The sequence below is a fragment of the Rutidosis leptorrhynchoides genome, chromosome 7 (assembly GCF_046630445.1).
Source record: "Rutidosis leptorrhynchoides isolate AG116_Rl617_1_P2 chromosome 7, CSIRO_AGI_Rlap_v1, whole genome shotgun sequence".
NCBI lineage: Eukaryota > Viridiplantae > Streptophyta > Magnoliopsida > Asterales > Asteraceae > Rutidosis > Rutidosis leptorrhynchoides.
In genome coordinates, this window is record NC_092339.1 from 304,432,760 (window position 1) to 304,504,848 (window position 72,089).

The following is a 72,089-nucleotide window of genomic DNA, read 5'->3' on the forward strand; positions in this document are numbered from 1 at the left end:
CATCTAGTTTCTCGGCCCATTTATTCCCATGATGGCCGACGGTGTGTTCTAGAATTCTCTTGAGTGCTCTGTTAGTGACCTCTGCTTGTCCGTTCATCTGTAGATGATAGGCAGTGGACATTTTGTGGGTAACTCCGTATTGGTGCATCACTTTCATAAACTGAGTATTACAAAAGTGTGTGCCTCTATCTCTTATTATAGCGCGGGGAGCTCCGAATCGGCAGAAGAGTCTCTTCAGGAAGTTGGTGACGACTTTGGCATCATTAGTTAGAAATGATTGGGCTTCGACCCATCTGAAGATGTAATCTACTGCTACGAGGATATATTCTTTCCCATTAGACTTAGGGAATGGCCCCATAAAGTCTAATCCCCATATATCGAAGATTTTGCAATCTTGGATATTAGTTCGAGGCATCTCATTCTTCATAGAGATAATACCTTGCCTTTAGCATGCGTCGCAACGCTTTACAAGCTCTTGCGCATCTCGGAATATAGACGGCCAATAAAAATCCTGATTCATAGACTTTTCTTGCGGTTAAGTTTGCTCCACGATGACCTCCTGTTGGTCTATGGTGGCATTGGTGAAGAATCCCTGCTGCTTGTTTCTCATCTACACACCTCCTGATTATTTAATCAGGGCAAATTCTAAACAGATAAGGGTCTTCCCAATAGTAGTACTTGGGATCCATGAAAAACTTCCTTCTTCGGGATGTGCTCATCCCTTTTTGTACTACTCCATCAACTAGGTAGTTGGCTATGTCAGCATACCAAGGGGTATCAGTAAATTGCGATCCTATGTTAGCTTCTCCTAAGCTCATAAGCTGTTCTTCCGGAAATTTGTCTCTGATATCTTGTTCAGTAAGCTGTTCCATCGCTGGGTTCTCTAAATGACTGAGATGGTCTGCTGCGACGTTCTCTGCTCCTTTCTTATCTCTGATCTCAATATCGAATTCTTGTAGGAGTAAGATCCATCGTAGTAGTCTTGGTTTAGCGTCTTGCTTAGTGAATAGATATTTAAGGGTTGAGTGATCTGTGTAAACCGTAGTTTTTGGACAGGATGAGATAGGAACGGAATTTGTCGAAGGCGAAAACTACAGCTAGCAGCTCCTTTTCCGTGGTGGTATAATTCCCTTGAGCTCCGGTCAAGGTTTTGCTGGCGTAATAGACTGGATGAAAGTGTTTGTATTTCCGTTGTCCTAGTACAGATCTAACTGCGAAGTCACTCACATCACACATGATTTCGAATGGTAAACTCCAATCGGGAGCAATCATGATGGGCGCATGTGTGAGCTGTTCCTTCAGATAGTTGAATGTTTTTTTGCATTCTTCATCGAAGACAAACAGAACTTCCTTTCCGAGGAGATGAGTGAGAGGTCGAGTGACCTTTGAAAAATCTTTAATGAAACGTCGGTAAAAACCGGTGTGTCCAAGGATACTCCTTACCGCTTTTACAGTTGTAGGTTCTGGAAGTTTAGTAATGGTCTCAATCTTAGCCTTATCAACTTCTATTCCTGCTTTTGAAATCTTATGTCCTAAAACTATACCTTCTTTAACCATGAAGTGACATTTTTCCCAATTTAGAACTAAATTCGAATCTTCACACCGGGTGAGCATCTTGTCATGGTTAGAAAGGCACGAATCAAAGGTACTACCAAAAACTAAGAAGTCATCCATGAAGACTTCCGTACAACGTTCAATCATGTCATGGAATATTGCTACCATGCATCGCTGGAATGTAGCTGGTGCATTGCATAACCCAAAGGGCATGCTTCGATAGGAGAATGTTCCATAAGGACATGTGAAGGTTGCCTTTTCTTGGTCCTTTGGATCGAGAGGAATTTGAAAGTAGCCGGAAAAACTGTCAAGGAAACAATAGAATTCATTTCCTGATCAACGTTCCAACATTTGATCGATGAAAGGTAATGGGAAATGATCCTTTCGGGTTGCATCATTAAGTTTACGATAATCTATGCAAACCCTCTAACCGGTGACCTCTCGTGTTGGAATAAGTTCATTATTCTCATTTTGGATTACAGTCATTCCTCCTTTCTTAGGTACGACTTGAACATGACTGACCCACGGTGAATCGGAAATGGGATAGATCAGACCGGTGTCTAGAATTTTGATTACTTCTTTCTTAACGACTTCTTAAATAATAGGATTGACCCTTCTTTGCCTCTGAACTGATGGTCTGAAATCATCTTCCATGAAGATCTTGTGGGTGCAATAGTTGGGACTGATTCCTTTTATGTCGGAAATCTTCCAAGCAATTGCCTTCTTATGTGATTTTAGAACTTGAATCAATTTCTCCTTCTCATGTGGCGTGAGGTCTTTCAAGATGATTACAGGGATTTGCGATTCTCCTTCTAAGAATGCATACTCCAGATGTTCGGGTAACTTTTTCAGTTCTAATTCCGGAGGTTCCTCAAAAGATGACTTCATTCTAGCTATTTCTGCTCTGTCTAACGAGTCATACCTCTCTTGGAATTCTGATTCTTCTTCCTTAATAGCGGTCACTGATGCTATCTGTTCTTTGGTTCTGGAAATTGTCCTTCTTAAAGCTTCTTCTTCCAAAACGTCTTTTTTAGTTTCGAAGATAGGATTTTCCACACAGTCTTCTTCTGACTGCGGTTCCTGAAATACCGGAATGAAATCTGTTTGTTCATTCGGTCTTCTCCTTAACAGAGGTAGGGGAATGCCTTGACCTAGTGGTGCTATTTGGATAGTTTTGCCGAGAAAGTTACTTTTAGAGAGGGGAGATTTATTTCGACCAGGATCTATGGCTAAATGGGTGTCGAGATTTTCTTCAGGAGGTGTAAAGAACAGATCCTTAGAAATTTGATCTCGACTGCATACAGCCATGGTTTCTTCCAGGTATTCGTTGACGAGTTCTTGAAAAGAATCAGAGAGATTGATATCTTCCTCGCGGGGGTGGCTCATGAGTCGGTCGACATTAAATGTGACTTTTTCACTTCCAACTCTTAACTTCAAAGATTTGTCGTTAACATCGATTACGGCCTTGGCAGTATTTAGGAATGGTCTGCCAAGTATGAGGGGGACCTTCGTGTCTTCCTCAATATCCATAATGACAAAATCGACGGGAATGCGAACTTATCCACTCTGACCAGGACATCCTCAGCTATCCCTCGAGGGATCTTAACTGATCTATCCGTGAGTTGGATAGTCATTCTGGTTGGTCGTAAGTCTTTTAGTCCTATCTTTTTGAATAACGAATAGGGCATTAGGTTTACACTGGCTCCTAAGTCTGCTAAAGCATTGCTAATCTGAACATCTTGCAGGTGGCAAGGTACCGTAAATCTTCCTGTATCTCCTAACTTAGGGGGAACACCATGTTGTAACACTAATGAGCATTCTTCACTTAAGGGTAAGCTAACTATCTCTCTTAATCTCTCTTTGTTCGAAAGTAATTCTTTGTAAAATTTAGCGTAGTTTGGCATTTCTACTAAAGCATCTACTAGTCGCACATTCAAATGTAAATTCTTAATAATATCCTAATACTTAGCGAATTGCGCTTTTTGTTTTTCATTCCTAAGCCTACCTGGGAAAGGTATGCGGGTGCGCGGAATGATTTCCGGGGCCTTAGGAGAGATAGGTTTCGGTGGATTGACAACTGGGTCAATTGACACGGGTTCCTTATCGAAAAAATCTTGTATGAGTATATTAACAATTGTTTCCTTCCCACCTCTAGTTACTACTAGGGCATCAAACTCACTACTCTCTAATTCAACTTTAGCGGTTAAACGTTTAAGTGTAAGCTGAAAATTGATTATTAATTCTTCAAAAGTCTTTATCAAGGTATCAAATTTGTTCTGGCGTTCCATGACCTGAAGATTTATCGTGTATTTCTTTTTCATAAATTCAACCAAAGTTTCTTTAGAGAGGGTAGCAGGTTGGTGTTGAAGCGGCCCGTCCTAATCCATAAGGACGAATACAATAACATATGATTACATCGCGAGGCATTTGACCTCTATATGATACATTTTACAAACATTGCATTCGTTTTTCGAAAGACAAACTTTCTTTACATCGAAAGTTGACGACATGCATGCCATTTCATAATACATCCAACTATAATTGTCTTAATAATAATCTTGATGAACTCAACGACTCGAATGCAATGTCTTTTGAAATATGTCATGAATGACTCCAAGTAATATCTCTAAAATGAGTAAATGCATATCGGAAGATTTCTTTCATACCTGAGAATAAACATGCTTTCAAGTGTCAACCAAAAGGTTGGTGAGTTCATTAGTTTATCGTAAACATTCATTTCCATCATTTTAATAGACCACAAGATTTCATATATTGTTACGCGTAACTAGCGAATTAAAATTCATTCATATGGTGAACACCTGGTAACCGACCTTAACAGGATGCATATAGAATATCCCCATCATTCCGGGACTCACATCGGACATGATAAATCGAAGTACTAAAGCAGTTCAAATTCTCTGACCGGGGCTTGTTAGTGCCCATAGATCTATCTTTAGGATTCGCGTCAATTATGGTGTCTGTTCCCTAATTCTTAGATTACCAGACTAAAAAGGGTGATATTCGATTCGATAATCCAACCATAGAATGTAGTTTCGATTACTTGTGTCTATTTCGTAAAACATTTATAAAAGCAGCGCATATATTCTCAGTCCCAAAAATATATATTGCAAAAGCATTTAAAAAGGGAGCAAATGAAACTCACCATATTGTATTTTGTAGTAAAAATACGTATGACGTCATTGAACAAGTGTAGGGTTGGTCTCGGATTCACGAACCTATATTAATTGTATATTTATTAAAACATCTAATCTTAATCGAACAATTTCATATATTATAACTTTATATACTAGTTATTTGATTTGTATATATATTTAAAATGATTATTATTTATATAGTTTTAAAAATACCTAATTTGTTGTATATGGGCATTTATATAAAGATTGTTAATATAATTAATTCATACTTATATGTAATGTTGCTTTTAAGTATATTTTTACATACATGATAATATATAATATTAATAATAGTGAATAAAAGTTGTATTTGATTATAATTATAATAATTTTTAATGTTAATAATACTAATAATAATAATCCTATTAATAATACTTATGTTATTGGTAATAACTCCAATATTTATATAATGATAATAAAACTAATATTTATGAAAATAAATCGTATTATTTTTCATAATAATAATAATAATAATATTAATCATACTCATAATAATGATATTAATACTAAAATGGTAAAATTTATATTTCTAGTAATACTTATAATACTAATGATAATATTAATACTAGTCTTAATAATAATGATAATAATAATTTTAATTATTTTAGTGATAATAATATTCATAAAATTAAGTTAGTAATAACAATAATTAATATATCCATCATCTTAATCATAATAATTAATAATAACAATAATGATACAATAATAATAATACCAATAATAATAATAATAGTGTTAATACTAATAATATTAATAAATGATAATAATTAGTAACACACTGATACTATTAAGTAAATAATAATAACGTAGCAATAATGATAATAATAATAATAACAATAATAATAATAATAATAATAATAATAATAATAATAATAATAATAATAATAATAATAATAATAATAATAATAATAATAAAAGAAAACTACCTCATATAAGTAGACTTTAAAAAAAAAGAATGCCACCAGCAAGGATCGAACCTAAGACCTCTCGAATAACCCGAAACAACCAACACCACTCAACCAAATTCGTTTTTTTTTTCTGAAATAAAACGTATCCCGATTATACTTAACTTATTTTTTTCTGTGTTTATCATCTTCTTCAACTCAAATCAACTGGAACCCAAATCAATTCATAACATCCATTATTTTTTATGTATTATTGAAATAAAAAACAATTTAAAATTGTGCGTTTAGATTACCAGACCCAATCAAAAAGAAAAAAATAAATATAAGAATAAGAAAAATGCTGCTGTACCGCTAAAAAAATAAAAAAAATATAACGATTTTCGAATTAGATGATGTTTTAATCTATGACCATAACATGAAATAGTTTAGAAAATATTCATATAAACTTTCCAAATCCTCAATATGACTTAAAACATAACAGAATTTTCGAATTCATTTGAAGAACACTTGTTGACTTTTTTTTTTGTTCAAAAACTTTGACTCAGAAATTCGAAGTCAATATGAGAAATTAACGATTGAAAACTTGCAGATAGATTTAATGGAAGGTTTCTAACACTTCTGCACTTTTAGATTTTGAAGTTAAATTCAAAATTGAGATTTGAATAAAAATGTGAAGGACATAGGTCTCGGCTTCATATATATATATATATATATATATATATATATATATATATATATATATATATATATATATATATATATATATATATATATATATATATATATATATATATATACCTTTGTTTGATTCTTGAAAAATCTCAGAGATGGGTGATGTCTAATTAATAATGGTAGTGGAAGGTTAAAGGGATTACTTATCATCCTAACTTGTACGATTTATATAAATTGAAAGGGTTATCAAAATAATTGAAGCAGACAAAACAAAAAAAAATAAAAAATAAAAATATGAAAACGATTGGTAACAAATTCGGACTGTATTGATATTAAAGATTCGTCATCTAACAAATTTAGAGACATGAACAGCAAGCTTAAAAAGCTCGATGGGGATGTATAACAAACTGGGTCCATCTGCTTTATATTTATATATATAATTAATATTAATAATTAATAATTAATAAATATAAATATATTAAATATTAATAATACAGTAAAAATACTAATAATATTAATAGAAATAATAATAATAATATTAATAATCAAGATAATACTAATAATAAGAATGATATCAATATTAATGATATTTAATAATAATAAAATGATAATAATAATAATAATAATAATAATAATAAATGATAATTTTAATTTAAATCATAATTAGATTATAATTTTAATCATTCTTATAATAATACTTATATTTTTAACTTTTGTTTTGATAATCATATCTTTCATTTATTAGAATTTTAATTATAACAATAATAATAATAATAAGATTACTAATACTAATATTAATAAAATATAGGAAGTAACTATAACAATTAAATTTAATTATATTTTTAACCAGTAATCGAACTTAATATTACATATTATTAATTATATCATATATATAATAACATATATATATATATATATATATATATATATATATATATATATATATATATATATATATATATATATATATATATATATATATATATATATATAACAATTAATATTTATATATTACAATATACATATAATATTAAATATGTATAGAAATCATATATATTTATATATATTTATTTAATAACATCTTATTTATTTTGTACATTACACTATCTAGTTAATTCAAATGATTAATTGGTATTATATTAATTCAAATTATTATATATACTTTTGTTTATATATATACATATACATATTTATATACATTTAGTTATTTACAAATAATTGTTCGTGAATCGTCGGGAATAGTAAAAGGGTAATTGTATATGTGAAAACAGTTCAAAAATTTTTAGATTTAATTAAATAGAATTTGCTTATCATGTCGAAACCATAAATCATTTAAAGATTAAGTTTAAATTTGGTCGGAAATTTCCGGGTCGTCACAGTACCTACCCGTTAAAGAAATTTCGTCCCGAAATTTGAGTGTGGTCGTCATGGCTAACAATAAAAAATGTTTTCATGACGAATATGAGTTGATATATATAGTTTTATCATTATTGAGTAATGTAGGTAAAACGATTTGGTTACTTGGAGCGTATGGATGGAGCTACTACAAATAAGGAAATAGAGTTCGTCATAACTTTTGACGTAGTCATGGTTGAATTCCAGAATTCAAGGGATTCAAAAGAAAATCTTGAAAATCTATAAGATTTGATTCTTTGAGATTTAAGGAAATTAGGATCTCTTTAATTAAATGCGATGATCTGTCCCGATTACCACGTCTGATATTTCCATTATAAATTTACCTTTTCCGTTCCATTAGTTTTCACCACTTCTATACTCAATTCCCAAATTCAAAAGATTGTGAAAATGCTTAATCCAATTCTGATCTTTGTCCTCATCCTGACTATCGCAACAATCATTCCCCTTTTCCAACTTCTACCAAAGAAATCTGTTTACTTCTACTTCGCCCTTGGGGTTATAGTATTTTTAATTCTCCCGTGTCTTTATGTTGCGATAAACATTGATATTCACGGTTTGTAATTTATGTGTTGTTATCGGGCTTTATATTCTCCCTTATATTTCGGAGTCCCTACTTCTGTCTTCTATAATCATTATCATTCACAGTTAACTCTCTCTCTTATTTGCTGAGATTTATACCCCCTTTCTATTTCAGAGCTTCATGCTTTTGTTTTCTTTTCGCAAGTAATGGTCCAGAATTCGTAGGTATGGAGTTTTGAATTATCATAATATACAAGTTAGAAAGAAAAGGTAGTAGCACGATTTGATTTGTCAACTTACCAGAATCACTGAGAATAGAACTATGAAGAAAATATGTTCTAGATATGTTTATAGATTAGATAAAATGTAAGAGTCGTGTAACATGGCACATAATGACGTTAGGGTCTGTGAATCGTCACGTTCCATTAGAAACTCAACATGACTTACTGTAATATAATCACGTTGATCAAGTGTCATTATATTATACTAACTCATGTTTCAGTTCCCAACACTACTACAATATCATTCATATTTTAAGTTCGAATTTTTTAGAATTTTAGAAACTAAAACAGTTTCTTTTATGATATAACAAAGATAGAGCGGAGAGATATTTAAAATGATTATTTTTTATATAGTTTTAAAAATACCTAATTTGTTGTATATGGGCATTTATATAAAGATTGTTAATATAATTAATTCATACTTATATGTAATGTTGCTTTTAAATATATTTTTACATACATGATAATATATAATATTAATAATAGTGAATAAAAGTTGTATTTGATTATAATTATAATAATTTTTAATGTTAATAATACTAATAATAATAATCCTATTAATAATACTTATGTTAATGGTAATAACTCCAATACTTATAAAATGATAATAATACAAATATTTATGAAAATAAATAGTATTATTTTTCATAATAATAATAATATTAATCATACTCTTAATAATGATATTAATACTAAAATGGTAAAATTTATATTTCTAGTAATACTTATAATACTAATGATAATATTAATACTAGTCTTAATAATAATGATAATAATAATTTTACTTATTTTAGTGATAATAATATTCATAAAATTAAGTTAGTAATAACAATAATTAATATATCCATCATCTTAATCATAATAATTAATAATAACAATAATGATACAATAATAATAATACCAATAATAATAATAGTGTTAATACTAATAATATTAATAAATGATAATAATTAGTAACACACTAATACTAGTAACTAAATAATAATAACATAGCAATAATGATAATAATAATGATGATGATGATGATGATGATGATGATGAAGATGATGATTATGATGATGATGATGAAAGAAAACTACCTCATATAAGTAGGCTTTAAAAGAAAAAGAATGCCACCAGCAGGGATCGAACCTAAGACCTCTCGAATAACCCGAAACAACCAACACCACTCAACCAAATTCGTTTTTTTCTGAAATAAAACATTAAAACTAATCCCGATTGTACTTAACTTATTTTTTCTGTGTTTATCATCTTCTTCAACTCAAATCAACTGGAACCCAAATCAATTCATAACATCCATTATTTTTTTTATGTATTATTGAAATAAAAAAAATGATTTAAAATTGTGCGTTTAGATTACCAGACCCAATCAAAGAGAAAAAAAATAAATATAAGAATAAGAAAAATGTTGCTGCATCGCTAAAAAAAATATATAATGATTTTCGAATTAGAGGACGTTTTAATCTATGATCATAACATGAAATAGTTTAGAAAATATTCATATAAACTTTCCAAATCCTCAATTTGACTTAAAACATAATAGAACTTTCGAAATCGTTTGAAGAACACTTGTTGACTTTTTTTTTTGTTCAAAAACTTTGACTCAGAAATTCGAAGTCAATATGAAAAATTAACGATTGAAAACTTGCAGATAGATTTAATGGAAGGTTTCTAACACTTCTGCACTTTTAGATTTTGAAGTTAAATTCGAAATTGAGATTTGAATAAAAATGTGAAGGACAGAGATCTCGGCTTCATATATATATATATATATATATATATATATATATATATATATATATATATATATATATATATATATATATATATACCTTTGTTTGATTCTTGAAAAATCTCAGAGATGGGTGATGTCTAATTGATAATGGTAGTGGAAGGTTAAAGGGATTACTTATCATCCTAACTTGTACGATTTATATAAATTGAAAGGGTTATCAAAATAATTGAAGCAGACAAAACAAAAAAAATAATAAAAAAAAACAAAAATATGAAATCGATTGGTAACAAATTCAGACTGTATTGATATTTAAGATTCGCCATCTAACAAATTTAGAGACAGGAACAGCAAGCTTAAAAAGCTCGATGGGGAGGTATAACAAACTGGGTCCATCTGCTTTATATTTATATATATAATTAATATTAATATATAATTAATATTAATAATTAATAATTATAAATATATTAAATAATAATAATACAGTAAAAAAATACTAATAATAATAAGAGAAATAATAATAATAATATTAATAATCAAGATAATACTAATAATAAGAATGATATCAATATTAATGATATTTAATAATAATAAAATGATAATAATAATAATAATAAATGATAATTTTAATTTAAATCATAATTAGATTATAATTTTAATCATTCTTATAATAATACTTATATTTTTCACTTTTGTTTTGATAATCATATCTTTCAATTATTAGAATTTTAATTATAACAATAATAATAATAATAAGATTACTAATACTAATATTAATAAAATATAGGAAGTAACTATAACAATTAAATTTAATTATATTTTTAACCAGTAATCGAACTTAATATTACATATTATTAATTATGTCATATATATAATAACATATATATATATATATATATATATAACATTTAATATTTATATATTACAATATACATATAATATTAACTATGTATAGAAATCATATATATTTATATATATTTATTTAATAACATCTTATTTATTTTGTACATTACACTATCTATTTAATTCAAATGATTAATTGGTATTATATTAATTCAAATTATTATACATAATTTTGTTTATATATATACATATACATATTTATATATATTTAGTTATTTACAAACAATTATTCGTGAATTGTCGGGAATAGTAAAAGGGTAATTGTATATGTGAAAACAGTTCAAAAATTTTAAGATTTAATTAAATAGACTTTGCTTATCATGTCGAAACCATAAATCATTTAAAGATTAAGTTTAAATTTGGTCGGAAATTTTCGGGTCATCACGGGTGTAGTGGGAGGAGTATATTAAAGTTCGAGCTATTCTGCTATTTGTACGCCCATCTAGGGTAAGGATACCTTAGATTGGTTCTAGTAGCATTGGTACTTTTAGGAATTGATAAACTTTGAAGAGTGAGGGTGAGATTTTTTAACCTGGTTTCCAGCATTTGTACCATATGAGCGAAGATGTCATCCTTCTCAGCAGCTTCATTGTTCTAATCCTCCTGCTGTGCAGCTATTGTGTCAAAAAGATCCCATGCTTCGTCTGTTGTTCGGGACATGAAATTGCCTTGCGAGGCCATGTCTAGGAGAGACTTATCATCCTTGGTCAAACCATTTTAAAGCGTGCAGATTATGTCTGCCCGACTTAATGAATGATTCGGACATCTTTTAAGTATCACTTTTACTCTATTCCATGCTAGACACAATGACTCGTTTTCTTTTTGAGAAAAGTTGGTGATGTCATTTCTTAAACAGGTTTGCAGGAAAGGTGGATAAAATTTGTTCAAAAACTTAGTGGCTAATTCTTCCTATAAATGTATTAAATTCCGGTTAAGACCATCAAACCATGTTAAAGCGTGTGAAGACAGAGAATATTGAAAAAGATGAAGTTTTAAAAGGTTTTTCTCATTTTCTTCTTTCTTAAAAGAGTCAACCAGACTGATAAATTTGTTTAAGTGAAAGTTCGGATCGTCAGTCGGTAATCCTTGAAATTTACAGATCATGCTGACTAGCTTGATCATGTGTGAACTGATTTCAGGAGTTCCTTCGGTTCCTAAGGTGAATGGTCCTCCTCTTTCTTCTAAGCATGATTTTTGCATAGAAGCAAGGGTGTTTTGTTATTCCATTTTTATGATTTTCTGTTTAAAAAGGCTTAAAAGTAACTTTTAGAAAATATTAATTGACTAAAAGGATCGATAATTTAATAAAAATAATTATTCTTGAAATTCGGTCGCTAACCTTATCGATATTCCAATTGATAGGATTTCTTACAGATTACTGAGTATCTAGGTGTCCAGGCCGACTACGGAGAGGCAGGATCCTTTTGGTTCCAATATAATTGGAGACTGTTTGGAAAATCCAACAACCAAGTCTGTGTATAAATGTCTTTCTTAGACACCACCAAACAATACTGTTGTCTGCTTAAAATCTTTCTTAATCAAAATATTCGATCCCCGGCAGCGGCGCCAAAAGACTCACTTCCTTATGATATATCCAAAACGGACGGTTTTGTTCGTGCGGTGTCATTAGGTCGCAGCGCGTCAAATTTGGTATAGTACACAGAAGTTGTCGTTTAATTTATATTGTGCGGGGCCTAAATTTACTTTTAACTTTCTAATGTAGAAGGTGTAAGTTAACCTAGGTTCGTGCTTTTGAATGGTTTAACGAATTGAAGATCAAGTGGATAATTGTCTTTTATTTAAATTACCCGGATAAAATATAGTAGTTGGTTTAAGCTAAAGTCCTAATTGCGGAAAAGTAAATAAAGTGGGAGGATGTCCGGAGTATGCATATCAAGGAAATATTGACCAAGATATTAGTTTGGGTTAGGGAAAGGTAATTATTTTGATATTAAAGCTTATGATTGAAATGGTGTAGATCTGGTTGGATGAACCAATTACACAGACCTACTTATCTCTAGACTCTCAGAGTTCTCGTTGAGTAGTGAAAAGTATGTCACGTGGTTGTATAACTGAAATGTAACTATACTTCGGAGGTTATCCTTAGTAAAGCACTAGGTTTATTAGTGAGTTGAGTTCTAATCCTAACCCTCATTATCAGTTTGGTTAACTGAATAACAACGTGCCGTGTTGATTGAACACTGATCACAAACGGAAGGAGTCCGTCGGGTTAAGTTGACAAAACCTTAAATGAAAACTAACAACCATTTCATCATACTAATGAGATCAAACCAAGACAAACATTATACATCATTAAAGTTGATATACTGAAAGTAAAGCAGATAGAAACCTAGCAGGTACCTAGACGGTGAATATGACTTAATCCTAGGGCAACAATCAAACAAGAACATGCAATAGGTTTAGATCATACAGTCAGGGCACTAGCTAGATCTTAACAGCTCCTAAGAGGTCTCTTTGGAACAGTCAATAGGCATACTAGGTCATTCATGTCTCAATTCCTAGGTTCCGTGTCCTAAAAGAGCATTAAATGCCTCTCGGGAACTCCGGCCATACCGTGTTCATAGAATCTTCAGATACAATATAACCAGGGGTCTTAATCCTATGAAGTAGCTAAGTTCATATAGGTGGACAAATCCTGATCACAACCTAGGTTGGTCAATCCTTAAGATGCTAGCATACAAATCTATCAGACTTCCTAGTTCAGCATAATAACGATAACCATACTAATTTAACATAATCACGCTAACCCAAACTTCTATCATGGCAATATACAGATTAATTAAGCTATCATGGTAATATCGGAACGCATTATTAAACATAAAAGGTAAGAATACATGTTTAATACAAAGATAAGCGTTTCGGATAAAAACCTGAAAAGGCCGAAGAAATCTGCCCGAGATCGCAGGGACTCGCCGGGATATCCTCCGAAAAATAAAAGCTAAGCTAGCTACTACTAAAAACTAACCTAAAACTTGAAAATATAAAATGAATTGTAAATTGAGTGTGTGTTGAAATGGATGGAGAAGGCCCTATAAATAGACTTGGATTTCTGCCTGCAAATGGCTGTCAGGTCGTTTGCCAAGCCAGCCCGTTTGCAGGGCTGGCAAGCCGTTTGTGAGCCAGGCAATCCGTTTGGCAGCCCGTTTGGCTTGCCTGGTCAGCCAGATTTCCTGGATCGTAACTTGATTTCTTGTCTTTCACCGTTTTTGCTCTAGATTCTTCGTTTTAGCTCCGTTTTACTTGATTATTTTTGCATCGCCTTTGTAATTACTTAATCTACAAAATCAACCGACAAAGAGATTATTTTTGCGATAAAGTTTGGAACTTTATGGGTTTTAGGGCCTAATATCGGGGGTAAAAACATGACTTTTTGGCCGATATCAGGGAGAATGATGCAGGATCCAATCATGTTTCAAGAATAGGGCTACATGAATTATTTGGGCCTACTATATTTTGTGGGCTTGAAAAGAGAAGCGGTCATGGATAATTGTCTAGGTAGTTGGGCTAAAGAAATTAAATGGCCCAGATTGTGTCACCATAAAAACGTGACTTGAAGAATAAGTTGGCTCTTGGACTTAATTATGGATTAGATTCCTAGTTATCTTTTATTAGTTTTTATGTTTATCTTTTATTTTAATTTCCAAGTTTGTAGCTTCTAATTTCCTTTATATTTACGTTTGTAATGCATTGCAAATCAGTTTTTGTTATTGATATAAGTTACGTGAATAGAAATATATAACCGTGGAGGTTTTTTTCAACCGAGAAGGTTGTGTCTCTGTTTAAACCGAGAAGTTTTAATCATTATCTATTCTTATTGTTTAGCCAGGATCCTTTCAATACAATAGGGAGCATACATGAAGACGCAAATACGACTACAAACTATAAAACTATAGTATTGAAAGATTTAAGATACTTCTTTTAAGAACAGGAAGTTTCACAAATCAGAACAGTGTGCCGAAGTTCTCTGAATTCGGATAAAAATGAATATAACAGCATAAAATCTTTAGAAGAAGTCTTATACAAATAAGAAATATATACATAGGAGGCATAAAAAGTAAATGCATAATTCACTTATTGAGACGATGAAACGAAATAGACTCAGTAAAAAGGTTCAATCTTTTTTACTAAAACGATATCTTAACTACTAAAATACATGAGACTCACTGAAACCACTTCAATAAACACAACACACACAAACAGTGACTACGAAAAATCAAGATTTAGCAATACTAAGACTACAAACCTTAAAGTATGGTGACTTTAAATTTACATAATTATTTTGTCGAACTTGGTAGGTGGCATCATATAGATGAATAATGGTCACGTTCTATTTATGATTGTTGTTGTGTTAATATTCGTATTCGCATATACTATATACTATAGATACTATACATAAAAAACAAACGAGAAACTATCTAATACCTACTACAACACACTGAAAAAGTTTACCTCAGCTCATACCACCATAGCTAAATAAATGAACGCCAACAGATGCAGCAGCATGCCAATAATGACACTTTAGCTCAGGAATAATGGTGTAAGTGATCCGCAATCAAGGATGTTAACCAACATAATGGAAAATCCTATGTATTAGATATTATTTATTCTTTATTTATTTATCTATTGTTATTGTTACTAAAAATAACAACAAACATATATTATTACCGATTAGATTTAAGGGACAGATCAAACAGTACGAAGTCGAAGTAGTTTTCCAATCATTCATCAGAATTAAGAACCCTAATAATTGAAATTCACAACAAAACATAAATTAGTTGTATTAAAAGATTTGTGATATACATAACTTAAGAATGAAACGTTACTTACAGATTGTGATATATGAAATTGATCGATGATGAATCTTATCAGATCGGAGATGGATTTCGCATGCAATAATCTGGGATTTATAACAAATTCGATTAACGGCAAGCTTAAAATCTTGATTTGAACACCATTAGTTTGGAACCCTGATTTTGGAACCGTAATTTTGCAGCGTATTTAATTTCAGATGGTATTTTTAACTATTAGGAGATGTGGACATTTTCCAATAAGAATTGTGTACAAAAAATTTGTACATCACCGATTGAATCTGAAGGAACCATATGCATCTTTGAATTGAAATTGAACTAGTTTATAACCCTCGCGGGTTTTTAAAAGAAAAGATTATAAAATCTATTTTGAGAGTAATCTGAAATGGATAATTGTTGACAAACGAAAAAAGATAAATATGGTGAAATATTATTCATAATGTTATAAAGAACTTCTAGTACAATACAATGGTTTAATGAACATGTAGCAAGTATATAAATAAAGTGAATAGTAACGAAATAAAAACGGACATTACATGATTACATGTTTGTGAACACGATTGCAAATCATATTTTATTGCTTCTGGTCTCTTGTAATAATCATTAATTCCCAATAATGATCCTACGAATTATATAGTTGTGAGCCTTTGTTGAAGCTTAGCCATATATTTATATGTAACTGATCTGCCTACAATGTGTCAAAAGATTTTTCAAGGGTTGGAAACTATAGAATATATCGATGTTATTATTGGTAAAGTTTTTTAAAAACTAAAATAATAAAATTTGGTTCGAGAATGTATACATACTTTAACTAAGGCATTTTCGTCATTTCACCTTTTTTTTAATTCTAATTAAATTTCACTACACCAACAAAGACCCCTACACTTTTTTCAAATATTCAAATCGACCCCCAAACAGGGGGGTAAATTGTCAAATAATCATTTTCATAAAAAATCTTAAATAAACTCCACCCAAATATTCAACGGGTCATATCTTCTCGCTCGCAACGAGTTAATTTTTTCGACACCATCGTTAAACTCGAAATAATTTTAGGAACACAATGTCATTAACTATATATCAAAACGGACGCTTTTTAAAAAAGCGCTAAATATTTGGGGTACTTTTCATACACGTTGATTTTGCGTTAAATTTTTAATAGTCGATAATTACATAGCTAAACGCGGAGATGGACATATATTGTTAAATTAAAATAACATTTAAATCTTTCACGGTTTATACCTTTTAGTTCGACTCGAGTTGCGCTTCAACGACATCATTCTTTAGCCACGAAATAATTTTACAAACTAAATGCAATAAAATACATTGAAAACCGAACCCCCGGCGCGAAGCGAGGGTTCAACAACTAGTTAAAACTAAATCATAATAAATAGAGTCTATGCGGACTCCGCCGTGGGAAGAGCCGCTTCTTTCTATAGAACATGATGTAAATAAGATTTCATAGCATAGAAATTTTTCATGAACCTTAAAATCTGAGCCATATAACTTTGAGCCATATGACTTTTTTTTTTTCGAACGGCAAAAATATAATATTAAGAAGCTAGCAAAAAGCTACAAAAGGATTACAAAGAGTACAAGGGGCGTTGAAGCCAAGTCGACCAGTTGATTCTAGCCTTGAAAAATCTAGAATACAACCAATTAAAGGCAAAAAGAACAATGTTATCGAAAACAAATGACTTCCTGAAGCTAGAATCCTTAAAAATGATGTTGGTTCAGAACCTCCAAATGTTCCAGAGGGAGGACAGAACAATAGTCTTGAGAATGATTCTTTGCTTAGCTGAAATAGGGACACCATCCACCCATGCCCATATGTCATCCACTGAGTTCCAAGCAGGAAGGGGCAAACCAATCCAAATAAGAGAAGTCACTGAGCAAGAGGCAAAAATGTGGTCTGTTGTATCTTCAAAAGAATTACAAAGGCCGCAAGAAATATTAGATAAAAGAATGTTTCTACGATCCAAATTCACCTTTGTAGGGAGGCGGTTAAGTCGAAGTCTCCAACTAAAAATATTGACTTTGATGGGAACATATTTGCACCAATCGGTAGGTCCCGAAGCTAGAGCATGGTAAGGCAAATCGATGAGGGATCAGGTGTAGTGACCCGAACTTTTCCATGATTATATATTAAATGAAAACTATATTTGCATGATTAAATGTTTCCAACATGTTAAGCAATCAAACTTGTTAAGACTTGATTATTTGAAATGAGTTTCATATAGACAATTGACCGACGATTCACGAAAGTTAAAACTTGTAAAAATTATATGATGATATATATATATATATATATATATATATATATATATATATATATATATATATATATATATATATATATATATATATATATATATATATATATATATATATATATAGTCAACATGATATTATGATAAGAAAGTATCTCACTAGGTATATTAACAAAGAGTTATATACATAAAATGAGACTATTGAATTAAGAAAACTCGAAACGATAAATATAATGATTATCGTTATAAAAACGTCTTATTAAATACATATGTATCATATTAAGATATTAATACACTATGTTTAACATCATGAAATGATAATTACATATATCATTAAGCGTATTAATAATGAACTACACGAGTAAGATGAGACTACTAACTTAAGGATTTCGAAACAATATATATATGTAACGATTATCGTTTTAATAGTATTTTACACACACACACACACACACACACACATATATATATATATATATATATATATATATATATATATATGATATTAAGATATATTAATACACCATGTTAATATGTTAACATAACAATTTAACATCTCATTTAAGTGTAATAACAATGGATCAATAATATTTAACAAGATCGTTAACTTAAAGGTTCCGAAACAACACTTACATATAACGACTAACGATGACTTAACGACTCAGTTAAATGTATATACATATAGTGTATTAAGATGTATTAATACACTTTTGGAAGACTTCATGACATATATCAAAGTACTTCTACTTAACAAAAATGCTTACAATTACATCCTCATTCATTTTCATCAACAATTCTACTCGTATGCACCCGTATTTGTACTCATACAATACACAGCTTCTAAGATGTATATACTATTGGTATATACACTCAATCATCAGCTCCTTAGCAGCCCATGTGAGTCATTAAACATGTGGGAACCATCATTTGGCAACGAAAATGAAATATCTCACAAAATTACAAAAAATATTATAAATCATTCATGAATTATTTACATGAAAATAAACTTACACATCCTTTATATCTAATCCATATATCAACGACCAAAAACACCTACAAACACTTTCATCCTTCAATTTTCTTCATCTAATTGATCTCTCTCAAGTTCTATCTTCAAGTTCTAAGTGTTTTTCATAAATTTTATAAGTTCTAGTTTCATAAAATCAAGAATAGCATCAAGTTTGCAAGATTACTTCCAAGCTTTCTAATCCAATCCAAGTAATCATCTAAGCTCAAGAAATCTTTCTTATTTACAGTAAGATATCTTTCTAATATAAGGTAATACTCATATTCAAACTTTGATTTAATTTCTATAACTATAACTATCTTATTTCAAGTGGAAATCTTACTTGAACTTATTTTCGTGTCATGATTCTACTTCAAGAACTTTCAAGCCATACAAGAATCCTTTGAAGCTATATCAATTTTTGTTACTTCCAGTAGGTTTACCTACTAAACTTGAGGTAGTAATGATGTTCATAACATCATTCGATTCATATATATATAACTATCTTATTCAAAGATTTAAACTTGTAATCACTAGAACATAGTTTAGTTAATTCTAAACTTGTTCGCAAATAAAGTTAATCCTTCTAACTTGACTTTTAAAATCAACTAAACACATGTTCTCTATCTATATGATATGCTAACTTAATGATTTGAAACCCGAAAACACGAAAAACACCGTAAAACTGGACATACGCCGTTGTAGTAACACTGCGGGTTGTTTTGGGTTTGATAATTAAAAGCTAAGATAAACTTTGATTTAAAAGTTGTTCTTTTGGGAAAATTATTTTTCTTATGAACATGAAACTATATCCAAAAATCATGGTTAAACTCAAAGTGGAAGTATGTTTTTCAAAATGGTCATCAAGATATCGTTCTTTCGACGGAAATGACTACCTCTTTTAAAAATGACTTGCAACCTGTATTTCTGACAATAAAATTATACTTTTTCTGTTTAGATTCATAAACTTAAGTTCAATATGAAACCATAGCAACTTGAATCACTCAACACGGATTTGAAACGAAGAAATGACGGGTAAAACAAAATTGGATAAATTTGCTAGTTTTAGCTACGAAAATTTTGTAACAAATCTAGCCTAAACATATCCTAACTAATTTATATTGTATTATACATATTATGAAATCTTAGGATACCATAGACACGTATACAATGTTTTGACATATCATATCGACCCATCTATATATATATATATATATATATATATATATATCGGAACAACCATAGACACTCTATATGAAGTAATGTTTGAGTTAGCTATACAAGGTTGAAGTTGATTTCAAAATAATATATATACTTTGAGTTGTGATCGAGTCTGAGACTTGTAGACACTGGGTCGTGGATTGATTCGAGATAATATATATTGCTTTATTTTCTGTACATCTAACTGTGGACAACTAGTTGTAGGTTACTAACGAGGACTGCTGACTTAACAAACTCAAATCATTAAAACGTAATAAAAATGTTGTAAATATATTTTGAACATACTTTGATATATATGTACATATTTGTTATAGGTTCGTGAATCGACCAGTGGCCAAGTCTTACTTCCCGACGAAGTAAAAATCTGTGAAAGTGAGTTATAGTCCCACTTTTAAAATCTGATATTTTTGGGATGAGAATACATGCAGTTTTATAAATGTTTTAAGAAATAGACACAAGTAATCGAAACTAAATTCTATGGTTGAATTATTAAACCGAATATGCCCCTTTTAGCTTGGTAGCCTAAGAATTAGGGAACTGGCCCCTAATTGACGCGAATCCTAAAGGTAGATATACGGGAACTAACAACCCCCATTCTGGAATTTGGAATGCTTTAGTACTTCGAGTTTATCATGTCCGATGGGTATCCCGGAATGATGGGGATATTCTATATGCATCTTGTTAATGTCGGTTACCAGGTGTTCACCATATGAATGATTTTTATCTCTATGCAGTTTGCGAAATGCCTGATATGAGATATGTTATAAAAATGAAATCTTGTGGTCTATTATTATGATTTGATAATATATAGGTTAAACCTATAACTCACCAATATTTTTGTTGACGTTTTAAGCATGTTTATTCTCAGGTGATTATTAAGAGCTTCCGCTGTTGCATACTAAAATAAGGACAGGATTTGGAGTCCATGCTTGTATGATATTATGTAAAAACTGCATTCAAGAAACTTATTTCGATGTAATATATTTTTATTGTAAACCATTATGTAATAGTCGTGTGTAAACGGTATATTTTAGATTATCATTATTTGAAAATCTACGTAATATTTTATTAAACCTTTATCGATAAAATAGAAGTTATGGTTGTTTTAAAAATGAATGCAGTCTTTGAAAAACGTCTCATATAGAGGTCAAAACCTCGCGACGAAATCAATTAATATGGAACGTTTATAATCTATATGAACGGGACATTTCAGTTGGTATCCGAGCGTTGGTCTTAGAGAACTAGAAATTGCATTAGTGTGTGTCTAACCGAGTTTGTTAGGATGCATTAGTGAGTCTGGACTTCGACCGTGTTTTCTTTAAAAACGATTGCTTAACACTTTTTGTTGGAAACTATATATTATTAACATGTAAATATTATGTGATATATTAATCTCTTAACGTGTTTGATATTGTGTGATAGATGTCTACCTCTAGTACAAATCCCATCGACACACCTAATAATAATGAAGAGTCGAATATATGTTGGGAAGATTCACAAATTCCTGAAGAGGAACCGGAAGAAGAGGAACCGGAAGAGGAGGAACCGGAAGAAGAGGTTCCGGAGGAGGAAATATTAGGAACCATAGAAAAACAGATAAATAAAATAAAATCCTCAACCAATGGACCAAAGTTAATAATGGTCAATGGTGTTTCCGCCGAGGAAGCAAAATATTGGGAAGATTACCAATTTTCTGATGAATCGGATCCCGATGAGGATTCCGATGATGTTATAGAAATTACCTCGATCCAATTTGAAAAAGCAAAAAAAAAAAAAAAAGGAAAGGGTATCAAAATAGAGAAACCTGATTCCAACCCCGATGAACTTTATATGTATCGTCAACACCCGTATTTCTTAAGTTGTAACAATAACCCGGGAACCTCTAAGCCACCAGGTTTTCTAAACCATTTGTGAAGACAACGGCTCGTATTAGAGGAACATCATATATCCCTAGAAAATTAGCAAAATGAAACATGTCTGAAGAAGAAGAAACTAGTGAGTCGGAATAAAGAGTTGTAATCATGATGTGTAAAATATGTAAAATAAGTGTGCTTGTATTTTTTTTGTTGTATGTGAAAATTGCTTGTATTATTTGATAATTATCTTTTATGAATCTAACTCTCGTCTATTTTTACAGTATAAAAACAAAAAATGGATGTTAAGGATAGACAACCAAAAATTTTAGAAGACCTATCCGAGGACATGATTGATGAAATCTTGTCTAAAGTCGGTCAGAATTCGTCGGCACAATTATTTACGGCAAAATTAGTTTGTAGAACATTTGAAGAACGTTCCAGGCATGTCTTAGTTTATAAAAGGCTTTCATTTGAAAGATGGGGTATATCACATTGGGGACACCGTAAATTACGCCCTGTTTTCTTTAAAGCGTTAAATGCGGGGAACCCAAATGCAATTTTACGCTACGGGTTAAGAACCTATTTTGACTCAACATATCCCAACGTAGGACTTCATGAGTTAGAAAGAGCTTCTAACATGCAACATAAAGAAGCATGTTATGCTTACGGGTTAGTGATGTTCGCTTCTCACCAAAGTGAGAAAAAGAACATCGGATTACAACTTTTAAATAAAACCTTCCCACAAGTGATGGATTCAGTAGTTGGGGTGAGAAACAAGGTTTTTAGATTATTACGGGGCTGTTGGGCATTACGAAACCCTCGTCCCTTTGACGACGTTAAAAAATGTTATCTTGTCAACGGCTACAACGGTATGTTCCACAAGACAAAGGATAGGAAATAGTCTTAGTAAAACCAGAATGCATGACTTGTTTTTGAACTTATGAATTACGTGTTTTTATTGCCTTTGCTGAACGACTTGTGTATTAACTAGGAATGTTGTCACAACTATTTTGTATCAAAGTGATTGTGTGCTATATTTTATGCTTTATGTATAATAGCAGTATTGTAAGTTTGTAAATTTTTGTATAAAAGTTTGAACGCGAAATATTATTATAATCAGTTTTTCATATAGAATTGTAGTAGTTGAATGGTATATTAGCTACTAAGTATCTACCCAAATTAAAACTATAAAATGCTAATATGAAGAAAAAGCTTTTATAAATGAGTTCATATTATGCTACGAAATACTATTGACTACTCTTAATATTCTATATGATTAACTTAATTCTTTTGGGCTATTTTTGAAGGAAATGGCACCGACGACTCGTCAGAATTTGAACATGAGCGAGGAAGACTTCCGTGTTTTCCTTGCAGCAAACATAGCCGCAGTACAGGCTGCAATGCAAAACAACAACAATAACTCGGAATCTAGAAATGCAAATAACGCCACAAGAAATCGTGTAGGATGCTCCTACAAAGAATTCATTGCCTGTAAACCTCTGGAATTCGATGGAACCGAGGGTCCAATCGGATTGAAACGGTGGACTGAAAAGGTTGAATCGGTGTTTGCCATAAGTAAGTGTACTGAAGAAGACAAAGTAAAGTACGCTACGCATACCTTCACAGGTACTGCGTTAACATGGTGGAATACCTATCTAGAACAAGTGGGACAAGATGCTGCGTACGCACTACCGTAGTCAGCATTCAGACATCTGATGACTGAGCAGTATCGACCCAGAAGCGAGGTCAACAAGCTAAAAGTAGAGCTTAAGGGATTATGAACACAAGGATTCGATATTACCACGTATGAACGACGATTCACGGAGTTGTGCTTATTGTGCCCGAGAGCGTTCAAAGATGAAGAGGAGAAAATCGACGCATTTGTAAAAGGGTTACCAGAAAGGATCCAAGAATATATAAGTTCACACGAGCCCACTTCCATACAAAAGGCGAGTCGAATGGCTCATAAACTTATAAATCAGATTAAGGAAAGAGTTAAAGAGCAGACGGCTATGAAACAAATCAAAAGAAAGTGGGAAGAAACCAGTGACAAGGGTCACAATTTTAACAATCAACACAACAATCACAACTTCAATCGCACCAATTATCGCAACAACAAACGCAACAACAATCGTTCCAACAACAACTACAACAACCATCCTAACAACAATAACCACCACAACAATCGTCCCAACATCAATAACAACCGCAGCAACAACAATTCCTATAACAATAATAATCAGAAAAAACCATGCCAAAGGTGTGAAGAGTACCACCCGAATGAGTTTTGCACGACATTTTGCACCAAGTGTAAAAGAACTGGCCATGGTGCGAGAAAGTGTGAGGTCTACGGCCCAATGAATAACAGAAATAAAAGAACAGATAATGTCGGAACACCATGTGGAAAACTGGGCCACATTAGGAGTAGTTGCCCGAACCTAGAGAAAAATAATGGGCAAAGTCGTGGAAGAGTTTTCAATATTAATAGGGCAGAAGCGCAGGAAGACCCGGAGCTTGTTACGAGTACGTTTCTCATTGACAATAAATCTGCTTATGTTTTATTTGATTCGGGTACGGATAGGAGCTATATGAGTAGAGATTTTTGTGCCAAATTAAGTTGTTCATTGACACCTTTGGATAATAAATTTTTACTTGAATTAGAAAACGGTAAATTAATTTCAGTAGATAATATATGTCGGAATCGAGAAATTAAAATGGTTATCGAAACGTTTAAGATTGATTTGATACCAGTAGAGTTAGGGAGTTTTGATGTGATAATTGGCATGGACTGGTTGAAAGAGGTGAAAGCAGAGATCGTTTGTTACAAAAATGCGATTCGCATCATACGAGAAAAAGAAAAACCCTTAATGGTGTACGGAGAAAAGAGCAACGCGAAGCTAAATCTTATTAGTAATTTGAAGGCGCAAAAACTAATAAGAAAAGGTTGCTATGCTGTTCTAGCACATGTTGAGAAAGTACAAACCGAAGAAAAGAACATCAATGATGTTCCCGTCGCAAAAGAGTTTCCCGATGTATTTCCAAAAGAATTACCGGGATTACCTCCACACTGATCCGTTGAATTTCAAATAGACTTGGTACCAGAAGCTGCACCAATAGCATGTGCTCCATATAGACTTGCACCCAGCAAAATGAAGGAACTCCAGAGCCAATTACATGAACTTTTAGAGCAAGGTTTCATTCAACCAAGCACATCACCGTGGGGAGCCCCTGTTTTGTTTGTCAAGAAGAAAGATGGTAGATTCAGGTTGTGTATCGACTACCGAGAGTTGAACAAATTTACCATCAAGAACCGTTACCCACTACCGAGAATCGACGACTTATTTGATCAATTACAAGGTTCGTCAGTTTATTCGAAGATTGATTTAAGTTCCGGATATCATCAAATGCGGGTGAAGGAGGATGATATTCCGAAGACTGCTTTTAGGACGCGTTACGGTCATTACGAATTTATGGTTATGCCATTTGGTTTAACTAATGCACCAGATGTGTTCATGGACATCATGAACCGAGTGTGTGGGCCATATCTTTACAAGTTTGTCATTGTCTTCATCGATGACATACTTATCTACTCAAAGAATGATCAAGAGCATGAAGAACATTTGAGAAAAGTGCTAGAGTTGTTAAGGAAAGAAAAAATGTACGCTAAGTTTTCAAAGTGTGCATTTTGGTTGGAAGAAGTTCAATTTCTCGGTTACATAGTGAACAAAGAAGGTATTCAAGTGGATCCGGCAAAGATTGAAACCGTTGAAAAGTGGGAAACCCCGAAAACTCCGAAACACATACGCCAATTTTTAGGATTAGCTGGTTACTACAGAATATTCATCCAAGATTTTTCCAAAATAGCAAAACCCTTGACTGCATTAACGCATAAAGGGAAGAAATTTGAATGGAAGGATGAACAAGAAAAAGCATTTCAATTGTTGAAGAAAAAGTTAACTACGGCACCTATATTGTCATTGCCCGAAGGGAATGATGATTTTGTGATATACTGTGACGCATCAAAGCAAGGCCTCGGTTGTGTATTAATGCAATGAATGAAAGTAATTGCTTATGCGTCTAGACAATTGAAGATTCACGAGCAGAATTATACTACACATGATTTGGAATAAGGCGCGGTTGTTTTTGCATTAAAGACTTGGAGACACTACTTATATGGGGTCAAAAGTATCATATATACCGACCACAAAAGTCTCTAGCATATATTTTATCAGAAACAACTGAACATGAGGCAGCGTAGATGGATTGAATTGTTAAATAATTACGATTTTGAGATTCGTTACCACCCGGGGAAGGCGAATGTGGTAGCCGACGCTTTGAGTAGAAAGGACAGAGAACCTATGAGGGTAAAAGCTATGAATATAATTATTCGTACTAACCTTACTACTCAAATAAAGGAGGTGCAGCAGGGAGTTGTAAAAGAAGGAAAGTTGAAGAAAGAAATACCTAAAGGATCGGAGAAATATATTAATATTCGGGAAGACGGAACCCGGTATAGGGCTGAAAGAATTTGGGTACCAAAGTTTGGGGATATGAGAGAAAAAGTACTTAAGGAAGCATATAAAACCAGATATTCAATACATCCCGGAGCGGGGAAGATGTACAAAGATCTCAAGAAACACTTTTGGTGACCGGGTATGAAAGCCGATATTGCTAAATACGTAGGAGAATGTTTGACGTGTTCTAAAGTCAAAGCTGAACATCAGAAACCATCGGGTCTACTTCAACAACCTGAAATCCCAGAATGGAAATGGGAAAACATTACCATGGATTTCATTACTAAATTGCCAAGGACTGCAAGTGGTTTTGATTCTATTTGGGTAATAGTCGATCGTCTTGCCAAATCAGCACACTTTCTGCCAATGAGAAAAGATGATAAAATGGAGAAGTTGGCGCGATTATATTTAAAGGAAGTTGTCTCCAGAAATGGAATACCAATCTCTATTATCTCTGATAGGGATGACAGATTTGTTTCAAGGTTTTGGCAGACACTGCAACAAGCATTGGGGACTCGTATAGACATGAGTACTGCTTATTATCCACAAACTGATGGGTAAAGTGAAAGGACGATACAGACCCTTGAAGACATAATACGAGCATGTGTTATAGATTTCGAAAAAGTTGGGATCGACACCTACCGTTAGCAGAATTTTCCTACAACAACAGTTGCCATTCGAGTATTAAAATGGCACCATTTGAAGCACTTTATGGTAAAAATTGCAGGTCTCCTATTTGTTGGAGTGAAGTGGGGGATAGACAGATTACGGGTCCGGAGATAATACAAGAAACTACCGAGAAAATCATCCAAATTCAACAACGATTGAAAATTTCCCAGAGTCGACAAAAGAGCTACACGGACAGTAAAAGAAAAGATATAGAATTTGAGATTGGAGAAATGGTTATGCTTAAGGTTTCACCTTGGAAAGGCGTTGTTCGATTTCGTAAACGGGGGAAACTAAATCCAAGGTACATTGGACCATTCAAGATTATAGATCGTGTCGGGCCAGTAGCTTACCAACTTGAGTTACCTCAACAACTCGCGACTGTACATAACACTTTCCACGTCTCGAATTTGAAGAAATATTTTGCTAAAGAAGATCTCACTATTCCATTAGACGAAATCCAAATCAACGAAAAACTTCAATTCATTGAAGAACCCGTCGAAATAATGGATCGTGAGGTTAAAAGACTTAAGCAAAACAAGATACCAATTGTTAAGGTTCGATGGAATGCTCGTAGAGGACCCGAATTCACCTGGGAGCATGAAGATCAGATGAAGAAGAAATACCCGCATCTATTTCTAGAAGATTCTTCAACACCTTCAACAGCTTAAAATTTCGGGACAAAATTTATTTAATGGGTAGGTACTGTAGTGACCCTAACTTTTCCATGATTATATATTAAATGAAAACTATATTTGCATGATTAAATGTTTCCAACATGTTAAGCAATCAAACTTGTTAAGACTTGATTATTTGAAATGAGTTTCATGTAGACAATTGACCACCCAAGTTGACCGGCGATTCACGAACGTTAAAACTTGTAAAAATTATATGATGATGATGATATATATATATATATATATATATATATATATATATATATATATATATATATATATATATATATATATATGGATATATATATAGTTAACATGATATTATGATAAGAAAGTGTCTCACTAGGTATATTAACAATGAGTTATATACATAAAATGAGACTATTGAATTAAGAAAACTCGAAACGATAAATATAATAATTATCGTTATAACAACGTCTTACTAAATACATATGTATCATATTAAGATATTAATACACTATGTTTAACATCATGAAATAATAATTACATATATCATTAAGCATATTAACAATGAACTACACTAGTAAGATGAGACTACTAACTTAAGGATTTCAAAACAATACATATATGTAACGATTATCGTTGTAATAGTATTTTACACACACACACACACACACATATATATATATATATATATATATATATATATATATATATATATATATATATATATATATATATATATATATGATATTAAGATATATTAATACACCATGTTAACATGTTAACATAACAATTTAACATCTCATTTAAGTGTAATAACAATGGATCAATTACATTTAACAAGATCGTTAACTTAAAGGTTCCGAAACAACACTTACATATAACGACTAACGATTACTTAACGACTCAGTTAAATGTATATACATATAGTGTATTAAGATGTATTAATACACTTTTGGAAGACTTCATGACATATATCAAAGTACTTCTACTTAACAAAAATGCTTACAATTAATCCATTTTATCTTCAAGTTCTAAGTGTTCTTCATAAATTCTATAAGTTCTAGTTTCATAAAATCAAGAATACTATAAAGTTTGCAAGATTACTTCCAAGCTTTCTAATCCAATCCAAGTAATCATCTAAGCTCAAGAAATCTTTCTTATTTATAGTAAGATATCTTTCTAATACAAGGTAATACTCATATTCAAACTTTGATTTAATTTCTATAACTATAACTATCTTATTTCGAGTGGAAATCTTACTTGAACTTGTTTTCGTGTCATGATTCTACTTCAAGAACTTTCAAGCCATCCAAGAATCCTTTGAAGCTAGATTAATTTTTGTTACTTCTAGTAGGTTTACCTACTAAACTTGAGGTAGTAATGATGTTCATAACATCATTCGATTCATATATATATAACTATCTTATTCGAAGATTTAAACTTGTAATCACTAGAACATAGTTTAGTTAATTCTAAACTTGTTCGAAAATAAAGTTAATCCTTCTAACTTGACTTTTAAAATAAACTAAACACATGTTCTCTATCTATATAATATGCTAACTTAATGATTTAAAACCTGGAAACACGAAAAACACCGTAAAACTGGACATACGCCGTTGTAGTAACACTGCGGGCTGTTTTGGGTTTGATAATTAAAAGCTATGATAAACTTTGATTTAAAAGTTGTTCTTTTGGGAAAATTATTTTTCTTATGAACATGAAACTATATCCAAAAATCATTGTTAAACTCAAAGTGGAAGTATGTTTTTCAAAATGGTCATCAAGATATCGTTCTTTCGACGGAAATGACTACCTCTTTAAAAAATGACTTGCAACCTGTATTTCTGACAATAAAATTATACTTTTTCTGTTTAGATTCATAAACTTAAGTTCAATATGAAACCATAGCAACTTTAATCACTCAAAACGGATTTGAAACGAAAAAATGACGGGTAAAACAAAATTGGATAAATTTGCTAGTTTTAGCTACGAAAATTTTGTAACAAATCTAGACTAAACATATCCTAACTAATTTATATTGTATTATACATATTATGAAATCTTGGGATACCATAGACACGTATACAATGTTTTAACATATCATATCGACCCATCTATATATATATCGGAACAACCATAAACACTCTATATGCAGTAATGTTTGAGTTAGCTATACAGGGTTGAAGTTGATTCTAAAATAATATATATACTTTGAGTTGTGATCGAGTCTGAGACTTGTAGACACTGGGTCATGGATTGATTCGAGATAATATATATTGATTTATTTTCTGTACATCTAACTGTGGACAACTAGTTGTAGGTTACTAACGAGGACTGCTGACTTTACAAACTCAAATCATTAAAACGTAATAAACATATTATAAATATATTTTGAACATACTTTGATATATATGTACATATTTGTTATAGGTTCGTGAATCGACCAGTGGCCAAGTCTTACTTCCCGACGAAGTAAAAATCTGTGAAAGTGAGTTATAGTCCCACTTTTAAAATCTGATATTTTTGGGATGAGAATACATGCAGTTTTATAAATGTTTTACAAAATAGACACAAGTAATCGAAACTACATTCTATGGTTGAATTATTAAACCGAATATGCCCCTTTTAGCTTGGTAGCCTAAGAATTAGGGAACTGGCCCCTAATTGACGCGAATCCTAAAGGTAGATCTACGGGAACTAACAACCCCCTTTATAGAATTTGGAATGCTTTAGTACTTCGAGTTTATCATGTCCGATGGGTGTCCTGGAATGATGGGGATATTCTATATGCATCTTGTTAATGTCGGTTACCAGGTGTTCACCATATGAATGATTTTTATCTCTATGCAGTTTGCGAAATGCCTGATATGAGATGTGTTATAAAAATGAAATCTTGTAGTCTATTATTATGATTTGATAATATATAGGTTAAACCTATAACTCACCAACATTTTTGTTGACGTTTTAAGCATGTTTATTCTCAGGTGATTATTAAGAGCTTTCGCTGTTGCATACTAAAATAAGGACATGATTTGGAGTCCATGCTTGTATGATATTGTGTAAAAACTGCATTCAAGAAACTTATTTCGATGTAATATATTTTTATTGTAAACCATTATGTAATGGTCGTGTGTAAACGGTATATTTTAGATTATCATTATTTGAAAATCTACGTAATGATTTTTTAAACCTTTATCGATAAAATAGAAGTTATGGTTGTTTTAAAAATGAATGCAGTCTTTGAAAAACGTCTCATATAGAGGTCAAAACCTCGCGACAAAATCAATTAATATGGAATGTTTATAATCTATATGAACGGGACATTTCATCGGGCATGTGAAACCGTAAAGGATGTTGAAGGACCATCCCAAATCCATAAGTCAGGATCATGCGAAAAAGAGATATCTTTGAGAATGGACACCAACTGATCGAATTGGTCTTGTTCAACACCGCCTCTAATGTTGCGTCTCCAATACCAAATCCAACCGTTAACAGGGTACCTTGAAGCCACCGATGTTGAATGGTTACAGTCTAGTGCAAGAAGCCTGGGAAAACGTGATGCTAGAGGACAACCACCAACCCATGTGTCAAACCAAAAATTTGTTTCATTACCGATGCCAATCCGCATGTACATTCTAGAAGGAGAAATAACCTGAGAAAAATGTAAGAGATCGATGCATTTATAGATATTTAACCACGTGCCTGAAAAAGATTCTTTATGAGGTAGCTGATCATTTTTACACGAACCATGGATTGCCGTAACAACTTTCGCCCAACATGCATTTTTATTCAAAGAAAATCGCCAACACCATTTGTACAATAGGGCACGGTTGAGAGAATACATACTATTGACCCCGAGCCCTCCATGATCTATAGGATTCATCACTCATCGCCAACTTACCGAATGAATTTTACGCTCATGATTATTCCTCCCCCATAGGAAATCGGCTCTTATAGATTCGAGAGTGTTAATAGCCTGTTTGGGTGCCTTGAAAAGGGAGAAGTAATATGTACCAAGTGCGCCCAACACATATTTGATGAGATTCAACCTGCCTCCAATAGAGATCAAATTAGCCTTCTAAGTGGAAAGTTGCTTCCTTGTTTTTTCAATAACATAAGACCAGTTGTTCACCCGATTCATATTAAGACCTACCGGTAAACCCAGAAAGCGGAAAGGAAAGGAAGAAGCCTCACAACCTAGTGCCAAAGCCAATCTGGATACTTCATGTTGTGGAACCCCAACACCATACAACGAAGACTTATTAATATTGATTCTCAATCCTGAAACAGCAAAGAAGCAACCGAGAATGGTGAGTAAATTTTGAGCATTTGATTCTTTCCATTCACCTATAAAGATAACATCATCAGCAAACAAATAATGGGAAATCGAGACATTTGAATTATTGTTTCCCACATTAAGAGCAAAGTAAAGTGAGGCATCTACAGCATCCTGAATGGCCGCGTGAAGACCCTCCATGCCAATGATAAAAAGAAGTGGGGATAAAGGATCTCCTTGACGAAGCCCTCTCCCAATATCGAATTCCAAAGATGGACTACCTGTGATGACCCAGGAATTTTTGACCAAATTTAAACTTTAATCTTTATATGATCTCGACATGATGAGCAAAGTCTGTTAAACCATGTTCCAAAGTTTTGGAATAGTTTATAGATATTCCTTTAACCCTGTGACTGTGACGACGATTCACGAACACTTGTTTGTAAATAAATATGTATATATGAATATAATCATAAGTATATATATATAATTATATAATATTTGAATTAATAAAGTATACTTTAATCATTAGGAATTTAAAATATAGAATAATAAATAAAATGAAAAAGTTTCTATTATATTATTATTAATTTATATATTAATAATTATTAATATGTAATATTTAAAAGTAATTACAAGCTAAAATATAAATGATATATCAATATTATTATTATTATTTTCATTATTAATGATAGTAACAATTTTTGTACTTGTATTACCCATAATATTAAAATAAGACTTAAATGGATATATAAAAGTTTGATATACGTAAGTTGTATCATTATTATTATTTTTTAAATAAAATTTATTAAACTTTTATTATCGTACTGTTATGTTAATTAGTCTATTTATCAATAATATTACTTTTAGTAATATTAACAGTTGTTAATAATATTGTTATTATTATTTATTAATTAGTAATATTAAAAGTATTTATATTTAATAATTATTAATACTAATTATGTGAAAAATTATATACTGATATAAATTCGTGGAGATCTACACCATGTGTTTAAATTTTTTATTTTTTTTGTCTAAGATGGGATCACAGAATCATAGGCCGTCCCTACTCCTTTATCCTCAATTTTTTTATATATATTTTTTTGTTTTCAACTCCTTGTCTCGAATATATTGTCGATCATTCTTCAATTTATTTAATGAATCAATTAGGTAGTGTTCAGAAGAAGTTCATTTCACTTTCTATCACCTCTATCAATTGTAACAGCTTTTAACTTCCATTATTGGAGGAATTAAACTGAAAAAAATAAATAAAAGTTCAAATAACCTCTGTTCTTGAGGATTTTCTTCATATTTTGATTTCGAATCAATTAGCAAAATATAAAAATGCAGAAAGGTTAGAAATCTTCCTTTGAAACTATCTGTAAATTCTCAACTCTCAAATCTTTTTATCGATCATGAATTTTGGAGTCAAAGTTTTAGAAGTAAAAGTTAACTAAATCGTTCTTTGTAAAATTCCAAATTTTTTTGAGGATTCCAGTTAAATTGATGGTTCCACTAGTTTCTACGAATGTTTTACAAACCAATTCATGTTATAACATTTGTCTAAAACGCGTTTGAAATTGAAATCAAATTTTTTTTTTCTATATTGCAGCCGCGACTGCAGCCTCTGTATATACTTCTATATATATATATATATATATTTTTTTTATCTAATAAAGTTCAAATAGATTTTTTGTATTATACATAAATTCCTAAAATCAATTTCTGTATTAAATGACAAGATAAAATTGATTTTGGGTCGTTTGTTTAGTGGAGAAGAAGAGGAAGGAAAGAACACAAAACAGTACGGTTTATATAAATAATGTACGAGTATAATTTCGGAAAAACAAGGTTAGCGGGGTGGTGTTGAGTGTTTGAAGGGTAACCGAGAGGTCTCGGGTTCGATCCTCTCTTGGTGCAATATTTTTTAAATTTGGCTCCTAAGGTAGTTTTATTACTCTTAAATTATTATTATTATTATTATTATTATTATTATTATTATTATTATTATTATTATTGTTGTTGTTGTTGTTGTTGTTGTTGTTGTTATTATTATTATTATTATTATTATTATTATTATTGTTATTATTATTGTTGTGGTTGTTATTATGAGTATTATTAATTTATGGTTGTTATTGTTATGAAGCATAGTTATAATTACCAATATTAATATTATTATAGTTATAAGTATTAAATTTATTATTATTATTAATATTATTATTATAAGTGCTATTAATTACTAATATTATTATTATTATTCTTATAATTTTAGTATTTAGATTACGAAAATTATTATTATGAACCTCATAAAATTTATTATCATATTCATTAATATTAGTACTGGTATCATTATAAATATTAGAATTATTGTTATAAACGGAAGCATTATTAATAAGATTATCATTATTAGTATGTTATTAGTATTAAAAGTTATTATTTTTACAACTATAGTAGTATTGAAAGAATTATTATTAGTAAAACTATCATTTTATCTTTATTACTAAAAACAACATTATTAGTAAAATTATTATTATTATTAAAGTTATTACCTTTATTAAAATTTTCATTTTTTAAAATCAACATTTTTATTATTATTATTATTATTATTATTATTATTATTATTATTATTATTATTATTATTATTATTATTATTATTATTATTATTATTATTATTATTATTATTATTATTATTATTATTATTATTATTATTATTATTATTATTAATACCATTATTACTATCATTATTATTACTATCTTTAATCTAGTATTATTGTTAAATTAACAAATAAGGGATCCTTATATAAAAATATATTTAATACACATAACTTAACTATATTAATATCTTTAATTACTTAAAATATATAAAATGAATATATTTAATTAAATAATGAAACCTATAAGTTATCAATATAAAAATTATATCATTAATAATAATATACATATATTTTTGTTCGTTTACGATTATATGATTTAATAGATATACAATTAATATAGGTTCGTGAATCCGAGGCCAACCCTACACTTGTTCATTGTCGTCATATGTATTTTTACTACAAAATACAGTATGGTGAGTTTCATTTATCCCTTTTTAAATGCTTTTGCAATATATATTTTTGGGACTGAGAATACATGCGCTGCTTTTATAACTTTTTTACGAAATAGACACAAGTACGTGAAACTACATTCTATGGTTGAATTATCGAAATCGAATATGCCCTTATTATTAAGTCTGGTAATCTAAGAATTAGGGAACAGACACCCTAATTGACGCGAACTCTAAAGATAGATCTATCGAGCCCAACAAGCCCCATCCAAAGTACCGGATGCTTTAGTACTTCGAAATTTATATCATGTCCGAAGGAGGATCCCGGAATGATGGGGATATTCTTATATGCATATTGTGAATGTCGGTTACCAGGTGTTCAATCCATATGAATGATATTTTTTGTCTCTATGCATGGGACGTATGTTTATGAGAAATGGAAATATGAAATCTTGTGGTCTATTAAAATTATGAAATGATTATTTATGATAAACTAATGAACTCACCAACCTTTTGGTTGACACTTGAAAGCATGTTTATTCTCAGGTACGAAAGAAATCTTCCGCTGTGCATTTGCTCATTTTAGAGATATTACTTGGAGTCATTCATGACATATTTTAAAAGACGTTGCATTCGAGTCATTGAGTTCATCAAGAATATTATCAAGTTATTTATAGTTTAGATATATTATGAAATGGTATGCATGTCTGTCAACTTACGATGAAATGAAAGTTGTCTTTTAAAAATGAATGCAATGTTTGTAAAATGTATCATATAGAGGTCAAGTACCTCGCGATGTAATCAACTGTTGTGAATCGTTTATAATCGATGTGGACTTCGTCCGTATGGATTAGGACGGGTCGTTTCAGTTGGTATCAGAGCGGTGGTCTTAGCGAACCAGGTCTTGCATTAGTATGTCTAACTGATAGTTGTTAAGATGCAGTAGTGAGTCTGGACTTCGACCGTGTTGCATGTCAAAAGTTTTGCTTATCATTTCTAGTCGGAAATCATCTGCTTATCATCCTTAGGAAATTACAGCTTATCTTTCCTAGTCTAGACACATCTTACTGCAATGATTGCATGAATAGTGTATAGACAAAATTCGTATGTTAGCGTATCTACTAATTCATATCTTAGCATATCTGTTACTGTAGACTTTGCCTGACAGCTTCCGTAGATTCCTCCATAACTTATGGGATTTTAGTATTATATATGCATATGTAAATTATGTATTGCAGGGTACTAATCTACACCATATAATCTATTTCTTATCAAAAATCCTTCATCTGATCGTACGAGATAAATCCCTCAACCAGTTCGAATTCCTCGGATTCCGACAGCTATTCCGATATGGAGTTCCACCTAAGCTCCGAAAGCAGCGTCACCTGAATGAATCAACCAATCATCCATCCCCAAATCATCTGATGGATTCATAGTTGACTTAATCCATGGAGACGCGAAGAAGGCGATCCTTTCCATCAACCAATTTCACCTCTTGGTGAAGAACCTGAAACACTTACCGGCGAATCAGTCCGAAACACCATTTCCACCCTCATTTCCAGGATATCTCGTAACTATTATATATTATCCACAATTCTAAACCTTATTCATCCGCTCATCCCGAACGATAATCATTCTGGAGTAATGGAAGAAGTCAACGAGCTTCACGCACGAGTAATAAATTCAGAGACTATGTTGCAAAATTTACCAGATTCAGCAATATCACCGGCACCAACAATACCATCAGTAACGGCACCAGTACCACCAACATCAATACCAGTATCACCAACAACTCAACTTTCAACATCACACGCCTCAACATCTCATTCTATACCTCGAGCATAATCATCATTCTACGAATCATTCTATATTATTTATCTTCGTTCGACATGGCGATTATATAATCTTTAATGTTTTAGAGATTATATATTCATATTCTAACGGTAAATCAAATGAGTTTAATATCATATTAACTCATTAAATCTATGATTACATCTGAAGAAAATATATATGAATATATATTTTTAATAACGATTGTAATTAAAAATTCTTTTGTACAAACTGTTAATTATGAAAATATTTTAACGGGTAGGTAATACCCGAGGAATATTTAGATTTCACATTAATAAGTTACACTGTACATTCTTCGAATCAGATTCAATAGTCATTTACTATTCTACTTACATCCACCGATATGCAAATTCGTTCACCACAGAATAATCATATTCATCCAATTTCATGTTGGGATTTTAATTTATCAGAATTCAACAAGTGGCATAATGAAGAAAACATTTGACAAAATAAAATTTGTTAGAAACAAACAAATTAACTATGAGAAATTATGTTAAGAATCCACGCTAACTGTTCCTAGCTAATTGTTCCTAGCTAACTGATTACATTTTATATTATCGCAATTTAATTATTGCAATTTACATTCTCGCAATTTTAATTATCATCATTTAATTTCTGTTATTTACTTTACGCACTTTATTTATCGTCATTTAATTTCTGTTATTTATTTTACGCACTTTAAATATCGGGACACGTGTACAAAGTTTTGACATATCATATCGACGCATATATATATTATTTGGAATAACCATAGACACTCTATATGCAGTAATGATCGAGTTCTCTATACAGGGTTGAGGTTGATTCTATAATAATATATATACTTTGAGTTGTGATCGAGTCTGAGACATATACGGGTCACGATACGTATTCATTAATTCGAATATTATATATTAAAGTATATATGAATTATTGGACTGTTAACTGTGGACGAATAATCTTGGACAATTAAAATGAATTAAAATACTGATTATAACATATGAAACTAAATAATTCTTCAAGTTTGCCACTTGATTTCATCTCAAACCTCATTTGTATCTTGACGATTACGATCCACGTTCAAACCTTTCATGATTCTTGAAAACATCTCAAACGAGAGGATGAACCAACCGCACTTCATCTACGGGAGAAAAGATTGATGCATTTAGTTATACATCTGAAAAACTCTCGAAAACTGAGTAAACGTTTAACACGTAGTTGTGTTAATTCCTTTAGTGTTATTATTACCTAAAATAACTTGGTAATTCCTTTCCAAATTAGCCAATTTTGTCACAGCTCCAACAAGTCAACTTCGACTTTTCATTCGGATTAGCTTATTATAACCCTGATATGTAAGTTTACCTTTCGTCATCGTTACCGGAGAATTCTTTTATATTCCACCATATTATCAGTAGACGTACCAGCAACCTCGTTGCTTTTTGGCTTAAATCTCTCTGACAAATCATTATATTTATTCATTGAAACCCTATCATATACTCATCCGTATTTTGTAACGAGAACTGCCATACCAATTACCGGGAATCAGCAATCAGTACTTTGAAAACTCACATCATATCTACATCAACAGTTATATGTATGACATTTATCTCTTAGAATTATGATCTCTCATTCTGAAATTCTGAAAAGCACTCAGCCACAAATCAATACTATGAATGTTGAAAAAGTTGAATGAAGCAGCAGAAACCATAGACAACCGTAAACGACCTTAATCATCGGAAGTTTGATGATAAAGAATAGTATGTTGGAAAATCTCAGAAAAGTTGGAACAGGAAAACGGATTGAGCTAACCACGAAGGGGACCAAGGACAAATACAAGGACCAAACCCTATATTCAAAGAATCCAGGTAATTCTGAATCCGATGAAATCTTTATAGATTATCTTGCTCCGAAGTCATGTTAAAATCTTGCGGAAAATCTTTCTCCATCAACCATCGAACTTAGAAATTCCAAAATATCCTCATCAATATCTTCGATATTTCTGAGGATATTTTCAAAAATATTCTAGTCCGAAATTATATACCTCTTCGTGCTTCCTGTGTATCATTATGTTGGAAACATTCAAGAGAAAATTTAGTACCGAAAAGCAGATTATGCGAAACTATGAAGAAAGCCATGGACAAATCACAAAGAATAAGTATGACTTCAAAGAACCTAAATGATTCAATGTCTGCTGAAGCCTTTAGCGAATATCTTGCTCGTTACTCTAAATCCTTGCAGACAATAGTCTCCATCATTCTCTGATCTTAGATATTCAAAGATATTATCGTATCTTTCATTATAAATATCCTCCATATTTCGGAAGATATTTTTATAATTATTCTTATCTGAAACCATAAATCTCTTCGTGCTATCAGTGTTACATCATATAGAAACTGTTAGTTTCTATATTCTATAAACTTTCGAGTCTAAAATATGAATGTTTTTGAAGTAGTGTTGGGAACTGATGCACGAGTTAGTATAATATAATGACACTTGATCAACGTGATTATATTACAGTAAGTCATGCTGAGTTTCTAATGGAACGTGATGATTCACAGATCATATCATCATCACGTGCCATGTTACATAACTCTTTCATTCAAATTAACTTCTGAACATATCAAGAAAATATATTCTTGATAGTTCTATTCTCAGTGATTCTGGTAATTTGACAAATCAAATCGTGCTATTACGTTCTTTATTGTTTAGAACATTAAGCTCATTCGAAACTCCACACCTATGAATTCTGGACCGTTACTTGCGAAAAGAAAACAAAAGTATGAAGCTCTGAAATAGAAAGGAGGTATAAATCGCAGCAAATAGGAGAGAGCATTAACTGTGGATGACAATGATTATAGGAGACAGAAGCAGGGACATCGAAATATAAGGGAAGACATAAAACTCAACAACCACCCAGAAATTTCAAACTGTGGATATTAATATGAATAGCAATATAAAGACACAGTAGAATTAAGAATAGAATCACCCCAAAGTAATAATAGAAGGAAACAAAAATTTTCTGGTGGAAGATTGAAAGGAATGATGACAGAAATGATAATTAGGAAAATATCAAGGATTAGAATGGGATTAAGCATTTTCACGATCTTTTGGAGGTATGAACTAAGTAAGAAAGTATGGGAATGGTGAAAATAATGGAACGGAAAAAGTTTAATTTATAACGAAATATCCGACAGAGTAATCGAGGCAGATCACCGTATTCGATTATAGAGATCTTAATTTCCTTTTTCACCGCAGAATCAAATCTTATAGATTTCGAAGATTTTCTTTAAATCCCTTGAATTCCGGAATTCAATCGCGACTACGTCAAAAGTTATGGAAAATCTCCATTTCCTCATCTCGATCTTTTGGGATAGCTTCATTCTTACGCTTCGAATAATCGAATTATTTTATCTGTATTATTCAATAATGATAAAACTTTATTTATCAGCTCATATTCGTCAGGAAAACATATTTATTGTTAGCCATGACGACATCGCTCAAATTTCGGGACGAAATTTCTTTAACGGGTAGGTACTGTGATGACCCGGGAATTTTCGACCAAATTTAAACTTTAATCTTTATATGATCTCGACATGATGAGCAAAGTCTGTTAAACCATGTTCCAAAGTTTTGGAATAGTTTATAGATATTCCTTTAACCCTGTGACTGTACCGATGATTCACGAACACTTGTTTGTAAATAAATATGTATATATGAGAATAATCATAAGTATATATATAATTATATAATATTTGAATTAATAAAGTATACTTTAATCATTAGGAATTTAAAATATAGAATAATAAATAAAATGAAAAAGTTTCTATTATATTATTATTAATTTATATATTAATAATTATTAATATGTAATATTTAAAAGTAATTACAAGCTAAAATATAAATGATATATCAATATTATTATTATTATTTTCATTATTAATGATAGTAACAATTTTTATACTTGTATTACCCATAATATTAAAATAAGACTTAAATGGATATATAAAAGTTTGATATACGTAAGTTGTATCATTATTATTTTTTTTAAATAAAATTTATTAAACTTTGTATTATCGTACTGTTATGTTAAGTAGTCTATTTATCAATAATATTACTTTTAGTAATATTAACAGTTGTTAATAATATTGTTATTATTATTTATTAATTAGTAATATTAAAAGTATTTATATTTAATAATTATTAATACTAATTATGTGAAAAATTATATACTGATATAAATTCGTGGAGATCTACACCATGTGTTTAATTTTTTATTTTTTTTGTCTAAGATGGGATCACAGAATCATAGGCCGTCCCTACTACTTTATCCTCAATTTTTTTTATATATTTTTTTGTTTTCAACTCCTTTTCTCGAATATATTGTCGATCATTCTTCAATTTATTTAATGAATCGATTAGCTAGTGTTCAGAAGAAGTTCATTTCACTTTCTATCACCTCTATCAATTCTAACAGCTTTTAACTTCCATTATTGGAGGAATTAAACTGAAAAAAATAAATAAAAGTTCAAATAACCTCTGTTCTTGAGGATTTTCTTCATATTTTGATTTCGAATCAATTAGCAAAATATAAAAATGCAGAAAGGTTAGAAATCTTCCTTTGAAACTATCTGTAAAGTCTCAACTCTCAAATCTTTTTATCGATCATGAATTTTGGAGTCAAAGTTTTAGAAGTAAAAGTCAACTAAAACGTTCTTTGTAAAATTCCAAATTGTTTTGAGGATTCCAGTTAAATTGATGGTTCCACTAGTTTCTACGAATGTTTTACAAACCAATTCGTGTTATAACATTTGTCTAAAACGCGTTTGAAATTGAAATCAAATTTTTTTTTTCTATATTGCAGCCGCGACTGCAGCCTCTGTATATACTTCTATATATATATATATATTTTTTTAATCTAATAAAGTTCAAATAGATGTTTTGTATTATACATAAATTCCTAAAATCGATTTCTGTATTAAATGACAAGATAAAATTGATTTTGGGTCGTTTGTTTAGTGGAGAAGAAGAGGAAGGAAAGAACACAAAACAGTACGGTTTATATAAATAATGTACGAGTATAATTTTGGAAAAACAAGGTTAGCGAGGTGGTGTTGAGTGTTTGAAGGGTAACCGAGAGGTCTCGGGTTCGATCCTCTCTTGGTGCAATATTTTTTAAATTTGGCTCCTAAGGTAGTTTTATTACTCTTAAAAATTATTATTATTATTATTATTATTATTATTATTATTATTATTATTATTATTATTATTATTATTATTATTATTATTATTATTATTATTATTATTATTATTATTATTATTATTATTATTATTATTATTATTATTATTATTATTATTATTGTTGTTGTTGTGGTTATTATTATGAGTATTATTATTAGTATTATTAATTTATGGTTGTTATTGTTATGAAGCATAGTTATAACTACCAATATTAATATTATTATAGTTATAAGTATTAAATTTATTATTATTATTAATATTATTATTATAAGTGTTATTAATTACTAATATTATTATTATTATTCTTATAATTTTAGTATTTAGATTACGAAAATTATTATTATGAACCTCATAAAATTTATTATCATATTCATTAATATTAGTACTGGTATCATTATAAATATTAGAATTATTATTATAAACAGAAGCATTATTAATAAGATTATCATTATTAGTATGTTATTAGTATTAAAAGTTATTATTTTTACAACTATAGTAGTATTGAAAGAATTATTATTTGTAAAACTATCATTTTATCTTTATTACTAAAAACATCATTATTAGTAAAATTATTATTATTATTATTAAAGTTATTACCTTTATTAAAATTTTCATTTTTTAAAATCAACATTTTTATTATTATTATTAATACCATTATTACTATCATTATTATTACTATCTTTAATCTAGTATTATTGTTAAATTAACAAATAAAGGATCCTTATATAAAAATATATTTAATACACATAACTTAACTATATTAATATCTTTAATTACTTAAAATATATAAAATGAATATATTTAATTAAATAATGAAACCTATAAGTTATTAATATAAAAATTATATCATTAATAATAATATACATATATTTTTGTTCGTTTACGATTATATGATTTAATAGATATACAATTAATATAGGTTCGTGAATCCGAGGCCAACCCTACACTTGTTCATTGTCGTCATATGTATTTTTACTACAAAATACAGTATGGTGAGTTTCATTAATCTCTTTTTAAATGCTTTTGCAATATATATTTTTGGGACTGGGAATACATGCGCTGCTTTTATAACTGTTTTACGAAATAGACACATGTACGTGAAACTACATTCTATGGTTGAATTATCGAAATCGAATATGCCATTATTATTAAGTCTGGTAATCTAAGAATTAGGGAACAGATACCCTAATTGACGTGAACTCTAAAGATAGATCTATCGGGCCCAACAAGCCCCATCCAAAGTACCGGATGCTTTAGTACTTCGAAATTTATATCATGTCCGAAGGAGGATCCCGGAATGATGGGAATATTCTTATATGCATATTGTGAATGTCGGTTACCAGGTGTTCAATCCATATGAATGATATTTTTTGTCTCTATGCATGGGACGTATGTTTATGAGAAATGGAAATATGAAATCTTGTGCTCTATTAAAATTATGAAATGATTATTTATGATAAACTAATGAACTCACCAACCTTTTAGTTAACACTTGAAAGCATGTTTATTCTCAGGTACGAAAGAAATCTTTCGCTGTACATTAGCTCATTTTAGAGATATTACTTGGAGTCATTCATGACATATTTCAAAAGATGTTGCATTCGAGTCATTGAGTTCATCAAGAATATTATCAAGTTATTTATAGTTTAGATATATTATGAAATGGTATGCATGTCTGTCAACTTACGATGAAATGAAAGTTGTCTTTTAAAAATGAATGCAATGTTTGTAAAACGTATCATATAGAGGTCAAGTACCTCGCGATGTAATCAATTGTTGTGAATCGTTTATAATCGATGTGGACTTCGTCCGTATGGATTAGGACGGGTCACTTCACTACCATTAAGCAATAGAGAAGCTTTTGAAGAGGATAGGCATGCCCGAATCCAGGAAATCCAAGTCGAATTAAATCCAAGGAAAGACATCTTCGAATAAATGTACTCCCAATGAATCGAATCAAATGCCTTTTCGAAGTCCACTTTTAAAAACATCGCCTTTTTCTTTCTTTTTTTGCACCAATCTACCACTTCGTTGATAATAAGTGGACTATCAAGGATTTGACGACCTTTGATGAAAGCTGTTTGCTCAAGACTAATGACCTCATCAATCACTGAAATTAACCGAATCGCGAGGATTTTTGCGATAATTTTTTACTGAATCCCGATGAGACTAATCGGCCTGAAGTCATGGACGTGTAAAGGATGATCTTTCTTCGGGATAAGTGAAAATAAGGAAGAGTTGCAACCTCTAGGAATAACAAAATTAGTATGAAACTCTGAAACAAAGTCAATAATATCGCCTTTAATATATTCCCAAAAGTATTTGACGAATTTGAATGAAAACCCGTCTGGACCGGGAGCCTTGTCACTTCCACACGACCAAATAACGTCCTTGATGTCAGATTCAGAAAAGGGAACAGTAAGGCTATCTGCACTGCTTGAAGATAAACGCTTCAAATTTCGACTAGGAGTACAAATCGGGACCTGTCCCATGGGAGAGAATTTATTTTTGAAGAACTGAAAAAACATATCTTTCACCTGAGTAGGTTGAGTAACCCAAATACCATTCGACATAACACCAGAAATTTGAAGTTTCTTCCTTTTTCTGTTGAGAGAAGTGTGAAAGAAGCCTGAGTTTTCATAACCAAGACCATAAATAAGACGTTTGTTCTTCTGTGCAAGGTTTGCTGTTTCAAGACTTTCTATTGAAGCGAGGTCTTTGATAATAGATGCTCGAGAGGTAGCTAGGGTAGAAGGATCAACCCTAGATTTAAGTTGCAAATTGATGTCATTCAGCCTTTCAGTAAGAGATCGCTTATTATGTTCCGTTCTTGCTCTTGTATCTTTGTTCCATAATTTTAACGCCGCTTTCACATGCTTTAGACGATCTTTAAAATTAGTCATGGAGTTCGTGCTATGCCTCAACACAGGGTCATTCCAAGCTTCCAGAACAGTCTTGTCAAAATCTTCCATGTTGAACCATGAATGGAAGAGCTTGAAAGGGATGGGGCCATAATCCACAACATCCTTACATAAAAGAATGGGGCAGTGATCCGACCACATATTTGATAAAATACAACCAGAGACCTGTGGAAACATATCTAGGATACCATTTGAAACAAGGAATCTATCAATCATAGAACGATTGGTGAAAGACCTGTTAACTCTAGTATAAGCGCGACCTCCTAAAGGAATATCGTTAATGTGATGCCCCGTACAAAACCATCGTGTACGAATCATCAACAACAGGATCATTACAAGGTTAAGTACTATATGCTGTAATAAAAGAAGTTGCATTCACGATAAAAAGGTGACATCATAATCGACATCAAATGTTTTACACCAACAGTATGCTTCTACGAATAGCAAGCATGAATAAATGTATGTGACCCTTAGGTCGTTACAAAACATAGTTTCAAATGTATTAAAGTTTGAATGCAAGATAAACAGTTCATGCGGTGATAACAATAGAGCAGCGGGTGTCTACGGCAAGACTAGTACACAGCGGAAGCAAACCTTAAGCACCTGAGAAAAACATGCTTAAAAACATCAACACAAAGGTTGGTGAGCTATAGTTTAAGTATAACAGTATGTAAGGTAGGCCACGAGATTTAAGTGCTACAAAGAGCGTTCCAAAACAGTATGATAAAGTATATGTTAACCGTGGGCACTTGGTAACTAACTTAACGTTTATACCCCCTGAAAGTACACTTGGCAAGTGCGTGTGTTTACGAAGTATTAAACACTCGTTAAATGCTAGCGCTACTAGCCCGAGTGGGGATGTCAAACCCTATGGATCCATATCTAAGATTCGCGTTCACCGGTTCAAAAACCAATGACTAAACATTACCGAGCTAAAGGGAATGTTTCTACCGTTATATAACCCACACATATATAAAGTTTAAGTACTCGTGCCTAGTATGTAAAACATAAAATCCGCATGTATTCTCAGTTCCCAAAATAAGTTAAAGTAAAAAGGGAATGCTATAACTCACAATGATAAAGTAGCGTAAAGTATGACTCGGAAAGTAAGCAAGTAATGAAGGTTGTCCAAACGGGTCCTCAACCTAAGTCAAATATCACTAAGTTAGTAAATCATCCAAATAGGTTTAAAAGTATGTAAATAAGGTCTTAAGGGTCATCATCATTCATCATCAAACAAAAGGTGTAAAGTAAGTTTCGTTCATGAAAGTAGTTTAAAACAAAGGCTGAGTTCGGTCAGTCACCACGGCCTCTATACCTACTGAAATAAGGTGAGACCAGTGGCCATGGCTCTGTATATGAGTCCTTTAGTTGTGGTAAAAATTACAGAAGCAAACTCGTCTTCGTTTGACCGTGGCGACGGTCTAAGTGCGAGTAGGTCAGAACTTTCAGCACAACGTTAAATGGACATAGTGACGATCGGAGGGCTATAAATCCTAAACCGTAACTCGGATTAAAACGAGTCTTATATGAAAATTTATATACTAGAACAGAGCTATCTGAAAATCATCTTTAAATTAGCCCAGGTCATACGGGTCAGACACAGAAACAGTAAAACAGTAGGGTCAGTAGGTTCCGGTGGTTCTTGGTGCTCGATGCTTATCACGGTTCTCATCCTTGATGCATATAGCTTCAAGTGTACAACTCGTTGATGTGTTTGCATCATTTTCACCAAGGTTTGACCATCATAACCCAAGTGTAAGTCTAATACATGAAGCACAACTCACTTAAGTGTTGCAAGTGTTTTGATGAACCAAAGTTACATCAAAGTCTTAGATCCGACACATACATGAACTATAAAAGTAATATTAACCAAGTTTTGACTATTATGACACAAGTGTAGGTCTAAGGCATGTAGAACAACTCACTTAAGAGTTGTATGAAGTTTGATGAACCAAGGTTACATCAAGGTCTTAGATCGAACACATACAATGAACTTTAAAACTAATATTAAGTTACAACTTGAAAATAAACTTATAAAATCAAGATCTTAAGTTGTAGAACATAGTTCTTAGTTAGATCTTGAAGATCCTAGACTCAAAAGTCTAGATCTAACATAAGTGTACCAAGTTATAAATAAAGAAAGCTTACTTACATGTTCTTGAACTTTCAAAGTTAACTTTTAGTTCAAGATTAATGAGATCAAGGTTAACTAGTAACACTCGACTAATAACAACCAACAAACATGAAATTAAAGTGCATAATATGAAGAAATAAACTAAGTAAACAAGTAAATAAGTTCATGGGTTGCATACTTTAAAGATTCAAGCCTAAGTCTTGATCTTTAGAAAGTAAACTTTAAAGTTTACTTCATGAACTTCAAGTATGAATTACAGCCATGAACTTACAATCTTTGAAACAATAAAGGTAGAATCTTAAACTAGAAAGTTTATGTTCTTGTGTGTTCTTGTAAATACAAGATAAATAAAGAACAAACTAACAAGTTTGGTTCTTGAAAACTAGTAAGTAACTAATAACAAGTAACAAAGTAACAACAACTAACAAGTAATTAATTAGCAAACATGAAAAAGTATTAACAAGCAAAAGAATGATGAATGTGAGAGTGTATGGTCACAGTTTTAGGCAAGAAAGAAGAGAAGAAAATGTTCATAATACTTACAAGTATTTGAGAGAGAAAGAGAGAAAAAGTTGAGAGAAATTGTGAAGTGAGTTTGTGTGTGAAAAGTGAAGTGTTACTAATGCATAAGTTAACAAAAAATTGCAAGCAAAACCACTCCCCATGTACTCCTTGGCTGACGACCTGCACAAGGGAAAGAGGAGGGGTTATACACACTAGTCACTTGTATGATTATGGTACAAAAGTTGGTTAAAATGGGTGCATGCATGGGGATTATGTAGTAACAAGATTCCATGACTAGTTAAACCATTTAGTTATGTTCTAAGGTAATACTTACAAGTAGCGTTGGGCTAATAAGTCCATAAAAGATGTAGGGTGGGCTTCTAAAGTCCACTAATACTAACAAAGGCCCAAGTTCAAGTAATTATCAAGTTAATCCAATTAAAGCCCAAGTAATTAACTAATAACCTTAGTTAATTAAAATGATTAATAAAATCAATCATGAATGTAAATAATATTCTAAAAATATTATTCGTGAAAGTTTCGTGTGTCACAAAGACGTTTCGGGCAATTAAAGTCAAGTACGGGCAATCATGGCAACATGTAAATGTAATAAGATACATTCATTTTATCACAAGTATTAATAATAATAATTATTAATAAATAAACGTTGGAAAATCCAAGGTCGTTACATTACCCACCTGTTAAAGAAAATTTCGTCCCGAAATTTAAGCTGAGGTAGATGGGGGAGTCGGGAAAAGGTGAGGATACTTCTGCATCATTTGATCCTCTCGCTCCCAAGTAAACTCAGGTCCTCGTTTGGCATTCCATCGTACTCGGACGATCGGAATCTTGTTGCGTTTCAAAGTTTTGATCTCTCGATCCATAATTTCAATAGGTTCTTCCACAAAGTGGAGTTTGTCATCAATTGTAAGTTCTTCAAGTGGTATGATAAGCTCGGGTGTAGCAAGACACTTCTTCAAGTTTGACACGTGGAAGGTAGGATGAACGGTACTCAATTGAGCTGGAAGATCTAAACGGTGTGCAACGGGTCCAACACGTTCCATGATTTCAAAAGGACCAATGTATCGTGGGTTCAACTTTCCACGTTTTCCAAAAAGAATCACACCTTTCCAAGGTGCAACTTTCAACATTACACGGTCACCGATGTTGAATTCAAAGTCTTTACGTTTAAGATCGGCATAACTCTTTTGATGGTCACGAGCAGTCTTAAGTCAAGCTTGAATCTGAGCAATCTTCTCCGTTGTTTCATGGACTACCTCGGGTCTGGTGATTTGCTTTTCGCCTACTTCGGCGCAACAAATAGGAGATCGGCACTTGCAGCCATACAACGCTTCAAAAGGTGCGGCATTAATGCTCAAGTGATAACTGTTATTGTACGAGAATTCGGCTAACGGCAAATGCCTTTCCCAAGCCTTTCCAAAATCAATGACACATGCATGCAACATGTCTTCCAATGTCTGAATCGTTCGTTCACTTTGCCCGTCAGTCTGTGGGTGGTAAGCAGTACTCATGTCAAGACGAGTCCCCATGGCTTCTTGCAAAGAACGCCAATATCTAGAAGCAAAACGGGGATCGCGATCGGAGATGATCGATAAAGGTACACCATGACGAGATACAACCTCTTTGATGTATAATTGAGCAAGTTTCTCTATTGTATCCGTTTCCTTCATTGCTAGAAAGTGTGCAGATTTGGTAAGACGGTCAACGATAACCCAGATGGTATCGTATCCGCCCACCGTCTTTGGTAGCTTGGTGATAAAATCCATCATTATCCTTTCCCACTTCCATTGTGGGATTTCTGGTTGTTGAAGTAAACCAGAAGGTCTCTGATGCTCGGCTTTAACCTTCGAGCAAGTCAAACACTTACCAACATAAGTCGCAACGTCCTTTTTAAGATTCAGCCACCAATACTGTTCTTTAAGGTCGTGGTACATTTTGCCCGCTCCAGGATGAATCGAATATCTTGATTTGTGTGCTTCGTCAAGTATAAGGTTCCGTAGATCTCCATAAAGAGGTACCCAAATTCTTCCGGCATAACATTGGAGTCCAGACTCCCTAACCTCGAATCGAGAGACAAGTATGTTCAAATGTTCATGAGTTATATTCTCCTTCTTGAGAGCCTCATCTTGGGCTACTCTGATCTGGCTTTTGAGGTTTGAATGGATGGTGATGTTCAGAGCCCTAACATGAAGAGGTGCCGTCCTCTCCTTTCGGCTTAAAGCGTCAGCTACAACATTGGCCTTGCCGGGATGATAACGGAGTTCACAATCGTAGTCGTTCAGCGTCTCGATCCATCGACGCTGTCTCATATTTAGTTGCTTCTGATCAAAGATGTGATGGAGACTCTTGTGATCGGTGAAGATAGTGCTCTTAGTTCCATAAAGATAGTGTCTCCACAATTTGAGCGCAAAGACAACGGCTCCAAGTTCAAGATCGTGAGTAGTGTAGTTCTGCTCGTGAATCTTCAATTGGCGGGAGGCATAGGCAATAACTTTTGATCGTTGCATCAGTACACAACCAAAACCACTCTTCGATGCATCACAATAAACAACAAAGTCATCACTGCCCTCAGGAAGTGATAGGATAGGTGCGGTGGTTAACTACTTCTTCAAAGTTTGAAATGCTGATTTGTGTGTGGGTTCCCAAATGAACTTCTTCCCTTTGTGCGTCAGCGCGGTCAAAGTACGTGCAATCAGAGAAAATCCTTCAATGAACCTTCGGTAGTAACCTGCAAGACCTAGGAATTGGCGAATATGAGTCGGAGTAGTGGGGGTCTCCCACTTGCTGATAGCTTCAATCTTGGCGGGGTCAACTTTGATACCCTGGTCGCTCACAACATGACCCAGAAACTGAACTTCCTTCAACCAAAATTCACACTTAGAGAATTTGGCGTAAAGTTGCTCTTCTCTCAAGAGTTCAAGTACTAGTCGGAGGTGTTGCTCATGCTCTTCTTCACTCTTAGAGTAGATGAGGATATCATCTATGAAGACGATAACAAACTTATCCAAGTACGGCTTGCAGACACGATTCATGAGGTCCATGAACAATGCAGGTGCATTTGTTAAATTGAATGGCATCACGAGAAACTCATAATTACCATAACGAGTCCTGAATGCAGTTTTCATCACGTCACTTTCCTTCACCCTCAACTGGTGATAACCGGATCGCAAATCGATCTTTGAGTAAACGCTCGATCCTTGTAGTTGATCAAAAAGATCGTCAATTCTTGGAAGGGGATACCGATTCTTGATCGTCAATTTGTTGAGTTCACGGTAGTCGATACACATACAGAAGGATCCATCCTTCTTCTTCACGAACAGAATAGGTGCGCCCCAAGGCGAGAAACTTGGTTGGATAAATCCACGGTCAAGTAGTTCTTGTAGTAGGCTCTGTAATTCTTGCATCTCGGAAGTTGCGAGTCTATAAGGTGCGCGAGCTACAGGTGCTGCTCCTGGCACTAAGTCGATCTGAAACTCTACTGCTCTAGGCGGCGGTAATCCAGGCAATTCTTCAGGGAAGACATCGGAAAATTCGTTCACAATTCGAACGTCGTTCACATTCTTCACCTCAGTTTCTACCGTTTTCACATGCGCTAGGACAGCAAGACGTCCCTTCTTCATGATCTTTTGCACATTCACGTAACTAATGAGGTTCAGCTTCGAGGTACATCTCTCTCCGTAAATGATCAGTGGCTCACCATCTCCTTGTGGTATACGAAGAGCTTTATCTCCACAAATAATATCAGCCTTTATCTTACTCAACCAATCCATACCGATGATCACTGTAACATCTCGCCTTTTTCCGTTTACTTTTCCGTTTAAATATTTAAAGTCCGTTATATGACTATAACATCTCCCGTTAATACGCGTTTTAAATTATCTTGTTTAGGTAATTCACGCACCCGAACGAAAGTTGAGGGACTAAACTTGATAAGGGATCAAACCTTTGACTAGGTCAAAGGGTCAAACCCCTTTCATCCATTCATTTTCATCCTCATCTTTTACTACTTCCAAATCCTCTCAACATTCAATCCTTAATTCATCATCTAAATCCGATTTTGGAGGCTAACATCAAAACAAATTACATATTTGGAATCCTCTCTTCATTCTCTACCTTTTGATACTAATTTCATCTCGATTGGGTAACTTTCTAAAAACTCTAAATTTCATAATCTTAGTGTTCTTGACTTAAAGGTGTGTTAATTAGTGTCTATGACTCATTGTGATGTCGTATATGTAAATTGTATGCTCGATCTTGTGAATTGACATAACTAGCATGAACTTGAAAAAGAGCTTGTTAAATCTTTGATTTTGGATGATGAAATGTGTTTAGATGTTAATGGTTGTGTGTTCAAAGTGTTAGTTACTTCATTAGCTTCGTTTTGGTGTGTTGATTGACATGAAAACCTTACATTAACATGATTATTGGTTTTGAGATTTTGGTTAGGGTTTGATAAGCTTTATATGAACTTTTGATGTATCAAATGCTATGAAATATAGTTGATAAGTGTTTTTTTGCAATGTGTGTTTGATTACCTTCGAAACGGCATATCATACATGTAAATTGGTTGCCCGAATCATGAAATGCGTTTTTAGAACTTGAACCTTTGATTATGAACGTTTAATACGGTTTTGGGTTGTTGTAAGTGTTGAATTACTTGTTAAAATGTGTCTAGTCATTTTCTTCGTCAAAATACCTTTCCGATGATATAAGATACATGTTTTGGTTGTTTGCGGATCATAAAATGTGTTAGTTTGGTTTTTGGTTCGTGCACTTAGAAGTTTTCTGCATCAGACTTGAATACCAATCTGGACGCCTTCCAGATCCTTGGATGCCGTCTCAGATTTCAAAGCTGGACGCCGTCCAGATATTTGGACGCCGTCCCAGCCTTCAAAGCTGGACGCCGTCCAGACAATCTGGACGCCGTCCAGATACACTGGCAGGCTTCTGTCTTAGTTGGTCATTTTACAGAAAATGTTTGCTATGCTATGGACCTCCGATTCACATGTAACTTGTTCTAACATGCTCATATATGATTAAAAACCTCAGAAAAATAGTTCGGGACCCGACCCGAACGTGTTGACTTTTTCGTTGACTTTGACCCGACCTAAGTTGACTTTTAATCAAACTTAACCAAATGTTTGTGCAATCGTTCTAACATGCTTTTATACTTGTACCTTGCATGAAACATGACAATTTGATTCACATGATATTATGATCGAGTCTTAAAGAGCCATAGGACTAATTGAACACTTTGACCTATCGTGTTTACCGATATTGATATAAACCTATTTGTTTAGGTCAAGACTAGCATTGTTCTTTGCACACATTACTTGTTGAAGTACTTATTACTCGTGCACACAAGGTGAGATCATAGTCCCACTTTTACTCTTTTGCACTTACATTTGGGATGAGAAAACATAAACGTTTCTTTTTACTAAGTGAACACAAGTACAGTAAAACAAACATTCTACATATGAGTTTGAACAAAAATCCTCAATTCGATTATCATTAGTTACACTTGTCGGGTGTAAGCGAGAACTTATGTTATATGGCCATATGGGTTTGACAAATCCTCATTCAAACGGTTCGCTACCGTTTACGAATGAAATATATTTTCGAGAAACAGTATATGTTCTAACACTATTGTGATGGGGTTCTATGGAAGGAATGTTAAGAATTGATAATTGGGTGCTCGTGAAACAAACTTTTGGAATGTATTACTATTACATCATTGTTGCAAATCTTGTGGTTCACTTGTACTTAATTACTTAAACCTATGATTTCACCAACGTTTTCGTTGACAGATTTCTATGTTTTTCTCAGGTCCTTGAACGTTTTGTGATACATGCTTCCGCTCATTACTTTTGATACTTGCTTGGATGTCGAGTATACATGCATACGTGGAGCGTCTTTTGGCTACTTTTAAATTGTGTCGCATATGTTTCAATTGTACTTTAAACTTTGTTATGTAACTAGTTGTTGAATTACTTTGGAAACCTCGAAACATCTTTACCTTTGAAATGAATGCGACATACTTTTGGTCAAATGTTGTTTTAAAGACTTATGACCACGTAACGGGACCTAAGTATACGGCGCCGTCAATGACGATTTTGTCGGGTCGCTACAGATGGTATCCGAGCGTTGGTTGTAGGGATTTAGAGTTCATTGGTATCAACCCCGAGTCATAGGGTACATTAGTGAGTCTAGACTACAACCGGCATATAGACTTGAAGTAGGAATTACTTGACTACTTGTGCATTATAATCGAACGTTTCTACTCATATCTACTCTTGTTTCATCTTAACCTCACGTTGTTTAATTTGATTGACGCGCCACCTTGACTATATGAAATGATGTCGAATGCACATATGAATTAGGGTAATATAATTTCCGGGATTATATTACGGTGACTCATATGAACATTCCGACATTATGACATAAAGAATTTAAGGCGAGTCAAGGAAAATTTCTCTCTATCCTTATTCCATATCATGGTTAGTATTATTAAGAATACTAATCAACGGTATTCTTGTGTTTTGAAGGAACAATGCCTCCTCGTGGTGTGCCACGCCATGAGACACCCGAACAAGCTCTACAACGAATGGTAGCCACCGCCGTAGAGGCGGCTGAAATGTCCCGTTCTTATTGATTAAAAACGTTCCATATTAATTGATTTCGTTGCGAGGTTTTGACCTCTATATGAGACGTTTTTCAAAGACTGCATTCATTTTAAAACAAACCATAACCTTTATTTCATCAATAAAGGTTTAAAAAGCTTTACGTAGATTATCAAATAATGATAATCTAAAATATCCTGTTTACACACGACCATTACATAATGGTTTACAATACAAATATGTTACAACAAAATAAGTTTCTTGAATGCAGTTTTTACACAATATCATACAAGCATGGACTCCAAATCTCGTCCTTATTTAAGTATGCGACAGCGGAAGCTCTTAATAATCACCTGAGAATAAACATGCTTAAAACGTCAACAAAAATGTTGGTGAGTTATAGGTTTAACCTATATATATCAAATCATAATAATAGACCACAAGATTTCATATTTCAATACACATCCCATACATAGAGATAAAAATCATTCATATGGTGAACACCTGGTAACCGACATTAACAAGATGCGTATATAAGAATATCCCCATCATTCCGGGACACCCTTCGGATATGATATAAATTTCGAAGTACTAAAGCATCCGGTACTTTGGATGGGGTTTGTTAGGCCCAATAGATCTATCTTTAGGATTCGCGTCAATTAGGGTGTCTGTTCCCTAATTCTTAGATTACCAGACTTAATAAAAAGGGGCATATTCGATTTCGATAATTCAACCATAGAATGTAGTTTCACGTACTTGTGTCTATTTTGTAAATCATTTATAAAACCTGCATGTATTCTCATCCCAAAAATATTAGATTTTAAAAGTGGGACTATAACTCACTTTCACAGATTTTTACTTCGTCGGGAAGTAAGACTTGGCCACTGGTTGATTCACGAACCTATAACAATATATACATATATATCAAAGTATGTTCAAAATATATTTACAACACTTTTAATATATTTTGATGTTTTAAGTTTATTAAGTCAGCTGTCCTCGTTAGTAACCTACAACTAGTTGTCCACAATTAGATGTACAGAAATAAATCGATAAATATTATCTTGAATCAATCCACGACCCAGTGTATACGTATCTCAGTATTGATCACAACTCAAACTATATATATTTTGGAATCAACCTCAACCCTGTATAGCTAACTCCAACATTCACATATAGAGTGTCTATGGTTGTTCCGAAATATATATAGATGTGTCGACATGATAGGTCGAAACATTGTATACGTGTCTATGGTATCTCAAGATTACATAATATACAATACAAGTTGATTAAGTTATGGTTGGAATAGATTTGTTACCAATTTTCACGTAGCTAAAATGAGAAAAATTATCCAATCTTGTTTTACCCATAACTTCTTCATTTTAAATCCGTTTTGAGTGAATCAAATTGCTATGGTTTCATATTGAACTCTATTTTATGAATCTAAACATAAAAGTATAGGTTTATAGTCGGAAAAATAAGTTATAAGTCGTTTTTGTAAAGGTAGTCATTTCAGTCGAAAGAACGACGTCTAGATGACCATTTTAGAAATCATACTTCCACTTTGAGTTTAACCATAATTTTTGGATATAGTTTCATGTTCATAACTAACCCAACTTTAAATCAAAGTTTATCATAGTTTTTAATTAACTAACCCAAAACAGCCCGCGGTGTTACTACGACGGCGTAAATCCGGTTTTACGGTGTTTTTCGTGTTTACAGGTTTTAAATCATTAAGTTAGCATATCATATAGATATAGAACATGTGTTTAGTTGATTTTAAAAGTCAAGTTAGAAGGATTAACTTTTGTTTGCGAACAAGTTTAGAATTAACTAAACTATGTTCTAGTGATTACAAGTTTAAACCTTCGAATAAGATAGCTTTATATGTATGAATTGAATGATGTTATGAACATCATTACTACCTTAAGTTCCTTGGATAAACCTACTGGAAAAGAGAAAAATGGATCTAGCTTCAATGGATCCTTAGATGGCTCGAAGTTCTTGAAGCAGAATCATGACACGAAAACAAGTTCAAGTAAGATCATCACTTGAAATAAGATTGTTATAGTTATAGAAATTGAACCAAAGTTTGAATATGATTATTACCTTGTATTAGAATGATAACCTACTATAAGAAACAAAGATTTCTTTAGGTTGGATGATCACCTTACAAGATTGGAAGTGAGCTAGCAAACTTGAAAGTATTCTTGATTTTATGAAACTAGAACTTTTGGAATTTATGAAGAACACTTAGAACTTGAAGATAGAACTTGAGAGAGATCAATTAGATGAAGAAAATTGAAGAATGAAAGTGTTTGTAGGTGTTTTTGTTCGTTGGTGTATGGATTAGATATAAAGGATATGTAATTTTGTTTTCATGTAAATAAGTCATGAATGATTACTCATATTTTTGTAATTTATGAGATATTTCATGCTAGTTGCCAAATGATGGTTCCCACATGTGTTAGGTGACTTACATGGGCTGCTAAGAGCTGATAATTGGAGTGTATATACCAATAGTACATACATCTAAAAGCTGTGTATTGTACGAGTACGAATACGGGTGCATACGAGTAGAATTGTTGATGAAACTGAACGAGGATGTAATTGTAAGCATTTTTGTTAAGTAGAAGTATTTTGATAAGTGTCTTGAAGTCTTTCAAAAGTGTATGAATACATATTAAAACACTACATGTATATACATTTTAACTGAGTCGTTAAGTCATCGTTAGTCGTTACATGTAAATGTTGTTTTGAAACCTTTAGGTTAACGATCTTGTTAAATGTTGTTAACCCAATGTTTATAATATCAAAAGAGATTTTAAATTATTATATTATCATGATATTATGATGTACGAATATCTCTTAATATGATATATATACATTAAATGTCGTTACAACGATAATCGTTACATATATGTCTCGCTTCAAAATCATTAAGTTAGTAGTCTTGTTTTTACATATGTAGTTCATTGTTAATATACTTAATGATATGTTTACTTATCATAATATCATGTTAACTATATATATAACCATATATATGTCATCATATAGTTTTTACAAGTTTTAACGTTCGTGAATCACCGGTCAACTTGGGTGGTCAATTGTCTACATGAAACCTATTTCAATTAATCAAGTCTTAACAAGTTTGATTGCTTAACATGTTGGAAACATTTAATCATGTAAATATCAATCTCAATTAATATATATAAACATGGAAAAGTTCGGGTCACTACAGTACCTACCCGTTAAATAAATTTCGTCCCGAAATTTTAAGCTGTTGAAGGTGTTGACGAATCTTCTGGAAATAGATGCGGGTATTTCTTCTTCATCTGATCTTCACGCTCCCAGGTGAATTCGGGTCCTCTACGAGCATTCCATCGAACCTTAACAATTGGTATCTTGTTTTGCTTAAGTCTTTTAACCTCACGATCCATTATTTCGACGGGTTCTTCGATGAATTGAAGTTTTTCGTTGATTTGGATTTCATCTAACAGAATAGTGAGATCTTCTTTAGCAAAACATTTCTTCAAATTCGAGACGTGGAAAGTGTTATGTACAGCCGCGAGTTGTTGAGGTAACTCAAGTCGGTAAGCTACTGGTCCGACACGATCAATAATCTTGAGTGGTCCAATATACCTTGGATTTAATTTCCCTCGTTTACCAAATCGAACAACGCCTTTCCAAGGTGCAACTTTAAGCATGACCATCTCTCCAATTTCAAATTCTATATCTTTTCTTTTAATGTCAGCGTAGCTCTTTTGTCGACTTTGGGCGGTTTTCAACCGTTGTTGAATTTGGATGATCTTCTCGGTAGTTTCTTGTATAATCTCCGGACCCGTAATCTGTCTATCCCCCACTTCACTCCAACAAATCAGAGACCTGCACTTTCTACCATAAAGTGCTTCAAACGGCGCCATCTCAATGCTTGAATGGTAGCTGTTGTTGTAGGAAAATTCTGCTAACGGTAGATGTCGATCCCAACTGTTTCCGAAATCAATAACACATGCTCGTAGCATGTCTTCAAGCGTTTGTATCGTCCTTTCGCTCTGCCCATCAGTTTGTGGATGATAGGCAGTACTCATGTCTAGACGAGTTCCTAATGCTTGCTGTAATGTCTGCCAGAATCTTGAAATAAATCTGCCATCCCTATCAGAGATAATAGAGATTGGTATTCCATGTCTGGAGACGACTTCCTTCAAATACAGTCGTGCTAACTTCTCCATCTTGTCATCTTCTCTTATTGGTAGGAAGTGTGCTGATTTGGTGAGACGATCAACTATTACCCAAATAGTATCAAAACCACTTGCAGTCCTTGGCAATTTAGTGATGAAATCCATGGTAATGTTTTCCCATTTCCATTCCGGGATTTCGGGTTGTTGAAGTAGACCTGATGGTTTTTGATGCTCAGCTTTGACCTTAGAACACGTCAAACATTCTCCTACGTATTTAGCAACATCGGCTTTCATACCCGGCCACCAAAAATGTTTCTTGAGATCCTTGTACATCTTCCCCGTTCCAGGATGTATTGAGTATCTGGTTTTATGAGCTTCTCTAAGTACCATTTCTCTCATATCTCCAAATTTTGGTACCCAAATCCTTTCAGCCCTATACCGGGTTCCGTCTTCCCGAATATTAAGATGCTTCTCCGATCCTTTGGGTATTTCATCCTTTAAATTTCCCTCTTTTAAAACTCCTTGTTGCGCCTCCTTTATTTGAGTAGTAATGTTATTATGAATCATTATATTCATAGATTTTACTCGAATGGGTTCTTTGTCCTTCCTGCTCAAGGCATCGGCTACCACATTTGCCTTCCCCGGGTGGTAACGAATCTCAAAGTCGTAATCATTCAATAATTCAATCCACCTACGCTGCCTCATATTCAGTTGTTTCTGATTAAATATGTGTTGAAGACTTTTGTGGTCGGTATATATAATACTTTTGACCCCATATAAGTAGTGCCTCCAAGTCTTTAATGCAAAAACAACCGCGCCTAATTCCAAATCATGCGTCGTATAATTTTGTTCGTGAATCTTCAATTGTCTAGACGCATAAGCAATCACCTTCGTTCGTTGCATTAATACACAACCGAGACCTTGCTTTGATGCATCACAATAAATCACAAAATCATCATTCCCTTCAGGCAATGACAATATAGGTGCCGTAGTTAGCTTTTTCTTCAAAAACTGAAACGCTTTCTCTTGTTCATCATTCCATTCAAATTTCTTCCCTTTATGCGTTAATGCAGTCAAGGGTTTTGCTATTCTGGAAAAGTCTTGGATGAACCTTCTGTAGTAACCAGCTAGTCCTAAAAACTGGCGTATGTGTTTCGGAGTTTTCGGGGTTTCCCACTTTTCAACAGTTTCTATCTTTGCCGGATCCACCTTAATACCTTCTTTGTTCACTATGTGACCGAGGAATTGAACCTCTTCCAACCAAAATGCACACTTTGAAAACTTAGCGTACAATTCTTCCTTCCTCAATACTTCTAACACCTTTCTCAAATGTTCACCGTGTTCTTGGTCATTCTTTGAGTAAATAAGTATGTCATCAATGAAAACAATGACAAACTTGTCAAGGTATGGTCTACACACTCGGTTCATAAGGTCCATGAACACAGCTGGTGCATTAGTTAAACCAAACGGCATGACCATAAACTCGTAATGACCGTAACGTGTTCTGAAAGCAGTCTTTGGAATATCATCTTCTTTCACCCGCATTTGATGATACCCGGAACGTAAGTCAATCTTTGAATAAACAGACGAGCCTTGTAGTTGATCAAATAAGTCATCGATTCTCGGTAGTGGGTAGCGGTTCTTGATGGTAAGTTTATTCAACTCTCGGTAGTCGATACACAACCTGAATGTACCATCTTTCTTCTTGACAAAAAAAACAGGAGCTCCCCACGGTGATGTGCTTGGTCGAATGAAACCACGCTCTAAAAGTTCTTGTAATTGGCTTTGCAGTTCTTTCATCTCACTGGGTGCGAGTCTGTAAGGAGCACGAGCTATTGGTGCAGCTCCTGGTACAAGATCTATTTGAAATTCAACGGATCGATGTGGGGGTAATCCCGGTAATTCTTTCGGAAATACATCGGGAAATTCTTTTGCAATGGGAACATCATTGATGCTCTTTTCTTCAGTTTGTACTTTCTCGACGTGTGCTAGAACAGCATAGCAACCTTTTCTTATTAGTTTTTGTGCCTTCAAATTACTAATAAGATGTAGCTTCGTGTTGCCCTTTTCTCCGTACACCATTAAGGGTTTTCCTTTTTCTCGTATAATGCGAATTGCATTTTTGTAACAAACGATCTCTGCTTTCACTTCTTTCAACCAGTCCATACCGATTATCACATCAAAACTCCCTAACTCTACTGGTATCAAATCAATCTTAAATGTTTCGCTAACCAGTTTAATTTCTCGATTCCGACATATATTATCTGCTGAAATTAATTTACCATTTGCTAATTCGAGTAAAAATTTACTATCCAAAGGCGTCAATGGACAACTTAATTTAGCACAAAAATCTCTACTCATATAGCTTCTATCCGCACCCGAATCAAATAAAACGTAAGCAGATTTATTGTCAATAAGAAACGTACCCGTAACAAGCTCCGGGTCTTCCTGTGCCTCTGCCGCATTAATATTGAAAACTCTTCCGCGGCCTTGTCCATTCGTGTTCTCCTGGTTCGGGCAATTTCTAATAATGTGGCCCAATTTTCCACATTTATAACAAACTACATTGGCATAGCTTGCTCCGACACTACTTGCTCCGCCATTACTCGTTCCGACACCATTTGTTCCTTTCATTCTATTAACCCCTGGTCCGTAGACCTCACACTTCGCCGCGCTATGACCATTTCTTTTACACTTGTTGCAAAATTTGGTGCAGAACCCCGAGTGATACTTTTCACACCTTTGGCATAGCTGCTTCTGATTGTTGTTGTTGTTGTTGTTGCGGTTATTATTGTTGTTGGGATGATTGTTGTAGTTGCTGTTGTTGTTGTTGTTGTTGTTGTTGTTGTTGTTGTTGTTGTTGTTGTTGTTGTTGTTGTTGTTGTTGTTGTTGTTGTTGTTGTTGGGCCGTTTGTTGTAGTTGCGATTGATGTTGCGATTGTTGGGATAATTGTTGCGATTGCTGTTGTTGTTGTATTGGTGATTCTTATCACCATTTTCCTCCCACTTTCTTTTGACTTGCTTCACATTGGCCTCTTCAGCAGTCTGTTCTTTAATTCTTTCTTCAATCTGGTTCACTAGTTTGTGAGCCATTCTACATGCCTGTTGTATGGAGGCGGGCTCGTGTGAACTTATATCTTCTTGGATTCTTTCCGGTAATCCTTTCACAAACGCGTCGATCTTCTCTTCCTCATCTTCGAATGCTCCCGGACACAATAGGCACAATTCTGTGAATCGTCTTTCGTACGTGGTAATATCAAATCCTTGGGTTCGTAACCCTCTAAGTTCTGTCTTGAGCTTATTGACCTCGGTTCTGGGACGGTACTTCTCGTTCATCAAGTGCTTGAATGCTGACCACGGTAGTGCGTACGTATCGTCTTGTCCCACTTGCTCTAGATAGGTATTCCACCATGTTAACGCAGAACCTGTGAAGGTATGCGTAGCGTACTTCACTTTGTCCTCTTCAGTACACTTACTTATGGCAAACACCGATTCGACCTTCTCGGTCCACCGTTTCAATCCGATCGGTCCTTCGGTTCCATCAAATTCCAAAGGTTTGCAGGCAGTGAATTCTTTGTAGGTGCATCCTACACGATTTCCTGTACTGCTAAATCCAAGGTTATTGTTGGTATGTAGCGCAGCCTGTACTGCGGCTATGTTTGAAGCTAGAAAAGTACGGAATTCCTCTTCATTCATATTCACGGTGTGTCGAGTAGTCGGTGCCATTTCCTTCAAAATAGTTAAATGGAACAAGTTAATCATACAGAATATTAAGAGTAGTTAATAGTATTTCGTAGCATAATATGAACTCATTTATAAAAGCTTTTTCTTCATATTAGCTTTTTATAAGTTTAAATTTGGGTAGTACCTACCCGTTAAGTTCATACTTAGTAGCTAATATACAATTCAACTACTACAATTCTATATGAAAAACTGATTATAATAATATTTCGCGTTCAAACTTTTACACAATATTTTACAAACTTACAATACCGCTTATTTTACATATAGCATGAAATATAGCACACAATAAATTTGATACAAGATGGTTGTGAAGATAATTCTAGCTAGTACACAAGTCGTTCAGCAAAGGCAATAAAGACACGTAATTCATACGTCCAGAAACAAGTCATGCATTCTGGTTTTACTAGGATTACTTCCCATCCTTGGTCTTGTGGAACATAACCGTTATGGCCGTTGATAAGACAGCGTGTTGTAACGTCGTCAAAGGGGCGAGGGTTACGTAATGTCCAACAGTCCCGTAACAATCTAAAAACCTCATTTCTTACCCCAATTACCGACTCCGTCACTTGTGGGAACGTTTTGTTTAATAGTTGTAGCCCGATGTTCTTGTTCTCACTTTGGTGAGAAGCGAACATTACTAATCCGTAAGCATAACATGCTTCTTTATGTTGCATGTTAGCCGCTTTTTCTAAATCACGAAGTCCAATATTCGGATATATTGAGTCAAAATAATTTCTTAACCCATTGCGTAAAATAGCATTTGGGTTCCCCGCAATATATGCGTCAAAGTAAACACATCGTAACTTATGGATTTCCCAATGTGATATCCCCCATCTTTCGAACGAAAGCCTTTTATAAACCAAGGCATTCTTGGAACGTTCTTCGAATGTCTTACAAACTGATCTCGCCTTAAATAGTTGTGCCGAAGAATTCTGACCGACTCTAGACAAGATTTCATCAATCATGTCTCCGGGTAGGTCTCTTAAAATATTGGATTGTCTATCCATTTTGTGTTTTTATACTGTAAAATAGACAAGAGTTAGATTCATAAAAATAAAAATACTTATTAATACAAGCAATTTTTACATATATCATAAAGCATAAGCACACTATATTACATATATTACACCACACGAATACAACTATCTTATTCCGACTCGCTTGTTTCTTCTTCTTCGGTTTTGGTTCGTTTTGCCAAGTTTCTAGGGATATATGATGTTCCCCTAATACGAGCCGTCGTAATCCACAATGGTTTAGAAAAACCTGGTGGTTTAGAGGTTCCCGGGTCATTGTTACAACTTAAGGACTTCGGGGGTTGACGATACATATAAACTTCATCGGGGTTGGAATTAGATTTCTCTATTTTTATGCCCTTTCCCTTATTATTTTCTTTTACCTTTTTAAATTCAGTTGCGGTAATTTCTATAACATCATCGGAATTCTCGTCGGAATCCGATTCATCGGAGAATTGGTAATCCTCCCAATATTTTGCTTCCTTGGCGGAAACACCATTGACCATAATTAACCTTGGTCGGTTGGTTGTGGATTTTCTTTTACTTAACCGTTTTATTATTTCCCCCACCGGTTCTATTTCTTCATCCGGTTCCGATTCTTCTTCCGGTTCCGATTCTTCTTCCGGTTCCGACTCTTCTTCTGGTTCCTCTTCGGAAACTTGTGAATCAGTCCACGAATCATTCCAATTTACATTTGACTCTTCATTATTATTAGGTGAGTCAATGGGACTTGTTCTAGAGGTAGACATCTATCACATAATATCAAACGCGTTAAGAGATTAATATATCACATAATATTCACATGTTAAAAATATATAGTTTCCAACAAAATTTGTTAAGCAATCATTTTTCAAGTAAACACGGTCGAAGTCCAGACTCACTAATGCATCCTAACAAACTCGATAAGACACACTAATGCAAAATTCTGGTTCTCTAAGACCAACGCTCGGATACCAACTGAAATGTCCCGTTCTTATTGATTAAAAACGTTCCATATTAATTGATTTCGTTGCGAGGTTTTGACCTCTATATGAGACGTTTTTCAAAGACTGCATTCATTTTAAAACAAACCATAACCTTTATTTCATCAATAAAGGTTTAAAAAGCTTTACGTAGATTATCAAATAATGATAATCTAAAATATCCTGTTTACACACGACCATTACATAATGGTTTACAATACAAATATGTTACAACAAAATAAGTTTCTTGAATGCAGTTTTTACACAATATCATACAAGCATGGACTCCAAATCTCATCCTTATTTAAGTATGCGACAGCGGAAGCTCTTAATAATCACCTGAGAATAAACATGCTTAAAACGTCAACAAAAATGTTGGTGAGTTATAGGTTTAACCTATATATATCAAATCATAATAATAGACCACAAGATTTCATATTTCAATACACATCCCATACATAGAGATAAAAATCATTCATATGGTGAACACCTGGTAACCGACATTAACAAGATGCATATATAAGAATATCCCCATCATTCCGGGACACCCTTCGGATATGATATAAATTTCGAAGTACTAAAGCATCCGGTACTTTGGATGGGGTTTGTTAGGCCCAATAGATCTATCTTTAGGATTCGCGTCAATTAGGGTGTCTGTTCCCTAATTCTTAGATTACCAGACTTAATAAAAAGGGGCATATTCGATTTCGATAATTCAACCATAGAATGTAGTTTCACGTACTTGTGTCTATTTTGTAAATCATTTATAAAACCTGCATGTATTCTCATCCTAAAAATATTAGATTTTAAAAGTGGGACTATAACTCACTTTCACAGATTTTTACTTCGTCGGGAAGTAAGACTTGGCCACTGGTTGATTCACGAACCTATAACAATATATACATATATATCAAAGTATGTTCAAAATATATTTACAACACTTTTAATATATTTTGATGTTTTAAGTTTATTAAGTCAGCTGTCCTCGTTAGTAACCTACAACTAGTTGTCCACAATTAGATGTACAGAAATAAATCGATAAATATTATCTTGAATCAATCCACGACCCAGTGTATACGTATCTCAGTATTGATCACAACTCAAACTATATATATTTTGGAATCAACCTCAACCCTGTATAGCTAACTCCAACATTCACATATAGAGTGTCTATGGTTGTTCCGAAATATATATAGATGTGTCGACATGATAGGTCGAAACATTGTATACGTGTCTATGGTATCTCAAGATTACATAATATACAATACAAGTTGATTAAGTTATGGTTGGAATAGATTTGTTACCAATTTTCACGTAGCTAAAATGAGAAAAATTATCCAATCTTGTTTTACCCATAACTTCTTCATTTTAAATCCGTTTTGAGTGAATCAAATTGCTATGGTTTCATATTGAACTCTATTTTATGAATCTAAACAGAAAAGTATAGGTTTATAGTCGGAAAAATAAGTTACAAGTCGTTTTTGTAAAGGTAGTCATTTCAGTCGAAAGAACGACGTCTAGATGACCATTTTAGAAATCGTACTTCCACTTTGAGTTTAACCATAATTTTTGGATATAGTTTCATGTTCATAACTAACCCAACTTTAAATCAAAGTTTATCATAGTTTTTAATTAACTAACCCAAAACAGCCCGCGGTGTTACTACGACGGCGTAAATCCGGTTTTACGGTGTTTTTCGTGTTTCCAGGTTTTAAATCATTAAGTTAGCATATCATATAGATATAGAACATGTGTTTAGTTGATTTTAAAAGTCAAGTTAGAAGGATTAACTTTTGTTTGCGAACAAGTTTAGAATTAACTAAACTATGTTCTAGTGATTACAAGTTTAAACCTTCGAATAAGATAGCTTTATATGTATGAATCGAATGATGTTATGAACATCATTACTACCTTAAGTTCCTTGGATAAACCTACTGGAAAAGAGAAAAATGGATCTAGCTTCAATGGATCCTTAGATGGCTCGAAGTTCTTGAAGCAGAATCATGACACGAAAACAAGTTCAAGTAAGATCATCACTTGAAATAAGATTGTTATAGTTATAGAAATTGAACCAAAGTTTAAATATGATTATTACCTTGTATTAGAATGATAACCTACTGTAAGAAACAAAGATTTCTTGAGGTTGGATGATCACCTTACAAGATTGGAAGTGAGCTAGCAAACTTGAAAGTATTCTTGATTTTATGAAACTAGAACTTTTGGAATTTATGAAGAACACTTAGAACTTGAAGATAGAACTTGAGAGAGATCAATTAGATGAAGAAAATTGAAGAATGAAAGTGTTTGTAGGTGTTTTTGGTCGTTGGTGTATGGATTAGATATAAAGGATATGTAATTTTGTTTTCATGTAAATAAGTCATGAATGATTACTCATATTTTTGTAATTTTATGAGATATTTCATGCTAGTTGCCAAATGATGGTTCCCACATGTGTTAGGTGACTTACATGGGCTGCTAAGAGCTGATCATTGGAGTGTATATACCAATAGTACATACATCTAAAAGCTGTGTATTGTACGAGTACGAATACGGGTGCATACGAGTAGAATTGTTGATGAAACTGAACGAGGATGTAATTGTAAGCATTTTTGTTAAGTAGAAGTATTTTGATAAGTGTCTTGAAGTCTTTCAAAAGTGTATGAATACATATTAAAACACTACATGTATATACATTTTAACTGAGTCGTTAAGTCATCGTTAGTCGTTACATGTAAATGTTGTTTTGAAACTTTTAGGTTAACGATCTTGTTAAATGTTGTTAACCCAATGTTTATAATATCAAAAGAGATTTTAAATTATTATATTATCATGATATTATGATGTACTAATATCTCTTAATATGATATATATACATTAAATGTCGTTACAACGATAATCGTTACATATATGTCTCGTTTCAAAATCATTAAGTTAGTAGTCTTGTTTTTACATATGTAGTTCATTGTTAATATACTTAATGATATGTTTACTTATCATAATATCATGTTAACTATATATATAACCATATATATGTCATCATATAGTTTTTACAAGTTTTAACGTTCGTGAATCACCGGTCAACTTGGGTGGTCAATTGTCTACATGAAACCTATTTCAATTAATCAAGTCTTAACAAGTTTGATTGCTTAACATGTTGGAAACATTTAATCATGTAAATATCAATCTCAATTAATATATATAAACATGGAAAAGTTCGGGTCACTACAGCGGCCATGGCCGATCACTCCACCAACAACAATAACAATAACAACAACAACAATCAAGGGGCCGGTAACTCAAGCGAAGGGTGCTCCTACAAAGCCTTCATGGGGTGCAAATCTCACACCTTTGATGGATCCGGGGGACCGGTTGTACTCACTCGATGGTTCGAACAAACGAAAGCCGTTTTTAGCATAAGTGGTTGTCGAGACCAAGATAAAGTCAAATATTCCACTCACACTTTCGCCGGTGTCACCCTCACATGGTGGAACACCTATGTATAATCGGTGGGTACCAATGAAGCTCACGCCTTCTCTTGGGCCGACCTAAGGGAAAAGATGATCGTCGAATATTTCCCTCGTAAAGAAACCCGAAGGCTCGAACAAGAGCTAAGAACTTTGAAAGCGGTCGGAAACGATCTCAAGGCTTACAATCAACGATTTTCCGAACTAGCCTTGATGTGCCCAAATCTTGTGAACCCTGAAGCTTTAAGGGTTGAACTTTACATGGATGGTCTTCCAAAGAGCATCAAACACGGAGTAATGTCATCCAAACCCACTAATCATCAAGAAGCTTTGAACATGGCCCGCAAATTGATAGAAACGGTGGACGAAATTGTAGTGCCGGTACCTAAAGCTGAGGATAAGTCGGGTAACAGCAAAAGAAAATGGGAAGCCCCCCAAACAAGCCACAACAACTTTGCTAAGAAGCCTTACACCTCCGACGGCAAGAAGGGTTACGCCGGGAACCTACCTCTTTGCAACAAATGCAACAAACATCACTTTGGTGAATGTGGCAAGTTAATTTGCCACCGGTGCCAAGGAGTTGGTCATAAGGCCAATGAGTGTAAAAGTGTTGCCCCCATCTCTCGAAAGGGCCCAATGCACCAAAAATAGGCACTTGTTACGAATGTGGCCAAACGGGCCATTATAGAAATGCATGCCCGAAGAAGAAAGATAACCCCAATACGCGCGTCCGAGCTTTCAACATCAACACCGAGGAAGCCCGAGATGACAATGACTTGGTCACAGGTACGTTTCTTCTCAACAACTCTTATGTTACTTGTTTATTCGATTCGGGTGCCGATAAATGCTTTGTATCCAAGACTTTGACTCATTCTTTTAGCACTCCACCGTTTCCATTAGATACCACTTATACCATTGAAGTGGCCAACAGGAAACTATTGAGTGCCGACACATATTACCGGGGGTGCACATTAAACATTTTGGGTAATGAGTTTGAAATTGACTTGATACCCATGGAACTAGGAAGCTTTGATGTAATAATCGGTATGAATTGGTTAGCCAAGACGAAATCTCACATCCTTTGTGATCTTAACGCAATCCGAATTCCTATCGAGAATGGTGAACCTTTGATTGTTTATGGCGATAAGAGTTGCACCGGACTCAACCTCGTTTCATGCATTAAAGTTAGAAAACTACTCCGTAAGGGTTGTTTTGCGATCCTTGCTTACGTTAAGAAAGTCGAGTCCGATGAGAAGCACATCGATGATGTGCCAATTGTTAGTGACTATTCCGCTGTATTTCCCGACGAATTGCCGGGTCTTCCACCTCATCGACCGGTTGAATTCCAAATCGATCTAATTCCGGGAGCCGCACCCGTAGCATGTGTACCATATAGACTTGCTCCATCCGAAATGTAAGAATTGCAAAGTCAAATCCAAGAACTACTTGATCGTGGTTTTATCCAACCTATCCATTCACCTTGGGGCGCTCCGATTTTGTTTGTTAAAAAGAAAGACAGATCCCTATGAATGTGCATTGATTATCGTGAACTAAACAAATTGACGGTTAAGAACCGATATCCTCTTCCTCGCATCGATGACCTCTTTGATCAACTACAAGGGTCTTGTGTATATTCAAAAATCGATCTCCGCTCGGGTTATCATCAATTAAGGGTTAAGGGGAAAGATGTCTCCAAAACCGCTTTCCAAACTCGTTATGGTAGTTATGAATTCCTTGTCATGCCATTTGGTCTCACTAACACACCGGCGGTGTTCATGGATCTTATAAACCGCGTGTGCAAACCGTATCTTGACAAATTCGTTATCGTGTTCATCGATGATATTTTGGTTTATTCCAAAAGCGAAGAAGAACACAAGGAACATCTCTGACTTGTGCTTGAACTCTTGAGACAAGAACGACTCTATGCCAAATTCTCCAAGTGTGAATTTTGGTTGAAGGAAGTTCAGTTTCTTGGTCATGTTGTAAGTGATCAAGGTATTAAAGTAGATCCACCAAAAATCGAAGCCATTAGTAAATGGGAGACTCCTACTACTCCTACTCACATTCGTCAATTCTTGGGTCTCGCCAGATACTATCGTAGATTCATCAAAGATTTATCTTTGGTTACTCGTCCTCTAACCGCGTTAACTCACAAGGGAAAGAAATTCATTTGGGCAACCGAACAAGAATCCGCATTTCAAATCTTGAAAACGAAGCTAACCACCGCTCCTATCTTGTCACTTCCGGAAGGCAACGATGATTTTGTTGTGTATTGCGACGCCTCGAAACATGGTTTTGGGTGTGTGTTGATGCAACGAACGAAAGTCATTTCTTATGCTTCTCGACAACTCAAAATTCATGAACGAAACTATCCGACACATGATCTCGAACTCGGAGCCGTTGTTTTTGCACTTAAAATGTGGAGACACTATCTTTATGGAACCAAGAGTACTATCTTCACCGATCACAAAAGCCTCCAACACATCTTTGATCAAAAGCAACTAAACATGAGACAACGAGGGTGGATTGAAACCCTAAACGATTACGATTGCGAGCTTCGTTACCATTCCGGGAAGGCAAACGCAGTAGCCGATGCCTTAAGTCGAAAAGAAAGAGCGGTGCCTCTTCGTGTCCGAGCTTTAAACATCACCATCTACACCAACCTTAATAGTCAAATTCGGGTAGCCCAAGATGAGGCTCTCAAGGATGAAAACGTTTCACACGAGCTCTTAAACATTCTAGTCTCTCGATTCGAAACTAAGGAAACCGGACTCCGGTATTTCGCCGGAAGGATTTGGGTGCCTAGTTATGGGGACCTGCGAAGTCTTATTTTAGATGAAGCCCATAAGTCACGATACTCGATTCACCCTGGTGCCAATAAGATGTACCACGACCTTAAACAAGAATATTGGTGGTCGAACATCAAAAGGGACGTAGCTACTTATGTTTCCAAGTGTTTGACATGTTCCAAAGTCAAAGCCGAACACCAAAGACCGTCCGGATTACTTCAACAACCTGAGATCCCACAATGGAAGTGGGAAAGGATAATGATGGATTTTATCACCAAACTACCAAAAACGACGGGCGGTTATGATACCATTTGGGTTATTGTTGACCGTCTCACCAAATCCGCACATTTTCTTGCCATGAAAGAAACAGACAAAATGGAGAAACTTGCACAACTTTACATCAAGGAGATCGTAGCACGACACGGTGTACCTTTATCGATTATCTCCGACCGAGATGGCCGCTTTGTTTCTAGATTTTGGCGTACCTTCCAAGAAGCGTTGGGAACGCGTTTAGACATGAGCACCGCATATCATCCTCAAACCGATGGATAAAGTGAACGCACAATTCAAAACTTGGAGGACATGTTACGAGCTTGCGTGGTTGATTTTGGAAAAGCTTGGGACAAGCACTTACCTCTCGCCGAGTTCTCTTACAACAATAGTTATCACGCGAGTATTAACGCCGCACCATTCGAAGCTTTATATGGCCGAAAATGTCGTTCACCTCTTTGTTGGGCCGAAGTAGGCGACACACAAATCACCGGACCCGAACTCATTCAAGAAACCACCGAGAAAATCGTTCAAATCCGAGATAGGCTTAGGACGGCCCGAAGTCGTCAATAGAGCTATACCGATAAAAGACGCAACGACCTCGAATTTCAAGTCGGTGACCGCGTAATGTTAAAATTCGCACCTTGGAAAGGTGTAATCCGTTTTGGGAAACGCGGGAAGCTAAATCCGCGGTATATCGATCCTTTCGAAATCTTGGAGCGTGTTGGAACCGTTGCTTATCGTTTAGATCTTCCGCCTCAATTGAGCTCCGTTCATCCTACTTTCCATGTATCCAACTTGAAAAAGTGCCTTACCGAACCCGATATCGTCATTCCTCTCGAGGAGCTTACCATTGATGACAAACTTCATTTCGTGGAGGAACTGTTGAAATTGTGGACA

At 33.4% G+C, this 72,089-nt stretch overlaps 1 protein-coding gene across 1 annotated transcript; it reads right to left on the bottom strand.

Annotated features, from left to right (window-relative positions):
* Positions 1 to 31,504: 31,504 nt before the first annotated feature.
* On the bottom strand, positions 31,505 to 45,628 carry LOC139860127 (uncharacterized). Its single transcript, XM_071848902.1, has 4 exons — positions 44,812 to 45,628; positions 32,301 to 32,736; positions 32,081 to 32,228; positions 31,505 to 31,831 (listed from the first exon to the last, which is right to left on the bottom strand). The coding sequence occupies exons 1-4, from the start codon at positions 45,626 to 45,628 to the stop codon at positions 31,505 to 31,507; spliced, it is 1,728 nt and encodes a 575-aa protein (XP_071705003.1).
* Positions 45,629 to 72,089: the final 26,461 nt, after the last annotated feature.

Coding starts and splice junctions, on each gene's coding strand:
- LOC139860127 (XM_071848902.1), bottom strand. CDS start 45,628: ATGTGGTCGGATCACTGCCCCATTCTTTTATGTAAGGATGTTGTGGAT. Junction 32,737..44,811: donor TAATTTTGTTATTCCTAGAG/GTTGCAACTCTT, acceptor GGGTCATCACAG/GTAGTCCATCTTTGGAATTC. Junction 32,229..32,300: donor ATGAATCGGGTGAACAACTG/GTCTTATGTTAT, acceptor TATTGGAGGCAG/GTTGAATCTCATCAAATATG.